The sequence below is a fragment of the Dendrobates tinctorius genome, unplaced genomic scaffold (genome assembly GCF_039654945.1).
Source record: "Dendrobates tinctorius isolate UK_male_01 unplaced genomic scaffold, ASM3965494v1 ptg000083l, whole genome shotgun sequence".
Lineage (NCBI taxonomy): Eukaryota > Metazoa > Chordata > Amphibia > Anura > Dendrobatidae > Dendrobates > Dendrobates tinctorius.
Genome location: NW_027361751.1, coordinates 38,828,289 through 38,900,377, shown reverse-complemented (window position 1 = coordinate 38,900,377; position 72,089 = coordinate 38,828,289). Strand labels below are relative to the sequence as shown.

The 72,089-nt window shown below is 45.8% G+C and overlaps 1 long non-coding RNA gene across 1 annotated transcript; it reads left to right on the top strand.

Moving 5' to 3' along the window:
• Positions 1-36,065: 36,065 nt before the first annotated feature.
• LOC141097207 (uncharacterized) lies at positions 36,066-59,299 on the top strand. The gene is made up of 3 exons (XR_012233872.1): positions 36,066-36,579; positions 36,732-37,125; positions 59,178-59,299. It is a non-coding gene; the product is annotated as an uncharacterized lncRNA (long non-coding RNA).
• Positions 59,300-72,089: the final 12,790 nt, after the last annotated feature.

Below are 72,089 nucleotides of genomic sequence, written 5' to 3'. Positions count from 1 at the left end.
GCTGTATCATGGGCCAGAAGCATCCGGAACGGTGTTCCGATCTGTTCATTTACCAGGACATGATTTATACCTCCTACAAGGCCCATGGCAGGTCTGGCTGGTGGCGCTACGATGAGGAGTTCCAGAGGCGGCTGGCCCTGCTGCCTGAAATAGGTTGGAGGGTAAAAGCGACTGATGTGTGGATCAGGCTAATGTTATCCCAAAAACAGCCCCCCTTTCCAACAGCGGCCACGAGTCGCCTCGCAGCAGGTCATAACTAAGTGGTCGTCCAGAGACCTGGAGCCTGCTGGTTATTCAATAAGGGACACTGCCATTTCTTTGGGTTAAGTATAAACACCAATGCTCCTGCGGAGGAGTCCACCCTGCGTCCCGCTGCCCCAGGCCCTGGGCACATTACTAGTCAGCCTTCCTATAGTGAAAACAGGGAACATAAGGATTCCGGTGAGCGTAACCGCAATGGGCCCTTGGCTAGACCGAAGTCGCGGCGGGTCAACTTCGATTCTGTTTTTCGTACGTGTTTTTTATCCCTTTCAAATTTATCAGGTCCCCTTCGTTTGCTACTACCGCATATAGTCAAGTATAAGCCGAGATTTTCAGCCCATTTTTTAGGCTGAAAGTGCCCCCTCTCAACTTATACTCGAGTCATTGTACCGGGGGTCAGCGGGGGAGGGGGAATGCGGCTGTCAGATCATACTCACCCCCTCCTGGCGTTGTCTCTGCAGTCCCTGCTTCTCCGATGGACTACGGCGCCGCAGCTCTTCCGATATTCAGTGGTCACATGGTAACGCTCATTAAAGTAATGAATATGCGCATATTCATTACTATAATGAGCGGCACCATGTTACCGCTGAACACAGGAAGAGCTGCGGTGCCGGAGACCATCAGAGAAGCAGCGACTGCAGAGATGCGCCAGGAGGGGGTGAGTATGACAGGAAGGACAGGGGGAGCCATGCGATATTCACTTGTCCCTGTTCCACCGCCGCACGCTGTGCTGTCTTCTGCGTCCTCTGGCTGTGACGTTCAGGTCAGAGGGCGCACACTAACCACATCATCGCTCCCTCTGACCTGATCGTCACAGCCAGAGGACACAGAACAGCACCTCGGAAGAAGGCACTGCGCCGAAATGCAGGTTGAGGTGGGCAGAAGCATGGTTTCATTAGGCCTGTTTCATACCTCCATCATCTGCGATCAGTTGAAATCCGCCAAAGGTTGAAACCAGCTGATCCGTGACAGACGGATGTCAGCGGAGCACGTAGGATGAAGGATCCGTGGGAGAAGTGATGCGGCCAAATTTAAAGCGACCGCGGCGGTCGCGAATTGCATGTAGATCGCGGGAGCGGAGTAGCACGATCGGGAGAGTGATATCGCGGGAGCATGAGTAGCGCGATCGGGAGAGTGATATCGTGGGAGCCGTAGTAGCGCGATCGGGATATCGCGGGAGGGACGGGTGAGGAGAGAGAGAGAGATTTTATCGGCTCCCGGAGCGGCATTTATGGGTTAATGCTGAAATTAACGGACCGTCAAAGCAAAAACCGTTGCAGGGTCCGTTTCATCCGCCCGGGAGCCGCTAAAATCTTGGCGGATCCGTTAAAAAACAGGTGGAGTGGACGACCGTCAGTCAAGATCCGCCAATAATGTAAGTCTATGGGGGAAAAAAACGGATCCACCCCTTTTTTGGCGGATCCTTTTTTTACACATTTGGCGGATTTTGACTGTAGGGAAAAAACGGATGTGTGAAACAGGCCTTAGGTAACGTTCTGGGCTGTTTACTTTTCACTTACTCATATTGTGCTGCTTGGTTGCTATGACTCTTAGTGGGTTAATCACTGTGTAATTCTAGTTTTTGTGTTTATATATACAGACATTGTGTCCTTTATTAACTTTACTTGTAAAGTGCAGTTACTTGTATCATGCACTATGCACTTTCTCCAAGCGCCTTGTTCATATGACACATGTGATGTCCCATTGTTCCTTGCCTAGTGGTATTCCGTTTATCTGCCTGTCGGTTTACCACTGCCATCCTTGTATTTTTAACTCATTATTCTATTTCAATAAAGCTTTGAATTTATTTTATAATTGATTTAAGAGTAGTGCATGGATGTAACAGTTGAATTTTTGATGTCACTTTTGAATTCCGGGATTTCGGGCTTTTCGTCTCAACAACTGCTATTTGGTTTGGTGTTTTATTTTCAATTGTTAGGTTGGTCGGATGTTACGAAGGCCTTTATGATTAGGCAGGCCTTGAAAAGGTGGAAAAGAGCTCAACCCAGTAAGGAAAGTAGACTTCCCATTTCTATTTCCTTATTACATAAGTTGTTTTCATTTACCCCTTTTAGTTGCTCTTCTCAAATCGAAGCTGCTCTTTTTCCGCTGTGTATGCAATTCTGTACTTTGGCGCCTTACACATTAGCAAATTAGTCCCTAAATCTAAAAATATGCCAGAAAAGGACTTATTGTTTGAAGACATGGTAGTAGAGGATGCGATTCGTCTCCGTATTTGCAGGTCTGAAACAGACCCATCAGGGAGGGATGCCTGGATTCTTTTAAACCCAGTTTTAAGCCCAGTTTGCCCTGTCAAGACGGTTTTAAATTATTTGGAATTCAGAAGTAGCAGCAAATTTTTCCTTGCACATGCGGGTCCCCGTTGGCTGACTAAATTTCAATTTCAGTCTTTTTTCGTAAGTGCCTACAGGCTTCTGGTGTGCAGCCAGGGAAATATGGGACACATTCTTTTCGAATAGGGGTCACCACCGAGGCTGCCAAGGCGGGATTGCCAGAGGCAGAAGTTCAAAGGATAGGATGGTGGCATTCCTCTTGCTATGCCAGGTATATTAGACCGGATTTACTAATATAATTTATTTTCTCTTTTGGTTGTCTAGGTCACTCCAGGCCAACAGTGTGGCTCCTATGCTACTCTTACTTTTTCTGGGCGGCTCAGAGAGCAGAATGTCGTCCTGGTGGAAGAAATATGAGTTTTCAGGGTATGGATGTAAATTGGAGAGGCGTTCGGGGCTGAATTGGCCTCAGGTGCTGCAAGTGGTTGATATTGGGAGGAATATTGTTGGGCCATTAATACTTGTTTTACATGCTAGCAGGAATGATTTGTGTTCCTTCAAAGTTGCCGAGCTGTTAACTATGATGAGGTCTGACCTGGAAAGGTTTCCTAGTTTTTTCATAGAACTCATACTAGTCTGGTCGGAGATAGTCCCCAGAACTGTGAGCAGGGAGCCCGGGACGGGATGGCAGTAGAGAGGAACAGATGCACCATAAATGCACATATGTCCAAGTTTGTGCGGGATAAGTTTGGTGTAGTGGTGAGACATTGCCAGCTGGAAGGTGACAGTTCAGCTCTCTTGAGGTCAGACTGTGTCCATCTCACTGATATTGGTTTGGATATCCTGGTGTCGGGGCTCCAAGATGGGATAGAACAAGCTTTGTGCCTGATGGTTGGGGGTCGGAGTCCTGTGTAGTACTACTCAGTATCCTCCTTGGCTGTTTTTTAACGATGGAAGCATCGGAATGTTGCCGCTAAGTAAGCTGACTTGCCTGTAGATGTTGCAGGGCATTTGGCTACTGGTCTTTTGTAGTTTATAGGGCTTCCTTTTACTGTTATATTTATATTTTATAAAAGAAAATTAAACCTGTGACCGACCTCACCCATCAAATTGCTTGTATTTGTCTTATTGTTGAATGGGATTTTTGGGAAGGAGAGGGAGAGAGGTTTGTTGGGAGGCGTTTGCTGGGGTCACCCCAGTCTTCAGCCATGATATGCCTCTGACAGTGGAGCAGAGCTCCGCCCACATCTGTGAACTTGTTAACTGCTGCCATTAATCTTTGACGGCGGCATTTAAAGCCTGCAGGGGCCGCGCCAAATTACATAGGGTCATCATTTATTTAACCCAGACTTAAATGCCGAAACAGTGTGCTAGCAATGAAGTTGGCCTTTTCAGAGTGGAGACACCTCCTGAAGGGGGCTCGCCACCCTTTCCAGGTGTTCACCGCCACAAGAATTTGGTCTATTTACAAACAGCCCATCGGCTGAATTCTCGCCAGGCCAGATGGTCCTTGTTCTTCTCCCGTTTCCACTTCACCCTGCATTTTCTCTCCAGGGAGAAGAACGTCCGGGCCGATGCTCTCTCCCGCTCTGTGGTGTCATCGGAGGAGGAGGAGCCTCAGCTGATAGTTCCGTCTGAGAGCCTGAGGACCGTGGCTCCGGTCGCCCGGAGGTCCTCTCTTGGGCTCATTTGTCCAGGCTGGGTGGACATTTTGGGACCAAACGGACCTCTGAGCTTCTGGTGAGGATGTACTGGTGGCCGCATATGGCCCGTGACGTCAGGGACTATATACGGGCGTGCGTCTCTTGCGCCCAGAATCGGCCCTCTAGGCAGCGGCCCGCTGGGTTACTCTACCCTCTGCCGGTTGCTGACAGGCCCTGGGAGATGGTCGGTATGGACTTTGTGGTGGGTCTGCCCAAGTCCAGTGGCAGCACCATCATTTGGGTGGTCAACGATCATTTCTACGAGACGGTGCATCTGGTAGCACTCTCTCGGCTACCTTCGGCACGGGGCCTGGCAGCGTTGTTTATTAAACATGTTTTCCGCCTGCACGGCATGCCGGATAAGATTGTCAGTGACCGGGGTCCTCAGTTTGCGTCTCGGTTCTGGAGAGAGCTCTGTTCTCCTATCATCTCGAGGCGAACGGGTTGGTTGAGAGAGCCAACCAGACCCTGGTGACATATCTGCGACATTTTGTCTCAGCCAGGCAGGATGATTGGGCACCCTAGCTGCCATGGGCGGAGTTTGCCTTGAACAACGCTGTGGCCGACTCCACCGGTCAGACCCCATTCCTCTTAAATTACAGCCAGCATCCGCGCGTCCCCGTGCCCATGCCCGTGTCGTCCACCGACTCTAGGGTGGCAGACTGGGAGGTGGAGGCACATGATATCTGGGATCTTAGTGTGGCTCTCCACTCGAAACATCAGGCTGCGGGTGGAATCCGTTAAGTTTGCACCGCGCTATATTGGCCCTTTCCAGGTCCTCGAGCAGATCAACCCTGTGGTCTACTGCCTGGCTCTTCCACCACACTTGGCTATCTCGGGCACATTTCATGTGTCTCTCCTTAAGCTGGTGCACATGTCCCGGTTTTCTGAGCCATCTGTCGGGACATCAGACCTGTCGTCAGACGAGTTTGAGGTCAATACCATCGTGGGATGCAAGATGATGCGGGGCAAAAAGTTTTACTTGGTGGATTGGAAGGGTCATGGTCCAGAGGCTCGGACCTGGGAGCCGGTGGAGAACATCCACGCTCCTCTTCTCATTGTGGAATGAGGCCCAGAGAGGGGGGGCCTAGGAGGGGGGGTAATGTTAGGCGTCGGATTTCTGTCGCTGCACAGCAAGAATCCCAAGCCTTACTCTCAGCGGTCTCCCATTCCTCTCCAGCCGCAGAGGAGGTTGCTCAGCAAACTCGTCGGTCCAGGCGCTCTGCCCAGATCAGCTCCGTGGGTTTGCTTGCTGCTGGCACATCTATGGCAATATATGCTGCTCAGCAGCGAGATTCTCCAGGGACTAAGTCCCCATGTCGGGCCACTGAGCATGCCCGTGGAGTGATCTCCCATTGGAGATCGAAGGTCATGTGCTCAGGTCCTGCTCCTGTTCGGATTGGCCCATCCGAGAAGCCAGGAAGGTCCCGGACGCTCGCGGCTATCAAAGGTTCGCATGGCCGCTCGGCCATGCGCTAGGATAAGACTGTATTTACAGCACTGGCGTAGCGTGGGGGGGGCGGGGGGGGCGGTCCGCCCCAGGCGGCATGTGTGTGGGGGCGGCGCGGCAGCAGCAATTCCACCCTGCAGTGCAGTGCAGCGGCGGGCAGGGAGCGATGCGATCACGGCAGCTCCGCTGCCTGCAAGAGTGAATAGCAGGAGCGGAGCGGCAATGGTCCGTCCTGCTTCCTGCCCGGAGGCCGCGCTTCCTGTTTCACACAGAGGAGCGCCGCTGAGTGACGTCATCATTCAGCGGCCGCTGCTGTGTGAGGGAGGAAGCGCGGGCGATGCTGCGGACAGGTGAGAGGAGAGAGGTGGTGTCTTGTGTGTATGTATGTATGTATGTATGTCTGTGTGTGTGTGTGTGTCTGTGTGTATGATGGAGCAGGCAATGATGGGAGTGATGGTCTAGAAGGCAATGATGGGGTGATGGAGCAGACAATGATGGGGTGATGGAGCAGGCAATGATGGGGTGATGGAGCAGGCAATGATGGGGTGATGGAGCAGGCAATGATGGGGTGATGGAGCAGGCAATGATGGGGTGATGGAGCAGGCAATGATGGGGTGATGGAGCAGGCAGTGATGGAGCAGGCAATGATGGGGGTGATGGAGCAGGCAATGATGGGGTGATGGAGCAGGCAATGATGGGGTGATGGAGCAGACAATGATGGGGTGATGGAGCAGGCAATGATGGGGTGATGGAGCAGGCAATGATGGGGTGATGGAGCAGGCAATGATGGGGTGATGGAGCAGACAATGATGGGGGTGATGGAGCAGGCAGTGATGGGGGTGATGGAGCAGGCAGTGATGGGGTGATGGAGCAGGCAATGAGGGGAGTGATGGGGGTGATGGAGCAGGCAGTGATGGGGTGATGGAGCAGGCAATGATGGGGTGATGAAGCAGGCAATGAGGGGAGTGATGGGGGTGATGGAGCAGGCAATGATGGGGGTGATGGAGCAGGCAATGATGGGGTGATGGAGCAGGCAATGAGGGGAGTGATGGGGGTGATGGAGCAGGCAGTGATGGGGTGATGGAGAAGGCAGTGATAGGGTGATGGAGCAGGCAATGATGGGGGTGATGGAGCAGGCAATGATGGGGTGATGGAGCAGGCAATGAGGGGAGTGATGGGGGTGATGGAGCAGGCAATGATGGGGGTGATGGAGCAGACAATTATGGGAGTGATGGAGCAGGCAGTGATGGGGTGATGGAGCAGACAATGATGGGAGTGATGGGGTGATGAAGCAGGCAGTGATGGGGTGATGGAGAAGGCAGTGATGGGGTGATGGAGCAGGCAATGATGGGGGTGATGAAGCAGGCAATGATGGGGTGATGGAGCAGACAATGATGGGAGTGATGGGGTGATGGAGCAGGCAATGATGGGAGTGATGGGGAGAAGGCACAGTGATGGGGTGATGGAGAAGGCAGTGATGGGGAGAAGACAATGATGGGGTGATGGTCGAGAGGGCAATGATGGGGTGGTGGGTGAGAATGCAATGATGGTGGTGGTGGAAAGGGCAATAAATGGGGGTGGTGGAGGAGGAGGAAATGATGGAGGTGGTGGAATGGGCAATGATGGGAGTGGTGGGGGAGAAAGCAAAGATAGTGGTGGAGAAGAAAATGATGGAGGTGGGGGAGAGGACAATAATGGGATGCGAGGGGAGGAGGACAATGAGGGGTGTGGGGGATTGGGATGGGAGGAAGGGGGACTTATAATGGCCTTAGGAACAGGGGGAGGTGGAGGAAGACATTATCGTTTATTATGTCTAACACAGTCCCTTAGTATATAGTGTACTCACTAATTCTGTATAACACCATCCTTAGTTACATAGTTTCCTCTTTTATTATGTATAACACCGCCCCTTATTACCTACCATCCTCTCTAGTTATATATGGTGCCGTCCCTTATTATATAGCTTCCTCTGCTGTTATGTATAGTGCTGTCTCTTACATAGTGTATTTTTGTTATTTTTGTTATTCACAGCGCCCTCTTTTATTACATGGTCCCCTCTCTTGTTAGATATAAAATGACTGCTGATCGAGGAGCCGGTGACCAGACGACCAGTCCATCAGCTCCTCCATTAGAAAGGAAGCTTTCCCATGCTCCATCAGCCATCATTGCATTATACAGCTAACAAGACAGGACGGTATGTAATAAAAAACAGGGCTCTATATAATCCAATATGTAAGGGACAGAACTGTACATAACAAGAGAAGGCACTGTGTATGGGACAGCAATATACATAATAAAGGAGACTATGTAATATATACCTGTATGTGTGTGTGTGGCTATATAATATCAATAATCTATCTATCTATATATATACACACACACACGTAGCTTTGACGCCATAAAAGGAGGGGGGCCCGGACACATTTCTTGCACAGGGACCCCAAGCTGTCAGTGTCCGCCCCCTGTCCGCCAAAATAATTTGTACTTTCTGGTTTTTTTTCTGTCACATTATTAAAAATTATTATTAAAAAAAGCCATTAGGTCTTCATCCAGCATCATCAAGCTAATACATACATATATATAGAGAACTGCAAGAAGTTGAAAGTCTAGAAATTTAGAAATAATAGCAGAGTTAGTAGCAGACTAAAAATTAGATCTTTGAGTGTAGTGTGGGCTCTTCGGATGCTTCCGAATTATCAACGACCAAAGGGGCGGCAAATTTTTCGACCGCCCCGGGCGCCACAAACAGTTGCTACGCCACTGATTTACAGACTATGTGTGGAGTGAGTGATGTGTGCACGTATGAATGTCTCTGGTGAATGACTCATTAGAAACCCCTGCCCTTGGTACACATGTGTTGTGCAGCCTAGCCTGCTAGCACCCAGGCTTAGGTGTAGGTAGGACAGAGGTTGAGTCAGGCATCAGTCCTCACCAGGGACTCGGCACGCCTCAGGGCACGTGCTCCACTTCATAGCCAGCGTCTATAGCGGCGCTCGCAGTAGCGACGCTGCGTGCTCAGTGGGCCTAGAAGGACTCTAACCCCGTGTCCTTGGGGTAGAGTTCTGTGGCCGTACACTGTGCGCTCTTTTGGCCGGGCTCTGTGAGCTAAACAGGCTCCGGCATCTATGTTCAGCGGTTGTGCGACTCTGTGCATTAACAGAGTTAGCTCCTGTTCACATTGGGTGACGTAACCCACGTGTCACTGTTTTAACGCCGCTCTATTCTTCCGTCATTACCTAGCAGCAGTGTACCACCTCTGCACGGTGGACCCCGGGTTGCGAACGCACCTACTATTATTTTATAATTTGGTGCATTCCGCCAGCCCTAACAGGAAGTCTATCGTAATTTTGGAGGCATGGCCTGGCTTAATTACGATGAGGCTTTCAGACAAAAATTGGCTGTTTAACCAGACGTCTCTTGGGGCGCTAAGGATGTTAGATCAATTTAATGCTCCCGCAGACATTCTATAACAAGGCAACCCGTCGTTAATTTTAATAAGAAAGGCGTCTGCTTTGCGTTTAGTGAAACACATTGCAAATGGCTTAATAGTTGTAGGTTTCGCCGTGAATCTTCATTTTGCAGGGGCTCGCTCCCTATATCCAAATGCTTTAGAAAAAAGTTCACACATCAGTCATCATTTAGAGATTTTAACGCTAAAGGCTCAGACGCCGGTGAAATTGGAAAAAATTGTAACTTGGTAAGACAGGTATCCAGACCGGGAGAGCAGTGAGTTGCTTTTTAAAGGTTTTGATCAAGGTTTTTATATCCCCCATTTTAAAGGGATGGGATGCAAATTAGTTAAAAAATCTACCTTCACTGTCAGAGCATCCTGATCTAGCAAGAGAAAAAATTTTTAACTGACCTAGAATTGGGCACAAAAGCTGGTCCTTTTAATTCTCCCCCATTTGCGGATTTTCGTATTTCTACTCTTGGTATTGTGCCTAAAACGGATTCGGGCTCTTATTGTTTAATACATCATCTATCTTATCCCCACAGGTTTTCTCTAAACGATGAAATAGTTAAATCTGCGTGTTCGGTAAGCTACTCTTCTTTTGACGCCACAGTAGACTTACTTAGGAAATTTGGCTGGAATGCTTTAATGTTCAAGTCTGACATTAAATCCGCATTCAGACTCTTCCCAGTACATCCAGATGGCTTTAATTCTTTAGGAATCTACTTTTATAATAGTTTTTTGGTCGATTGCTGCATGCCCATGGGTTTTTCGCTTTCGTGTTTTTATTTCGAAACCTCTTTTTACACTGGGTCTTAAGGGCCCATTACACATAACGATATCGCTAGCAAAATCGCTGTAACGTCACTGATTTTGGGACGCAGCAGCGATGTTGCTAGTGATATCGCTACATGTGATACTTACCTCCGACCGGCTCCCCCGCTGATTATCGCTGATCGCGCGAGAACATCCTGGACCATTTCTCGTCGGGCGCTTCCTGCTGGGCTTCCTGTGGCGCCGACGAGTGACGCGTGGACGCAGGCGGGAGGACGTCAGGATCGCCACGTCTGACAGGTAAGTAGCGACCGCCGACCGCTGCTATGTCGCTGGTGAGATCTGCCTGTTTGGCAGCTCACTAGCGACCACTTAGCGATGCACCAGCGATCCATATCGTTGTCGGGATCGCTGGTGCATCGCTAAGTGTAACGGTACCCTTAGAATCTCCATCCCAAGATGTGGGCATCCTCCATTATCTTGATGATTTTCTTTTTATTGACCCCCCTGGTTCCCAGAATTACATGTATTCATGTTGATGTGTCAAAACTTCGAAGTTCCAATTGCATTAGAGAAAACGGCTTTTCCAACTTATACTTTAGAATTTTTGGGCATAACGTTGGATTAATCTAAAATGGAATCCAGACTCCCGGAAGATAAAGTTTTTAAATTATGGAGTGCGCTATTGGGCTTTTTAACTAAAAAGAAAATTACCCTTAAGGAACTGCAATCATTATTGGGCTTGTTAAATTTTGCTCTACGAATCATCCAATAGGTAGTGCCTTTTCTAGATGCTTTTATGAAGCAACAAAAGGCCTTACGACCCCTGGGTCACGTATTAGAGTATGCTCGGATTTAAAAGAGGATGCTAAAATTTGGTTAGAATTTCTTTCCAATTTCAACGGTAGATCTTGCTGGCAGAACCCATTTGTTTTAGCAGACTCTTTACCCTTTATTTTTTCAATTTATGGGTCTTTAGGTTATGGAATTTTATTTTCTTCCCATTGGTCTCTTCATCACTGGCCAGAAAGTTGGTACACACAAAGTTACTAGAAATCCCATGGTACTCAAGCTTTTTTCTATTTTTGTAGGCATTCATTTATGGGGCTCCCTTATGCGAGATTCCAGAATAATAATTCTTTTAACCAATAAAGGTCTCATATTTTCCATTAATACCTTATCTTCTAAGAATGGGCATCTAGAATTTTAAGATACCTACTTTTGAAATGTCTGAAATTTAATATTTGGCTTAAAGCTAGATTAGGCACGAGCAGTATGGTCCTAACTGCTAATTCTCTTTGTCACCGCTAGTGGTGGATATTTCATCAACAGGCACCAGACGCTGACTAAGAAGCTACTCCCTGCCCCCATCTACTGTGGGATTTAATTTTGGGCTAATTCCCTATTTCATTGAACATTCTATGTCAGATAGATCATGGTCCGATTATACAGCTGCATGGCAACAGTGGATTAATTTTTGCTGTTTGAACAATTTTGACTTTGGGGTGTCTAGCCCTATTTCGGCTTTGAAGTTTGCTGAGTTTTTGATTAATAAAGACTTGTCATATTCAGCGGTATCTAAATCTTTTGCTGGGATTTCATTCTTTTTGAAATTAATCGGGAAAACCTCTTTAACTGGCTTATTTCCAATAAAACAATTACAAACCTGACTCTAGACGCCCTATATCTCTTGCTCTTTTGAAGGACCTTTGTTTATCTGTAAACAATGTTTGTATGAATTTTGATGAGGCATGCTTATTTAGTTCGGCTTTTTCCTTAGCATTTTTTGGTATCCCTAAGGAAGGTGCCAGGAAGGGCGCCGAAACGCGTAGGAGGAAATAAAGGAGTACACTGCTACAACATCTTGCATCCCAGGTGATTTGTGAATCTCGGCAGCGCGGACTGTAACACACCCTGCTTCCCGCAACTTTCTGAAGGTTTTTCCACGTGCGAGTGGTTGGTGGAGGTCCTGCAGCAGCTGATTCTGTGATATGCTCTCAAGCCAGTTGTGGGTTACACAACTGGAATAGGTGAGTGGAACTGTATTATACCGCTCATACTTCAAGTGTCACTAGTGATAGGCCACTATTGCGCCTCTTGTTCCCCCCACCATTTTTGTATTTTTCCTATTCTTAACATGGGTGCGCATGTGTTTGTACACGTTTGTGTGCGCATGCGTTTTTTTGTAGTGTGCGCTCAGGCACACAAAATGCACTCTGTTGCATTTTTTGAGCGTCCGACTTGCCCCAAAAAAAGCATGCGCACGCAATGCGTTTTTTTTCACAATAATGAAGATAAATGTCCAGCTCCACGATATAGTGAAATATAATTCTTTATTCACTTAGTCCATACAAGTGAGGTTAAAAGCCAGCATAATTTACTAGGCTTGCGATCTACGCATTTGAAGTGACTAGGCACTCTTAATCATGATTTTTTTTCACCCAACCACCCATTATAGTCTATGGGTGCGCTGACGTGCGCATGTTAATGCGCACATCAGCGCAAAAAAAGCATGCTTTTTTTTAAGAAAACGCACGGAAAACCGCAAAAAAACCCGCACAAAAACGCATGATGTGTTTTTTATGTGCGTTTGCACTGCGCACGGTGCGCAGCGCAAAAATACGCAAGTGTGAAAGTAGCCTAAATCTGGGTGGTGCGATGGCAGGATAATGAAGCTAGGCAGATGGGAGTCAGGCAGATTTAAATTATATGTTCTCCATGATCTTTATGATTATCAATTTTTACATTCAATTTCAGGTCTCCTGATAGTCTGGATTATCAGACACTCTTTTATATTCTGGGCACAGAAGAGAGCTAGCCAGTGTTCATATTCTGAGAACTTATCTTTTAATAACTCTTCTGTTCAGGTTTTTTGGCACAGCGTAAGGGGTATAAAGTGAGTAAATTTTGTTACCGAACTCAAGAAACTGTCTAGTCATCTTCCTTTTCCTGATCTAGTTATCTTCCATTTAGGAGGGAACGATCTCTGAAAAATAAAGACCCTTGATTTTCTAGCGTTAATGAGGAGGGATCTATCTGGTGTTAAGCAATCTTTTCCGTACACCGGTTTTGCTTTTTCTGAAATCGTCCCCAGATTATTATGGACAGGGAATAGATTATCTTTTTTTAGATAAAATTCGAAAAAGGGTCAACAAAGGAATGGAAAAAGTTTATGCCTTTAATTAATGGTTTTTCGTTTAGGCACATGGATTTGGAAGGCTTTACACCAGGAATTTACAGGCGTGATAAGGTGCACCTTTCCGATATTGTATTGGATATTTCTAATTATAATAATAATAATCTTTATTTTTATATAGCGCTAACATATTCCGCAGCGCTTTACAGTTTGCACACATTTTCATCACTGTCCCCGATGTGACTCACAATCTAAATTGCCTATCAGTATGTCTTTGGAATGTGGGAGGAAACCGGAGTACGCGGAGGAAACCCACCCAAACATGGGGAGAACATACATACTCCTTGCAGATGTTGTCCTTGGTGGGAACCCAGAACCCCAGCGCTGCAAGGCTGCAGTGCTATCCACTGAGCCACCTTGCGGCCCCTGAATTTACAATCAGTAAATGGTTAAGATATGACTGCGATGTGGTGGGGGGGTCATACTTCAAGCATGGCTTTTGGAAATTCGCCCAGCTCTCTGGGCGGTTTGATTGATTGGTGGTTTATTTGTGGATATAATGGAAATGAATTAATTTATTATATTGAGTTACCCTGAATAAACATCGCAGCCATTTTATTCCAGTTATTGTGTTTGTGTTTTATTGATGGATGGACGGGTTTTGTGTTACCATGATAGCCCTCTCCCGCAAGAAATAAAGGGGGGATCTCATGGTAACACAGTCTCGGAATTAATCAAATTTGTTCAGGGTTTGGTTTGATTAAAGGCCCCATCTCACATAACGAGATCGTTAGCGAGATCGCTGAAACATCACAGGTTTTGTGATGCAACAGCGACCTTGCCAGCGATCTCGCTACGTGACACATAGCGGCGACCGACCCCTGCTGGATATCACTGATCGTGCTCGAATGTTCTGGGCCATTTTTTCATTGTTGACGTCCCGCTGGCCAGCATGTATCGCTGTGTTTGAAGCCGACGAGCGACCTCGTTGGCGACTCAGAACTCAGGGACGCAGGCGTGAGTCATCAGAATAGCTGCTGTGTGACAAGGTCCCGACGACTGCCGAGGTCATTAGTTATACGGATCGCCGGATCGTTGCTGCGTCGTTGAGTAGATCTGCCTGTTTGACAGCTTACTAGCGACCATGTAGCGACGCACCAGCGATCCTTACCAGGTCGTATCGTTGTCGGAATCGCTGGAGCGTCACTCAGTGTAACGGGACCCTAAATACTATTAGTAATAGCTATCCGGTCAGGGTAAAATAAAGGTCAGCCAGGTAAGCTGTGGTATTTCCACGAGTAGGTTCAGGCTGGTTTTGACTGGTTCTTGGCGCTCTTTTTTACTTTAATCTCATTGGTGGGTTTGAAAAAGAGCCAGTAAAATTGTCTTATATAAAGCCCACTTCAGGCTCCTTTCCCCATTCATTAATTTTATTGAAGAAAAGAAGATCCGCTCCCCCCCGCCTCCAGTTTTATTTTTTTCTTTTTCTCGTCGCAATGTTTTATTTGAGGGAAAATCGTCCAGCTCTCTGGACGGATTGATTGATTGGTGTTTTATTTATGGATATTATGAAAATTAGTTTATTTATTATATTAATTAATTGAGCTACCCTGAATAAGCAATGCAGCCATTTTATTTCAGTTATTGTGTTGTGTCTTTTATTGATGGATGGATGCGTTTTGTGTTACTATGAAGCGGTGGTGAGCATGCTCGAATGCTGCTCCATTCATTCCATAGGAGGCTGCCATGCAGTGCGCTGTCTTTTTTGGACAACCCCATATAGAATGAAGGGAGTAGCAGTCAGATTTCTAACTTGCTTATCCATTTTGTAAAGGGGATAAAAATTCCCTGTGCTTCCGATTGTGCAGGAACCATCAGTGAGACAACCAGTGATCAGTAAATGATCATCTATCCTGACAATAAGGCGGGTGACTGGGGAACACAAGGTATTTACACCTCACGAATGTATAGCTTGTAGAACCACCTTTAAAGCAATAACTTAAAGTAATGGTTTGGTAAGGGTTCCCATACCTCCCAACCAGGGACGGACTGGTTGGGTAAAGGTTCCCATATGCCTCCCAACGAGGGATGGACTGGTCCGCTGAGGGTTCCCATATATTCCAAGCAGGGACTGTGACAGAGGGGTGTGTCAGGGTACAGTACATATGGGATAGAAGGGTGCAGACTGTGAAAGAGGAGCGTATGGGGGGTACAAGCCGTGTGGGATAGAGGGATGCAGACTGTGACAGAGGGGTGTTTGGGGGTACAAGACGTGTGGGATTGAATGGTGTAGACTGTAACAGAGGGGTGTGTCTGTTTGGGGTACAGGCTGTGTGGGATAGAAGGGTGCAGACTTTGACAGGGATTTGTGGGGTACAGGCTGTGTGGGATAGTGGGGTGCAGACTGTGACAAGGGTGCGTGGTATACAGGGATGCACACTGTGACAAGTATGTGGAGGGGTACAGGCTGTGTGAGATAAAGGGGTGCAGACTGTGACAGAGGGTTGTGGATGTTCAGGTTGTGTGGGATAAAGGGGTGCAGACTCTGACAGATGCGTGTTGGAGTACAAGTTGTGTTGGAATAGAGGGGTGCAGACTGTGACAGAGGGGTGTGTCAGGGTGTGAGTGAGGGCCAGAGCCGTAGTCATGACCGAGGCCGGCTGTTTAGTTGTGCCTTGACCTCCCATCACTTGAAAGCGTGCCTGTGGTTTCACTTTCTGCTCTGTCAGGATCTCCTCTGCATTTCTGAAGGCTCCCTCTAAATGAATCCACGCAAATTGAGACACAGTCCATGTCAGCTTTCAAATGAACAACTTTACTGGTTTCCTTACGCTGCACATCCTTGTTCAGCACAGCATTAACAACAGGTTCCATCATGCACATTTCTTCTTCTTTCCCTGTACACCTTTCCTTGTCATATAGCACGTACCCGGGTCGGACCATATCATGTGGTTCCTCAGCATCCTCCCTGTCCAGCTTGGCTACAGTTAGGCGTTCCCTTGTCTGTTTCGCCCCAGACATAAGGGCATCAGCCCACAAAGTCAGCTACCACATGGTGAGTGACCTGCCCTTCTGCACTGTCTCTTGTGGTGATGCAGCATCCACCCTTGTCCACACTCACTGAGCTTGGGGGTTCCTTCAGCCATTTCGCCCTGGTTCTGAGGGCATCAGCCCATTTGATTAGTTGCCACATTATGGAGCCACCTGTTTTCCTGTCCTTGCCTTGTCCTTAGCCTCTGTTCCAACACTGCTGTAGCCAACTGCTGTTCTGATTTGCTGCTGTACTGGCCTGCTGCTCTGGATAGCTGGGCTTCCCTCTTAAACGTTACGTGGTCACAATGGTACCTGGGCTATAGAGCCCACCCGAGCGTAATGGGCGCCCTGGCCCCGACTGACTATAACCAGAAAGTGCTCCTGTCTTAACCACAGTGACCCCTCCTATATTAACTATATACAACCAATGAACTCTGTGCCCCCATCTCGTGTCCAGAAAGGAACACTGCACTTTCCCTATATTAGCACAATATACATTGTGCAGCAGCAGCTAGAATACTATATATATGTACACTTGTCACATATAATATATTATACACAGTACCAGATGACAAGATACATACTGTATTAATACTTGACATTTAGCTGGGATGTAAATAAAGGGATAGGGGTGCGCGTCAATCCTTGTTAACCCCTTACATTAGTACAGTCCATGTGGGATAGAAGGGTGCAGACTGTGACAGAGGAGCGTATGGGGGTACAAGCCGTGTGGGATAGAGGGATGCAGACTGTGACTGAGGGGTGTGTGGGGGTACAAGGCGTGTGGTATTGAATGGTGTAGACTGCAACAGAGGGGTGTGTCTGTGTGGGGGTACAGGCTGTGTGGGATAGAAGGGTGCGGACTTTGACAGGGGTGTGTGGGTACAGGCTGTGTGGGATAGTGGGGTGCAGACTGTGACAAGGATATGTGGTATAGAGGGATGCAGACTGTGACAGGTATGTGGGGGGGTACAGGCTGTGTGGGATAAAGTGGTGCAGACTGTGACAGAGGGGTGTGGGTGTTCAGGTCGTGTGGGATAAAGGGGTGCAGACTCTGACAAATGGGTGTTGGAGAACAAGTTGTGTTGGAATAGAGGGGTGCAGACTGTGACGGGTGTGTGGGCATACAGGCTGCATGAGATAGAGGGGTTCAGACTGTGACAGGGGTGTGGGGGTTCAGACCATGTGAGATAGATGCAAACAGTGACAAAGGTGTTGGGGTACGTACAGACTGGGTGAGATAGAGGGGTTCAGAATGACAGGGGTGTACATATTATGATGTAAATATGATTAAGTTGTTGGTCTGTATTTTAATTATGTGGCATATTGTATTATGGCAATTGCTCTGCAACAATGATGTTTTCTATTTGAACAATTTTTGACTAGATGAGGCAGTCCGCCTCGTCTGGCATCCTTATAACAGTTGATCTTTTGACATTGTTGATTAACCATATGCATGTTAAAAATGTGTATTATTTTATGTTTACTTATTTTGATTTCTATATGTCTTTTACAGTTCTGATGAAGGTCCACATTTAGGACCAAAACTTTAACTTCAAAGATTACGGAATAAACTAATTCTTTTGTTCACTTCAATCCTTTTGAGTGCCAAGTATTTTTGTGCATAAACTGTCACTCAAGATACTGACGGCTCAGCACTCCCCAGCATCCGATTGGACGACTGAGTTGTCCATCACCATACTGATAGCACAGCATGCCCCTGTCCTAGAATGGACGTTAAGGCCCCGTCACACACAGCAGGGTTGCTAGCGAGAGTGCTGATTTTATGATGCAACAGCGATCTCGCCAGCAATCTCGCTGTGTGTGACACGCAGCAGCAACTGACCCCCCCGCCGGGTATCGCTGATCGTGCAGGATCGTCCTGGGCCATTTTTTGATCATTGGTCTCCCGCTGGCCAGCACGCATCGCTGCGTGTGGCAGCGGGAGAGCAACGATCAGCGAGCTTCCAGCGCTGTAAGCAGACGCTGGGAGCTGGTATCCAAGGTAAACAGCGGGTAACTAAGCGCGCGCGTCCCTTAGTTACCCGCTGTGTACCCTGGATACCAGCGTGCTCGTGCTGGGAGCTGGTATCCAAGGTACACAGCGGGTAAATAAGTGACGCGAGTGCTTAGTTACTCGATATTTACCTTGGATACCAGCTCCCAGCCCGATCACGCTGGTATCCAGGGTACACAGCGGGTAACTAAGGGACGCGCGCGCTTAGTTACCCAATATTTACCTTGGATACCAGCGTTCTCGCTGGTCCTGATTGCTGGTGAAATCTGCCTGTTTGATAGCTCGCCAGCGATCATGTAACGATGCACCAGTGATCCTGACAAGGTCGTATCGTTGTCGGGATCGCTGGTGCATCGTTTAGTGTGACGGCACCCTTAGAACTGCAATCACACACACAGATAGGAGGAATTGTGACATAAATTTTATTCTTTCCTGGACATCCTACGGCAGCACACAATGGGACTTAAATAAATAAGGGTGGGGAAACTTAGGACGTCTCTGCTTGTTCCAAGAAACTTTTGCCATAGGTTGAACTCTCTGCATAGAGGATATCTTGTTTAATCTTGAAAAAAAGTAGAGTTGGAAGACCACAATGCCGCTCTACAGGCTTGGCAGGTGAGCTTGTTCAGACCATGAAGCCGACATTGATCTGGGGAAATTAGTACAAACCAACAAAGGTGGGTTGTGGCCAGGAAGGGAGATAACAATCAGTGATGGTATTGAGGCTTTACTGACTTTACTGCCCTTGTTAGGACCTGAGAACTGAAGAAATAAGGTTTCTGACTCCTGTTAAGATATACGAGTATGATTCTCCTAACATCTAGAAGATGGCGCTGCTCCTGTTCGACATTCTGAGGGTTAGCAAAGAAAACAGAAACATCAATTTTTTAATTCATATTCATATAAGAATTGACATTTGAATGGAAACCCCGGCATCAATCTGAGTAGTAAGTGGTCAGTGCTCTAAAAAACGTCTGTATTAGCGCATGACTAGAATATTTCCCAAGTAGAAAAACACTGATTGCAGAGAACTGAAATTTTAAAGTCTTAGGTCTAAGATCTTTTTCAAGAACATATTGTAGAAAGCTCAGACTGGAGCCAATGAGTTGGGAAGAGAATTTTGAGACTTACACCACCAGGAACTGAATATCTTCCAAACACTAGAAAACAGCTCGACAGTAGCCGTATGTAAAGCTGAATGTATTGTAGATATTGCATTTTCGAAGAAGCCCTGAGATCTTAGATCTTCATGCTGAGTCACTAGATTGTTAAGTAAACCTTGACCAGGATCAGATGGAGAAATTTGCCTTGGGGCAGGAGGTTTTGGTGCAGATGGAGCTTCCATAATCTACCTGTAGAGAGTGTTAATATGAGCCAAAACCAGGCCCTGCAAGACCAGAATGGTGAACTCATTATGGTTTCAGCCTCCTTGCTCTTCACCTTGTTGAGTGCTCTCCAAAGTAAGGGAAGGGGAGGAACCACACTTACTAACACGCTCTTTTATCTTATGGAGCTCATGTCTACCACCCAAGCATGGCCGATCCCGTACAGGGAGCAAAATTTGGAAAATTTCGAATTACTTCTGGAGTACATAACTTTCACATCTGGCATGTCCATTTTGAGCGTTTTGAGGTGAAAACATTTTGATTCCCCTGAATTAATGACATTTCTGCTGAGCCAGTCTTCTCCGAGGTTCAAAGGCCTATGTTCTCCCCATGTTTGCATGGGTTTCCTCCAGGCAATACAGTTTCCTCCCACAAAAACCTACTGATAGAGAATGTAGATCCTGAGCCGTGATGATGATGATTTCTGTAAAGTGCTGTGGGATATGATGGCTCTAAACAAAAAAAGCATAATAAAGGACAGAAGTAAGTATTGTCAAGATCCAGCCTGGATCTGACAGGTTAAATGTACAAAATGTGTTTTTTCCTTTGGCAAGGTGCCAAAGGGGTGTGATTGCTCCCGGTGGCCATTAGAATTATTACACGTGGTGTCGTTCATTCTAAGTTGCCCCGGTGGTGGTGAGTGGTATCACACTTTAGTTTTAAGTGCACGTAATTACCAATCAGGTGTGAGGCTCTATAAAAGAGTGTCAGGTGTGTTTGGTCACCGTTGGTGATATTGTGAGGTCGTCATTTGGGAAGCAAGCCTGGGTGATGAAGGAGCGGAACAAGAGTCCTGGGCAGCCCAGCCAGAGGGGTTGAGTCAGCTATGGAGTCTGCAAGGAGTGCTGGCATGGATTGGTGGAGTTCATCGTTGGAGTCTGCAAGAAGGGCTGGCATGGAGTGGTGGAGTCGCAGTTTATGGTGTCGACAGGAAGTGCTTGCATGGCTTGGTGGAGTGGCGACTATGGTGAGAGTTGCACTCAGCATGCTGGACTTGGTTGCTGAAAACTGGACTCAAGCATGCTTGACTTCTTGGCAGAAAAGTTGGACTCGAGCATGCTGGACTTTTTGGCAAAAGCTGGACTCATCTTTGGGACTCTGTTTACTGGGCAGCTGCAACTGGTGGTGGACTCTGCTCCAAGGCTGCACTATGTTGATGGATCCGGTTATGGTGACGGATCCGGGTGGAGGAGAAGATGCATGCAGGTGGTGGGCTCTGTTGCTAGGAGCCTATGCAACAGAGCAAAGCTAAGTGGTGTTCCCCCTGTATTGTCGTCTTTCCTCATGTGTGTTTAGTGTAGTGGTGTGATTAGTTTCCGCACCGACCAATTCCCTAGTGAGGGTTTAGGTGCAGGGCGAGTCAGGGTTTTAAGGTTCCTGTGCGTCGCCCGGTGCGGAACCGGCATAGGGAACATTAGGAGTGCAGGGACGCTGGCTCAGGGGAGTGCAGGAGGTCTTCACTTCCCTGTTTCCCTATCGCAGGGCCCTCCATTGTTAATGTTTACCCAGATTTCCCCTTTATTATTTAAATTCGCCTTACTGGATGCGGGGTTTCCAGACTACTGTATTTACAACGTGTATTACCTAAATTCGCCAGTTGGAGGCGGCGTATCCAGCTGCATGTTTTATTACTTAAATTCGCCCCACTGGAGGCGATGTATCAAGGGTCACGTGTGTCATGGGTTCGCCTTGCGGAACTCGCTGTGTCCAGACACACGTGACCGTGACAAGTATGGCTTGTTTGCCCCCTGTCCTATAGATGTAGAGAGACAGAAGTAACTACTTTATGTTCCCTTCCCACGTGGCCAACTCCAAAAGTACACATACCCCAAAATGGTGCCAATAGGCAGTAAGTACCAATTTTACCCAAAAAAGTAAAAGCCCTCTTATCAGAAGATTAAGTGATCTGTAATGACACAAGAATAGGAAAAAGTGTCCTTGAGACTGAAATGAGCTTAGTCCTACTAATGCGCGGTGGGTGCCATTTTCAAACAGTTTTTTTTTTACGAATATCAGGAGAACAGAAAATAAATTACCGTAATTATAAACACAGTACATGTGCTATTATGCTGCAGCGCTGGTGCCACCACCGGTGTCTGCCTGCAGAAGGTTTGTTGTTTTTTTTCCCAAGACATATATAATATTCATTATGTAAACTGGCGTTCCGGTCAGTGAGGGATCAGTGACCTGTCAGCAGTCTGCATTATGAATACCTAATCAGAGCACCACATGAAGACCCCCACAGGCCGCCCCGGGGAACGAGCATATCATTAGCCAAAAACTGAAAATAATGATTACACAACTACAAGATGGATTTCATCATCAGGTATCATTGTAATCAGTATAATGGCGCCGACCTGACACTGTGTGTAGGTTACTGTGCATAATCCTGCTGACAGGTTCCCTTTAAAGAATGATGCTGGTTATTTCTCTTAGAATAAATCTGTGAATTATGTTTTTCCTGAATATAACAAGAGCCACTGCTTGCGGTATGTTGACAAATGAATCTCTGGTAAGAGCTATGTAGGTGGATATACCCTCCTGGCATTGAGCAACCGGCATATCGCTTCTCATCCAAATGGATAAAAAATGAAAAGGGTTAGTTATTCATGGTCCCAGCAAAGAGGAAACAGATGATACGGCATACTAAGGCACACAAATCACCACATTAACAGACGGAGCTATTTATCTGAAGTATTGCGGTATATATTTCGGTCAAAAAACGGAGGTCCTTGCATGAAAAAACATGAATATTTCAATGTGAAGCGAAAAAAGGAGAAATATGCAGCACTCACCAATATAGCTGAAAAACTGTGCGTCTTTATTTCACATGAATTCCATCAATAGATATGTGTGTCAGGATCCTGTCAGCGCCGGCGTGCAGCCTCTGCTGAGCAGGGACTCACCCGCACTGAAGGGAGGCCCGGGGTCAGGTTACTGCCGGAAAGTACAGATACACAGGACCTGTGGACGCTGAAGTTTAGCAAGCAGTCACAGAACCTACGGTCATGTGACTGCAAGGGGGCAGGGCTTAGCGTCCTGCTTTCAGAGATGGCAGGACACTATACAGAAATACTCAGAGACAGGCAAAACGGAGGTCATACACAGAGATATCAGTAAAGTACCATGGATGAGACAGAACGGATAGTCAGGGCCAAGCAGAAGTCAAAACTAAACAGACATAGAAGGTACCAAGCAAAATCCAAAGCAATATCCAGAGAACAGACCGAGTCGTACACAGAGAATAAAGCAACCAGAACACAGCACAAACACACTCAGGGGTCACCACACAATGCCAAGGGCGAAAGTATAACTGACGGGGATGGGAGCATCCTGAAGCTATAAGAAGCCTCTCCCAGAACCAGGGAGAGGCCACAATCATAGCCCCAGGTGTGCAGGTAAGCCTGCACTGGGATCACAACCTTTAACCCCTGAAATGCCAGTCATCAGCACTGGTTCCAGACATTAACCCCACGTGTGCGAGTCAAACCCGCACTGAGATCATGACAGTACCCCCCTCTCAACGTGGGGCCTCTGGACCCCCAGGCTTGCCCGGGTACTTAGCATGGAAAGCCCGCACCAGGCGATCAGCATGCATCAACCGGGCCGGTACCCAGGACCTGTCTTCCGGTCCATACCCCTTCCAATGAACCAGGTACTGTACCGACCGCCGTACCAACCTGGAATCTACGATATGACCAACCTCGTACTCCACCTGCCCCTCGACCAAAATAGGAGGAGCAGCGGACTCTGAGTCTCCCCGGACTGCTTCAAAAGGTTTCAGTAGAGATTTGTGGAAGATGTTAGGGATCTTGAAAGAGGGTGGAAGGCACAGCCTATACGCCACTGGATTGATTTTTTTCCACAATCTTGTATGGGCCAATGAATTTGGGCCCCAACTTGGCTGAAGGAACCTTCAACTTAATGTTTCGCGTGGAGAGCCAAACCTTGTCTCCAACCTGAAACGTGGGCCCTGGTGTTCGTTTCCTGTCCGCGAAAAACTTATACCTGCCCTGAGACCTAGATATACTTCGCTGAACTTCTGCCCACGTATTCTGTAATCGCTGAACAGAGCCCTCAGCCCCAGGACACCCCGAGTCCAGACGAAAAAACTCACCAAAATGAGGACTGAACCCATAATTGATCAAAAAAGGAGTCATACCCGTGGATTGACTCACCCGACTATTGAAGGCAAATTCAGCCAACGGCAGTGCATCGCACCAGTCATTCTGTCTAGCAGAGGTTAGACACCTGAGGATCTGTTCCAGGGATTGGTTAGTGCGCTCCGTCTGACCATTGCTCTCAGGATGGTATGCAGACGAAAAGGACAGAGACATTCCTAATTTTGGCAGAAGGCACGCCAAAACTTAGCCACAAACTGCACACCACGATCAGACACCACATTCAGGGGTACCCCATGCAACCGGATCACATGCTGCACAAACAACCTGGACGGCGTCTCAGCTGACGGTAGTGCGGACAGGGGTACAAAATGAGCCTGCTTAGAAAACCTGTCCACCACTACCCATACCACTGTATTACCCTTAGATGGAGGGAGATTGGTAACAAAATCCATGGATAAGTGAGTCCATGGTCTTTCGGGCACTGCCAAGGGCATCAGCTCCCCTGCCGGCCGGCTATGAGAGCTTTTAGAATTTGCGCAGACCCCACAACCAGCAATGAATTTTTTTATGTCCGAACCAAGGGTAGGCCACCAAAAGATCCTAGCCACCGCCAGATGCGTGGCTGAAATTCCAGGGTGAGCAGTCAGCTTGGATTCATGGAACTCCTGCAAGAGTTTCAGGCGAAGTTGCTCTGGGACAAACAACTTCCCCTCCGACTTGGCCGCTGGAGCCCGCGACTGGGCCCCCTGAATCTCCCGTTCCAATTCAGACGAGACCTCTGCTATCACAACCCCAGGGTGAAGAATGGAGGACGGTGGCTCAGGGGGCGATACCGGCTGAAAACTGCGCAATAAGGCGTCAGCCTTGACATTCTTAGACCCTGGACGAAGTGTAATCGTAAACTGAAAATGGGAAAAAAAAGTGACCAACGGGCCTGTCTGGGCGTTAGTCTTTTAGCAGACTCAATGTATGACAAATTTTTGTGATCCGTGATCACCGTAACCGAGTGACTGGCCCCCTCCAAAAAGTGCCTCCATTCTTCAAACGCCAATTTGACCGCAAGAAGCTCTCTATTGCCTACGTTGTAATTTCTTTCCGCAGCAGAGAACTTCTTGGAAATAAAGCACATGGCCTGAGGTTGGTTAGAGTGGCAGGCCCTTGGGACAACACCGCCCCCACTCCCACCTCAGAGGCGTCCACTTCTACGACGAATGGTTTGGACGGATCTGGCTGTACTAACACGGGAGCAGACATAAAGCTTCTTTCCAGGGTCGCAAAGGCCTCTTTTGCGAGTGAGGACCAGTTTCTCACATCCGCACCTTTACAAGTAAGATCTGTAAGTGGTTTGACCACCTGTGAAAACCCCCGAATAAATTTCCGGTAATAATTGCCAAACCCCAAGAAGCGCTGAAGGCCCTTAAGCTCTCGGGGTTGCACCCGATCCGCAATAGCCTGCACCTTCTTGGGGTCCATGCGAAAACCCTCACAGGACACAATTAACCCCAAAAAAGACAATTCTTGAACAAAAAACACACATTTCTCCAATTTGGCATACAGATGATTTTCCCTCAGTCTTTGGAGAACGGTTCGTACATGATTCAGATGAGATTGACTGTCGGGAGAGTATATCAGAATATTGTCTAAGTAAATAACAACAAAACGACCAATGAGATCCGAGAATACCACGTTGATGAAATTCTGAAATATGGCTGGGGCATTGGTAAGACCAAACGGCATGACTAAATTTTCAAACAGTCCCTCGGTCGTGAGGAACGCGGTTTTCCATTCATCCCCCTCCCGGACCCTTATCAAATTATATGGCCCCCGAAGATCCAGCTTGGAGAACCATTTTGCCCCTGAAAGTTGGTTACACAAATCGGGAATCAACGGAAGGGGGTACGTATTTCGTACAGTAATCTTGTTGAGCTCACGAAAATTGAGGCAGGGACGTAAACCACCATCTTTTTTCTTTACAAAAAAAACCCTGCCTCCACAGGTGAGACTGAGGGACGTATGTGTCCTTTGCGAAGACTCTCAGCAATGTAATCTTTCATGGCCAAGCGCTCAGGGCCAGATAAATTAAACAGATGGGCTTTAGGCAATTTAGCCCCCGGGACTAACTCGATAGCGCAGTCAAAGGGTCTATGTGGCGGCAACGTAACGGCCTCGCTATCAGAAAACACATCATCGAATTCTTTTAGGTACTCAGGAAAACCTTCCAGCTCGACAGATGACACAGATACAGATTTAACAGGTTCAACCAATAGTGCAGACTTATCACATAACATCGAATCATTAACCCCCCACTGAACAATCTCCCCCGTTTTCCAGTTAATGACTGGGTTATGGCGTTGTAACCAGGGCATGCCCAACACCAATCCTGCTGGTAGATTGTCCAGAACCAAACAACTTAATTTTTCCACATGGGTAGCGCCCACTTTGAGCGAAGTCAGACATAAAGAGAATGCCCTCTTTAGTGAGGGGGGAGGAGTCAATGGCCACCACTTTGATCGGAACCTTTAGTCTAACTGTCCCTATCTTACAGCGTGTGACCAATTGGGAGTCAATGAGATTGATGGATGATCCGCAGTCCACGAAAGCTGTAGAGGGAAAACAACAATCATCCACTAACAGTTCCACATGAAGCAACACCTTAGAAAACGAGGAAAAGGGTACCTGAGGGTCTGAGTAGTCTCCCCTCTGACTATCCAGACCTAGTCGTTTCCCGTTGACCGGGTTGAAGATGGAAAATCCGGACAGTCCCTTTTCCAATGTCCCGTTTTACCACGGTAGAAGCATAACTGCTTTTCTCTCCGGTATTGTCTCTCCTTTTCCTTCAGGGAGAGAGCCCCTACGTCCATGGGCACAGAAACAGTCTCTTTTCCACTAGGGAACAATGGAGTCTCCGCCTGCATCACCCCCCCTGGCCCGCAGCCTGCGGTCCATCCGGACGGCCTGGGTCATGGCGTCCTTGAGTGAGTTAGGTGGGGGATGTAATGCCAAGGCATCCTGTAACCACTCGGACAAGCCTCTGCAAAAGAGTCCTCAGAGTGCGTCGTCGTCCCAAGAGACCTCTGTGGCCCAGTGGTGGAATTCTGTACAAAACTACTCAGCCGAGTGTTTCCCCTGGCAGACACTCATCACCATGTCCTCTGCCAATCGCACTCGGTCCGGCTCATCATATATGTGCCCGAGGGCCTCAAAAAACGCATTCACAGACCCTCTCTCAGGGGCAGTGGGAGGAAGGGAGAAAGCCCAAGCTTGTGGGGACCCTCTTAACAGAGACATAATGACCCCAACCTTCTGACTTTCGTCCCCAGAGGAACGTGGCCTCAAACTAAAGAAGAGTTTGCACCCCTCCATGAAGACCCTGAACTTCTTTTTGTTCCCAGAAAAGAAATCAGGCAGTTTAACAGGTGGTTCTGGGGACACCAAAACAACATCATTTGCCCCAGCCCCCAGAGACCCAGCAGCTAAAGCCCCCCGCACTGTCTCAGAAACCTGCTGCTGAGAACGAGCCAGAGTTTGCTGCTCCAGAGATAAACCCTGAAACATCTGACTCAGATTTTTCATTTGCTCAGCAAGAGATTGTATGGGATCCATATTTCTCAGCAGAGAAAGAAAAAAAAAAACCCAAAAACTTAACGGTCAGTTATACTGTCAGGATCCTGTCAGCACCGGCGTGCAGCCTCCGCTGAGCAGGGACTCAACCGCACTGTAGGGGGGCCGGGGTCAGGTACAGCCGGAAAGTACAGATACACAGGACCTGTGGACGCTGAAGTTTAGCAAGCAGTCACAGGACCTACGGTCATGTGACTGCAAGGGGGCGGGGCTTAGCATCCTGCTTTCAGAGATGGCAGGACACTATACAGAAATACTCAGAGTCAGGCAAAACGGAGGTCATACACAGAGATATCAGTAAAGTACCATGGATGAGACAGAACGGATAGTCAGCAGAAGTCAAAACCAAACAGACATAGAAGGTACCAAGCAGAATCCAAAGCAATATCCAGAGAACAGACCGAGTCGTACACAGAGAATAAAGCAACCAGAACACAGCACAGACAATGTATAGTCACTGCACACGCTGATTGTACTTAATGTGAAGTAAATTTATTGCTTTGACAGTGAGGAAGCGACATCAAACGACGTTTCGGCCACATCGGCCTTTATCACAAAGTCGCTGTAATAAAATACATACATAAAAATATCAAAAAATTGTAAACTTTATACAAAATATATACACATAGTATCCAGAGAGCATGGAATATAAGCACTAGAATTATTTAGAAAGATGTGGAGACATCAAACACGTGAAACTGAGAGATAACGCGGTAGATAAGAAACATGAAGGAGCGTGGTCATACCCTTTTCAATTGAATGTAGGGTCTGTTTTCACCAAATCGATAGTGTCACTGCTAGGCATAAATGAGTTGATAGCATATTCTGTAAGTAGGGATAGATGAACATATCGTTAGGGTGACAAAAATAAAAAATAAAGAGTAAAAAATCAAGTACTGAACTGGGTGTCTGGAGGACAGATGGATAAAACAGATTAACCAGCATAAGTGGCGTAGCTAGTTGTATACAAAAAAGACAGTGAGGGACTGTAAAAATATGCCCAGGTATCTAGCTGTCCAGACAAAAGCTGTATTCTATTTAGGGAAAACAAAGAAATATACCAAAGTTGCCGCTAAATCCTGTTCCTTGAAGAGGTGGTGGACTGGTAAATATGCCACTGCTAAACAAAGAAAAAGGGGGTACATTAGAGATGTGGCAGGATTGGTGGTCCTGGATTGGGACCATACAAAAGTTGGTAATGCAGCGGTGGTCCTGGGTAGGGACCATGGTAAGGTTGGTGGTACAGCAGTGGTCCCAATGGGACAGTACTTACTATTATTGGTGGCTCAGTGGAGTGTGAAGTCTGCACAATGGTGCCAGAGCAGTGAGTGAGCGCTGGATCACAGGCTGTGCTTTTTATCCTGTCTGGTCCGGTCATGTGACCGGAAGTGACATCAGACGCCGGGGCGTGTGCATTGGAGCACGGCCGTAGTGTCTCACAGTGATCCCCACCAAAAAGATGGCGCTGGCTGTTCACACATGCGCAGTAGAGCGCAATCAAAGAAAACCTAATGAGGCCATGCAGAGACTGCTGTAGCTCTGAGTGGGACACACGCATCAGGGGGGGAGGTGCAGTGTGCTATATATAAAGAGACTGGGCAATTAACATATGGAAACAAATATAAACGAACAGTATTATTGCAAATCATACATGTAAATATACAGCATTTGAATTGCGTAGGAGTCCAAACTTAAACAAACATAAAAATAAAAGAAATGAAAAGAGTGATGTCAGACCTAGGGGAGAGAATGGAGAAGCTTATGAACTCAAATCAAATGAATTATGAAGATTAGAAAAAAGGAAAAATAAAGATATAAAATGAGAATAGTAGAAAATAAAAAATAAAAATAAACAAAAAATAAAAAATAAAATATAAAAAGTAAAAAATAAAAAATAAAAAGTAAAAAATAAAAATAAAAAATAAGAAAATAAAAAATAAAGAGGAACAAGGGGGGAAAAAAAGAAAAAAAAAAAAAAAAAAAGGGGGGGGGGGAAAAAGGCTGCAAGGAACAAAATATAAGGGAAAAAAATTTTTTTTGAAAAGTAAATACAAAGACCAAATTTGTAAAGAAAAGGTGAAAATAAATTGTACGGCAAAATGCCTTCAAACAGAGGAAGGGAAAAAAAGGGGGGGGGGGTTGTGGAAAACTTTTTTGCAAACTTGAAAAAGAAAAGGAAACAAAAACAAAAAAGAAAAACAAAAAACAAAAACACATTATGTTTCATTATCTTACCGCTTGGGTTAGATGTAAAAAGGGGAGACTCAAGAAGGCAACCAATCAATGGGTCTAGGGAAAGAGGAAGAGAAAAAAAGGGATTTTTATAAGAATTATTAGATTAGCCAATCGATTTCTCGATTGAGACCCCTCGGATGTAAGGTGTCTAGTGTGTAGATCCAGAATGTCTCCCGTTGCTTTAAAAGGCGAACATGGTTCCCACCTCTTTTGGGTCTAGGGACTTTTTCAATAATTTGGAACCGTAGTTGTGATACGTTGTGTCGGGCTTCCTTGAAATGGGCAGGAAGTGGGAGCCATGTTTTCCCGCATCTAATCATAGACTTGTGACTGGATATTCTGTCCCTGATTGCCTGGGTGGTTTCACCCACGTACAATAAACCACATGGACATTTGATGATGTAAACGACGAAGTTAGTTTCACAAGTGAAGTAATCCCTAATTGGATAGGATTTGCCAGAACGTGGGTGGACTATCTCACTGCCTTTGATGATATTGGAACAGCTCATGCAGTTTAGGCAAGGGAATGTACCAGTTCTCTTTTGTCCTGTTAGAGTATGTGTATTGATGTGACTGGAGGTACCCAGGTCAGCCCGGACAAGCTTGTCCTTAAGATTTTGAGGTCTCCTCAGGCACATCAATGGTGGGGATTTAAAGAGGTTAATCCTAGGATAGGATCTGGTCAATAGAGGCCAATGTTTGTGGATGAGATTATGTATTCTTTGCATGGACGGGTGGTGACCATGGACGAATGGGAGTCTGGGTGGTTTGATTGTTGTGGTTCTGGTGGTGTCGGGGTCAATCCTTGCTTTAGTCATCTCAGAAGCCAGAAGTGTAGATGGATAATGCCTAGATTCAAATCTATCAGACATTTCTTGTAATCTGAGGTCTCTAGTCGAAGGATCTGATACAATCCTGGTAATCCTTTTAAACTGTGATCCTGGGAGACTATTACGGGTGGACCTTGGATGACAACTGTCATACAGAAGGAGATTATTGCAATCGGTGGGTTTAGTGTAAAGATCAGATGACAGTGTTCCTTGTGCATCTTTTTTCACCCTAGTATCCAAAAAACTGATTGATTCCAGGTTGTGGGACATTGTAAATTTCAGCTCATGCCTGGCATTGTTGATGGTATCATAGAATTTAGAAAGGCTAGTTGAGTCCCCACCCCATATGCAAAAAATATCATCAATGTAGCGAAGCCACACTGTGGCAAATTCCTGGAAAAGTGGATTGGCGTAAATGTAGTCTCGTTCAAACTTATCCATGTAAAGATTTGCGAACGCGGGGGCTACATTAGAGCCCATCGCGGTGCCGCATGTCTGGATGAAAAAATCATCCTGGAATCGGAAGAAGTTTTCCCGTAAGACTATATTTAGAAGGTCCAAACACAAAGCCTGTGTGTCCGGTGCAGTATTAGCTTCCATGAGAGTTAGTCTGACTGCCTCTATACCTTTATCATGTGTTATTGATGTGTATAGACTGTTGACATCAAAGGTGCAGAGAATGCTGCTGGGTGAAACGGAATTAATGGAACGAATCTTATTCAGGAAATTGCCTGTGTCCAAAATAAAAGATTTAGTGGTGTGAGTAAATGGAGTTAATATTTTCTCTAGAAAAATGGATAAAGGATTGAGGATGGAGTCCGTGGAAGCTACTATTGGACGTCCAGGAGGGTTGTGTAGGTTTTTGTGGATTTTGGGGAGGGTGTAGAGTACCGGGGTTATGGGATGTTGGTTTGTCAGAAATGTTCTAGTCTTTGCATCTATGGTCTTAAGCTGCATATGTTTGTCAAGAATTTGGTCTATTTTCCTACGTATTTGGAATGTCGGGTCAGTATGAACTTTCCTGTATGTGTTGGTATCCGAGAGTTGTCTCTGAATTTCGGTCACGTATTGATTCTTGTTCATGACAACGATTGCTCCTCCTTTGTCTGCCGGTTTTATAATGATGTTTGGATTGTCCCTCAAGGATGAGATAGCTTGTTTTTCAACAGGTGATAAATTATGGCGGACGGGAAGTAGGCCCAATCGTTGGTCATGGATGGTCTGTTTAATATCCCTGTCAAGAAGGTCTATAAAAGTCTCAACTGCATGATTGGTTTTGGGAGGCATAAAGCTACTTGGGTTGTGTAGTCCTAAGGTGTCAATTGTAATCGAGGGGCTAATGACCCGATTGGAATCTGGAGCTATGCTGTTGGCTACCCTTGTTGAAGAATCGTCAAAATGTACCTTTAATCTAATGTTGCGGTAAAATTGTTGTAGGTCTTTCTCTAATTGGAAAGCATCCCATCTTGGTGTTGGACAGAATGAGAGTCCTAGGTTTAGCACTTTAAATTCTAAAGGAGAAAGGGAGTAATCAGAGATATTTACAATTAAGTTTGGACTATTATTTTTTATTTTTTTTCTTTATTTATGTCACCCTAACGATATGTTCATCTATCCCTACTTACAGAATATGCTATCAACTGATTTATGCCTAGCAGTGACACTATCGATTTGGTGAAAACAGACCCTACATTCAATTGAAAAGGGTATGACCACGCTCCTTCATGTTTCTTATCTACCGCGTTATCTCTCAGTTTCACGTGTTTGATGTCTCCACATCTTTCTAAATAATTCTAGTGCTTATATTCCATGCTCTCTGGATACTATGTGTATATATTTTGTATAAAGTTTACAATTTTTTGATATTTTTATGTATGTATTTTATTACAGCGACTTTGTGATAAAGGCCGATGTGGCCGAAACGTCGTTTGATGTCGCTTCCTCACTGTCAAAGCAATAAATTTACTTCACATTAAGTACAATCAGCGTGTGCAGTGACTATACATTGTCTATGCGATTCTGGGACTATCCGTTTCTTCTCACTGGCACCGCGAACTCGAACCCTCTGGTCGAGTGCTAACCATCTGTATTACCTAGTATCAGTTTTCTTTGGTTATTAGCACCAACCCAGTATCCATGACGTCTGAAACATTTATGTACGACGATGCACTAGGATCAACAATTTTATCTAAAATCAGATCTGGCTCAGATTTTCTTCACGTTCCCAGTAGGGACATCAAGACGAGAGACTGGGAGAAAGAAAAGAAAAGACTCATAGCTTATGATCTACACTGCGCCACGTTGGGCGAATACCATCGACAAGGGAAGATACCCCGCGGGCTTCGTAGCCACTTGAGACCTACTCTTTTCTCTGACAACGCTAAGTACTGTGCCACTTTTCAGAGAATTCTGAATAAATGCTCATTCGATATAATTCTATTAACAATCGAATACCTTCAAGAAGCCATAACTGATACCGAAGCAAAAATCTCTACTATAGAGACCCAATTAACTTCAACTTTGAGTAATACTGAGTTTAGTACTCTCAAAAATAAAGTTGATACTGTTTTATTAACACATCGAAAAACTCTAGAAGAACGGAAGAGGTCTAAATTTCAACGTGACACAGAAGACTACCTGAATAACAGAGTGTACAGATGGGAAGATCCAGCACCAAGACACTACCGTTCCAGACCCCGCCGCCACCAAGGGGGATACACAGCCTCTGGGGGATCCTCTCCAGTTGGCGGTTCTTCACCAGGATCCGGGAGCGACACTGGCAGCACCTCTCTTTCCAGAGTTCCTTTTTTAGGTCAAAACGCACGCCAACAAGGCGGTCGAGGAGGAGGGGAACAAAATCGCCAGATGACTCTTCGGTCGCAACAGGTAGGAGTCCAAGCTTAATTGTAAATATCTCTGATTACTCCCTTTCTCCTTTAGAATTTAAAGTGCTAAACCTAGGACTCTCATTCTGTCCAACACCAAGATGGGATGCTTTCCAATTAGAGAAAGACCTACAACAATTTTACCGCAACATTAGATTAAAGGTACATTTTGACGATTCTTCAACAAGGGTAGCCAACAGCATAGCTCCAGATTCCAATCGGGTCATTAGCCCCTCGATTACAATTGACACCTTAGGACTACACAACCCAAGTAGCTTTATGCCTCCCAAAACCAATCATGCAGTTGAGACTTTTATAGACCTTCTTGACAGGGATATTAAACAGACCATCCATGACCAACGATTGGGCCTACTTCCCGTCCGCCATAATTTATCACCTGTTGAAAAACAAGCTATCTCATCCTTGAGGGACAATCCAAACATCATTATAAAACCGGCAGACAAAGGAGGAGCAATCGCTGTCATGAACAAGAATCAATACGTGACCGAAATTCAGAGACAACTCTCGGATACCAACACATACAGGAAAGTTCATACTGACCCGACATTCCAAATACGTAGGAAAATAGACCAAATTCTTGACAAACATATGCAGCTTAAGACCATAGATGCAAAGACTAGAACATTTCTGACAAACCAACATCCCATAACCCCGGTACTCTACACCCTCCCCAAAATCCACAAAAACCTACACAACCCTCCTGGACGTCCAATAGTAGCTTCCACGGACTCCATCCTCAATCCTTTATCCATTTTTCTAGAGAAAATATTAACTCCATTTACTCACACCACTAAATCTTTTATTTTGGACACAGGCAATTTCCTGAATAAGATTCGTTCCATTAATTCCGTTTCACCCAGCAGCATTCTCTGCACCTTTGATGTCAACAGTCTATACACATCAATAACACATGATAAAGGTATAGAGGCAGTCAGACTAACTCTCATGGAAGCTAATACTGCACCGGACACACAGGCTTTGTGTTTGGACCTTCTAAATATAGTCTTACGGGAAAACTTCTTCCGATTCCAGGATGATTTTTTCATCCAGACATGCGGCACCGCGATGGGCTCTAATGTAGCCCCCGCGTACGCAAATCTTTACATGGATAAGTTTGAACGAGACTACATTTACGCCAATCCACTTTTCCAGGAATTTGCCACAGTGTGGCTTCGCTACATTGATGATATTTTTTGCATATGGGGTGGGGACTCAACTAGCCTTTCTAAATTCTATGATACCATCAACAATGCCAGGCATGAGCTGAAATTTACAATGTCCCACAACCTGGAATCAATCAGTTTTTTGGATACTAGGGTGAAAAAAGATGCACAAGGAACACTGTCATCTGATCTTTACACTAAACCCACCGATTGCAATAATCTCCTTCTGTATGACAGTTGTCATCCAAGGTCCACCCGTAATAGTCTCCCACAATCACAGTTTAAAAGGATTACCAGGATTGTATCAGATCCTTCGACTAGAGACCTCAGATTACAAGAAATGTCTGATAGATTTGAATCTAGGCATTATCCATCTACACTTCTGGCTTCTGAGATGACTAAAGCACGGATTGACCCCGACACCACCAGAACCACAACAATCAAACCACCCAGACTCCCATTCGTCCATGGTCACCACCCGTCCATGCAAAGAATACATAATCTCATCCACAAACATTGGCCTCTATTGACCAGATCCTATCCTAGGATTAACCTCTTTAAATCCCCACCATTGATGTGCCTGAGGAGACCTCAAAATCTTAAGGACAAGCTTGTCCGGGCTGACCTGGGTACCTCCAGTCACATCAATACACATACTCTAACAGGACAAAAGAGAACTGGTACATTCCCTTGCCTAAACTGCATGAGCTGTTCCAATATCATCAAAGGCAGTGAGATAGTCCACCCACGTTCTGGCAAATCCTATCCAATTAGGGATTACTTCACTTGTGAAACTAACTTCGTCGTTTACATCATCAAATGTCCATGTGGTTTATTGTACGTGGGTGAAACCACCCAGGCAATCAGGGACAGAATATCCAGTCACAAGTCTATGATTAGATGCGGGAAAACATGGCTCCCACTTCCTGCCCATTTCAAGGAAGCCCGACACAACGTATCACAACTACGGTTCCAAATTATTGAAAAAGTCCCTAGACCCAAAAGAGGTGGGAACCATGTTCGCCTTTTAAAGCAACGGGAGACATTCTGGATCTACACACTAGACACCTTACATCCGAGGGGTCTCAATCGAGAAATCGATTGGCTAATCTAATAATTCTTATAAAAATCCCTTTTTTTCTCTTCCTCTTTCCCTAGACCCATTGATTGGTTGCCTTCTTGAGTCTCCCCTTTTTACATCTAACCCAAGCGGTAAGATAATGAAACATAATGTGTTTTTGTTTTTTGTTTTTTCTTTTTCTTTTTTGTTTTTGTTTCCTTTTCTTTTTCAAGTTTGCAAAAAAGTTTTCCACAACCCCCCCCCCTTTTTTTTCCCTTCCTCTGTTTGAAGGCATTTTGCCGTACAATTTATTTTCACCTTTTCTTTACAAATTTGGTCTTTGTATTTACTTTTCAAAAAAAATTTTTTTCCCTTATATTTTGTTCCTTGCAGCCTTTTTCCCCCCCCTTTTTTTTTTTTTTTTTTTCTTTTTTTCTTTTTTTTCCCCCCTTGTTCCTCTTTATTTTTTATTTTCTTATTTTTTATTTTTATTTTTTATTTTTTACTTTTTATTTTTTATTTTTTACTTTTTATATTTTATTTTTTAATTTTTAGTTTATTTTTATTTTTTATTTTCTACTATTCTCATTTTATATCTTTATTTTTCCTTTTTTCTAATCTTCATAATTCATTTGATTTGAGTTCATAAGCTTCTCCATTCTCTCCCCTAGGTCTGACATCACTCTTTTCATTTCTTTTATTTTTTATGTTTGTTTAAGTTTGGACTCCTACGCAATTCAAATGCTGTATATTTACATGTATGATTTGCAATAATACTGTTCGTTTATATTTGTTTCCATATGTTAATTGCCCAGTCTCTTTATATATAGCACACTGCACCTCCCCCCCTGATGCGTGTGTCCCACTCAGAGCTACAGCAGTCTCTGCATGGCCTCATTAGGTTTTCTTTGATTGCGCTCTACTGCGCATGTGTGAACAGCCAGCGCCATCTTTTTGGTGGGGATCACTGTGAGACACTACGGCCGTGCTCCAATGCACACGCCCCGGCGTCTGATGTCACTTCCGGTCACATGACCGGACCAGACAGGATAAAAAGCACAGCCTGTGATCCAGCGCTCACTCACTGCTCTGGCACCATTGTGCAGACTTCACACTCCACTGAGCCACCAATAATAGTAAGTACTGTCCCATTGGGACCACTGCTGTACCACCAACCTTACCATGGTCCCTACCCAGGACCACCGCTGCATTACCAACTTTTGTATGGTCCCAATCCAGGACCACCAATCCTGCCACATCTCTAATGTACCCCTTTTTCTTTGTTTAGCAGTGGCATATTTACCAGTCCACCACCTCTTCAAGGAACAGGATTTAGCGGCAACTTTGGTATATTTCTTTGTTTTCCCTAAATAGAATACAGCTTTTGTCTGGACAGCTAGATACCTGGGCATATTTTTACAGTCCCTCACTGTCTTTTTTGTATACAACTAGCTACGCCACTTATGCTGGTTAATCTGTTTTATCCATCTGTCCTCCAGACACCCAGTTCAGTACTTGATTTTTTACTCTTTATTTTTTATTTTTTATTTTTTTTCTTTATTTATGTCACCCTAACGATATGTTCATCTATCCCTACTTACAGAATATGCTATCAACTCATTTATGCCTAGCAGTGACACTATCGATTTGGTGAAAACAGACCCTACATTCAATTGAAAAGGGTATGACCACGCTCCTTCATGTTTCTTATCTACCGCGTTATCTCTCAGTTTCACGTGTTTGATGTCTCCACATCTTTCTAAATAATTCTAGTGCTTATATTCCATGCTCTCTGGATACTATGTGTATATATTTTGTATAAAGTTTACAATTTTTTGATATTTTTATGTATGTATTTTATTACAGCGACTTTGTGATAAAGGCCGATGTGGCCGAAACGTCCTTTGATGTCGCTTCCTCACTGTCAAAGCAATAAATTTACTTCACATTAAGTACAATCAGCGTGTGCAGTGACTATACATTGTCTATGCGATTCTGGGACTATCCGTTCCTTCTCACTGGCACCGCGAACTCGAACCCTCTGGCCGAGTGCTAACCATCTGTACTACCCAGAACACAGCACAAACACACTCAGGGGTCACCACACAATGCCAAGGGCGAAAGTATAACTGACGGGGATGGGAGCGTCCTGAGGCTATAAGAAGCCTCTCCAAGAACCAGGGAGAGGCCACAAACATAGCCCCAGGTGTGCGGGTAAGCCTGCACTGGGATCACAACCTTTAACCCCAGAAATGCCAGTCATCAGCACTGGTTCCAGACATTAACCCCACGTGTGCGAGTCAAACCCGCACTGAGATCATGACAATGTGGACATGCAGGACGTTAGAGGAATGCTAGGAGAGGGAGGTGCCGGGCAACGGCCGTTTCGCGATTACTCGCTTCTACGGGTACCTGGACCAGTAGAAGCGAGTAATCGCGACACAGCCATTGTCTGGCACCTCCCTCCCCTAGCATTCCTCTAACGTCCTGTATGTCCACATATCTATTGATGGAATTCATGTGAAATAAAGACGCACAGTTTTTCAGCTATATTGGTGAGTGCTGCATATTTCTCCTTTTTTCGCTTCACATTAATTATTCATGGTTTGATTAACATGGTTAATGGTGTGACCAAGTTCCATACATCAAAAGGTTAATGTTGCCAGTGCTTTATTTGCAAAGTGAATTGTGGAGACGGATGGTTGGGGGTCTCCTGCCAGCTCATCAGTCATGTTAGGTGTGAAGGATTGATGGGGAAGCAGTCCAAGCGCACTGACTCTGCTAGACTTCTCTTGACTGGCACATGGGATCTTATTGGGAAAAAAAGACATACATAAAAACATGCTGACAGACTCCATTAATGCATTTAAAACGAACTTGTCACCTGTTTTGGCCGCTATAAGATGCGGCCACCGCCTTTCAGGGGTTATGTACAGCATTCTATAATGCTGTAGATAAGCCCCTGATCCGACTTGAAAGATAAGAAAAATAAGTTTATTATACTCACCCGTGGGGGGCGGTCTGGTCCTATGGTTGTCACAGGTCCGGGTCTGGTGCCTCCCATCTTCTTGCGACACCGCCCTCCTGCTAGCTTCATCGCTCCCAGCATTGCGATCCTGCGAAGGCGTATGTATCTGCCCTGTTGAGGGCAGAGTAAAGTAATGCAGTGCGCAGTCGCTGGGTCTCTCTGACCTTTCCCAGCACCTGCGCACTGCAGTACTTTGCTCTAACCTCAACAGGGCAGATAAGTACACCTGCGCAGGAGCGCAATGCCAGGAGCGGTGAAGCAAGCAGGAGGGCGGCATTGCAAGATGATGGGAGGCGCCAGACCCAGACCTGTGACACCCTTCGAACCGGACCACCCCCCGGGTCAGTATAATAAAACTTATTTTTCTTCACTTGCAGGTTGGATTGGGGGCTTATCTACAGCATTATAGAATGCTGTACATAAGCCCTGAAAGGCAGTGGCTGCATCTTATAGAGGCGAAAACAGGTGGCAGGTTCCCTTTAAGTACAGTAATAGTTGTTTTTTGCTAAATCTTTTTTTTTTAACACTGAATTTGACTTCCAACTTTGCATCAGCTATAGAATTCAATTCTGTACAGTGCTTGTTGTCACTCCCTGCGTAGTTATGCACCTTATACTACCTGCCAAGAAGAGTAGGATGAGATAAATGACAACTGCTTTGAGCACATTTCTGGTAATGGAAAAAAGTCAGTTTCCTTCACTTGATGCCGCCCCCATACAACCTAAAAAATATTGCTGCATGAAAAATTTGGTGTGCCTTTTGACTGTCTAATCCAGGAGTGGTGAATCTTTTTTCTGCCAAGGGCCATTTGAATAATTATACTATCCTTAAGGGGCCATACAAGATTATCAACTTGAAAATTATCCTGCTATATTTGGTTAAACATTTAATTAAGTCATCCCTAAAGTGATGGCTGGAGCTGCTTCTCTTTAGTGCGACTGTGATGTTAGGTGGTAGAGATGACATTACTACTGTAAGGGAGGGGTAGGCTGTAGTCATGACCCGACTTACTGCAACATCTAAGTCCTTCCCCTAACAGAAAACTGTACTCTTCTCTTCAGCGTACCTGCATCTCCAAATTCAGCTTCCTCTGGGCACTTCCCAGGCGACGACGGTCCCTCTCCAGGCGACCCCCAGTAACGGAGACACAGTCCAAGTTAGGAAAGAAATTTTGGCGAGTCCCAAAAATAGATAAAATCCTCAAATTTATTTCAAATATTTTAAAATATCATACAGGTTGGGGATACTTCTCAACGCGTACATTACATCCACAGTTGGTACATCATGACATTTACTTATTTCCTCATCTTTCCCTTTCTGGCTGTCGCTTCTGTGCAGTACACGCCCGGACCAAACCGTCCTAGACTGCTCCCCAGTTCCTTCCTGGCCTGACCTCGCCTTGATGACAATTCCTTCTGCCTGTTTCGCCCCAGGCTCAAAATCATTAGTCACCAGGTATGGTTGAATCTAGTAAAGCATCCGGCCCGTCTGTACTGATCTCGTCGAAGCTCCAACTTCCTTCATCTCCTCAGTCCAACCAACTCTTGCACTAAAAGCATCTGCCCAGGTGATAAGTCGCCACGTCTTTCCTTTCCTGTTCTGGCCCACTGCTATGACACAGTAGCTGTGGGTAACATGGGCTGCAGCTCTTTAACGTTGTGTGGCTGCCAAGCTGTCTGGGCCTATAGCCCATGTGGACACTAGGGCACCCTGGCCTCGTCTGCCTTAACTTCCTAAAAACGTCTCTCTTACTACCCGGCAGCCCCTCCTACAATTAACCCTCTATAAACATCCTATCAACTATACCTATAAGGCCCACTAGTATGCCCCCATCTAGTGGCCCACAATAGAACTACACTTACCCTTATCTATAGGAACTATATACTAAAGTGCCCTCCTCTAATGTCCACCCAAAAAGATGCACTGACTTACCCTAAGCTGTACATAAATATCAGTCACATTATATTATACACAGTAAAGAACATGACCACACATTATTATCTTACATTAAAGGAACACAACACTATATACATAATCCTACAGAGAATGATAACACATGTATGCATGTGGCAGTACCAGTAACGTGAGCGGTAATACATCTTCAAATGTAGCAGTACCGCAAGCATTCAACATATACATTATCAATATTTAGCAATATGCAAACATTAACACTCAAAGGCAATAAGAGGAAGGGAAGCAAGAAGGACATTATATTTCATCCCCTTACACTATTTGCAGCTGCTTTTTAAGGTTTTTATCAGTCAGTATGGAGCGCAGGCGACTCTTTGCGATGATAAGTTTGGGTAAAGAACTTGCACCAATAAGTTGTTCCAAAAACAGACATATATTACACTCACAGTGAGACATTCATCACTGCTCACGTTTCATTCATGAAACTCAAGCAGTGGGAGATCTGCAGTATATGCATCACATAGGAGACACTGTGACTGCTGTATACATCACATAGGAGACACTGAGACTCGTGAATATGTAAAGCAGGTAAAAGGATGCAATAACAGAGGAGCAAAGCAAGGGTTAACAAGGGTGCAGTATAATTAACACAAGAGGGGTTCTCCTCGTAGGGAGCCAACAAGGAGGTAAACAGATTTTTAAGCTAAATAACACGAAGAACAGTATCACTTAGGGCCACAGTCTATGCATTAGCTGTTTCACTTATCGTGAGTTTGTTGCTGTTCACTCCTCCAGAAGCAAAAGTTGAAAGCCGGCCGATGCCAGTACTGTGACATTCATGCTTCCCCGCCTAACAGATCTGTGCGCACTCTTCTGGCGGCAATGGGTGGTCACTGGTCTGACCCGTTAAACCCCTAGTCTATCACGCTGCTCTGCAGCCGGGAGTCCTTTACCACACTCTCCTGCTTGGCATGCTCTGCAATCAGGAGTTCGGCAGAGCACCCTCCCGTTCAACGTGCTCTGCAATTGGGAGTCCTGCACTACACTCTCCCGGTCAGCGTACGCTGCCCTTGTTCTCTCTCATTAATGCGCGGTCTAACTCTCCCCGCGGCGCGCAGCAGGTCCCTGCTTTCACTTCTCTCCTGTGGGAACTCTCTGCCGCTTCCCGCGCTAAACCCCCTGTCTTTTCCTCACTTAACACGCCCCTTCTCTCTAGCTCATGGGTTCTTTCCGTCTCCCATTTCTTTCCCCCCTGCAACACTGGACACGGCCTCGACAGTTCTGGACCCGGTGTCTTATTGGTACCCACAGCTAGGTCTTTTTCCTTACAAAAATACAGTGGGGAAAAAAAGTATTTCTTACACTGCCGATTTTTCATATTTTCACACCTACAAAGAATGGAGAAGTCTGTAACTTTTATCGCAGGTACAATTCAACTGTGAGAGACAGAATCAAAAACATCCAAACAATCACATTGTATGATTTAAAAAAAAATAGTTTGCATTTTATTACATGAAATAAGTATTTTATATAATAGAAAAACAGAACTTAATATTTGGAACAGAAAAATTTGTTTGCTATGACAGAGGTCAGACGTTTGCAGTCGTTTTTGACCTAGTTTGCACACATTGCAGCAGGGATTTTGGCCCACTCCTCCATACAGATCTTCTCCAGATCTTTCAGGTTTCAGGGCTGTAGCTGAGCATCATTGAGTTTCAGCTCCGTCCAAAGATTTTCTATTGGGTTCAGGTCTGGAGACTGGATAGGCCACTCCAGAATATTAAAATTCTTCTTACGGAGCCACTCCTTATTTACCCTGGCTGTGTGTTTCAGGTCACTGTCATGCTGGAAGACCCAGCTACGACCCATCTTTAATGCTCTTACTAAGGGAAGGAGGTTGTTGGCCAAAATCTTATGATACATGACCCTATCCATCCTTCCTTCAATACGGTGCAGTTGTCCTGTCCCCTTTGCAGAAAACCACCCTTAAAGTATGATGTTTCCCCCAACATGCTTCACAGTTGTGATGATGTTCTTGGGGTTGTACTCACCCTTCTTCCTCCAAACACTGCGAGTGGAGTTGATACCAAAAAGTTCTATTCTGGTCTCTTCTGACCATATGACCTTACGTGCCCTGCAGGATTTTAATGGTTTAGTGTGTTACTAATGGTAATGTTTGAGACTGTGGTCCCAGCTCTCTTCAGGTCATTCACAAGGTCCTCCCATGTAGTTCTTGACTGATTCCTGACCTTTCTCAGAATCATCCTTACCCCACGTGGTGAGATCTTGCATGGAGCCCCATGTCAAGGAAGATTGACAGTCATCTTGTGTTTCTTCCATTTTGTCATAATTGTGCCTATTGTTCTGTTGCCCATCCCAGCCTTATGCAGGCCTACAATTTTGTCCCTGGTGTCCTTAGACTGCTCTTTGGTCTTGGCTATGGTGAAGAGGTTGGAGTGTGATTGATTGAGCCTGTGGACAGGTGTCTTTTATACTGATAATGAGTTCAAGAAGGTGCAATTAATACAGGTAATGAGTGCAGAGTAGGAGGTCTTCTTAAAGAAAAACAAACTGACATGTGAGAGCCACTTGCTGGTTGGTAGGTGATTGAATACTTATTTCATGCAATGAAATGCAATGCAATTATGTAACAATCATACAATGTGATTTTTTTGGTTATTTTTAGATTCTGTCTCTCACAGTTGAAGTGTACAATAAAACGTACAGACATCTCCATTCTTTGTAGGTGGGAAAACTTGCAAAATCGTCAGTGTATCAAATACTTATTTTACCCACTGTATATCACATAGGAGACACCAAGACTGCTGTATATGCTTCACACAGGAGACCCCGAGACTGCTGTAATTTGTATCACATAGGAGACACTGAAACTGCTGTATAGAAGTCACATACGAGACTTCAGTATTATAAATAGCATCTTAAAACACTATGGTAGTACCCAACTTTGGGGCATGACAACTGTTCATGGGATCATTTGTTCCCAATAGTCAGCATGTGTAACTGCAGTGTGCAGCATGGATTAGTTGACTTACCTTGTATACTTTTGTGCTGACCTTTTGTTCAAAAGTTATCTTTTGTAATGTCCATACAAGTCTATTTCAATAGGGGGTACAATGTGTACAAAGTACTATGGCCCATATTGGTAAATGCATGTTTGTGTAAGGAAGGTACAAGGGAAAGGTATCTGGACGCTCTGCCAAACACTCCCTGGTGGCCAGGAGATAAGCAAGCTCCTGGACAAGACATCTGATTTTAAAAGCAGCTTGAATTTATTTACAGGACTCCCAATAAGGAGGCAATAAAATCTTGAATTTTGCTGAGTGTGAATAGGAAATGGGAACCACATACCAAGTGTCTCTGAAACACAACACAGCTCATCCTGGTGGTGCCAAAATCTCTCTCTCTCTCTGATATCTTAAACATCATTGTGTCTGATTGGACACTGACTTTTGGATGACTGATGCCTCCTTTATACCAACTTCATTAACTGTATTGGGGAGCAAGTCTGGTGATAGCAAAGGCTCTTGAGGAAAATCAGAGTGTTCTAGCCCTTCTTTCAAGGGCTCTTCAGCCTTTGGTGCCACAATCACCTCTCCTTTTGTTGTTGCCAACGTTTCCTCATTCTCCGCTGCCTGTAAACTTTCTGTCTGAGTGATCAAACTGAGGCTTTCTTTTTTACCCAGTCAACTTTTTTTTTGCACTCAGATGGTGCTGTGGGCAAGTGCCCATGTGAATGTTTGCCCAGGGGTGTCACCCAGACTGTTCCCCATCTAGATTGGTAATGATAAATTTGCAACCATATCGACAATGCAACCAGAAGCCAGTCACTGTTTCTCTGTCGCTCTGTATATAGTGTCAGATGAAGCCTACAACTATCTTCTGGGAAAATTTCTTTCTCTGGTGATCCTGTTGATCCTTCATTCTTTTCCAAACCCAGAGGCAACTGTGGCCTGGCTGGTGCTCCAACATCAAGACTGAAATCCATGGTACTATCAAGCCGCTGACCTAGTGCCACATACAGTATAAATTGTCATTACTCTCTTGACATGTTGTCACTTTGGAGTCCAAGTGTCTTGTGTATCATCATGCTGACTAGGATAAGTTGTAAGGGAAGAGAGAGAGAGCTAAAGAGAGCTAGATGAAGAGAGATAGAGAGAAGAGAGAGATAGTGAGAGTGAGAAAGAGATAGGAAAAGAGAGACAGAGGGAGAGAAAGAGAGACTGACTAACTTCCTGTCCGGCAGCACGGATCAGGACCGCAGTGCTGCGTGGATCAGGGACTTGAACACCACTCAGCACTGCTCGGTACCCAAATTCTTGTGGGTTGCCCTCCCAGGGCTGTGAGGTACTCAGTACCGGGCCGGTGTCAGCGGGATGTGTCACAGCAGCAGTGAACCGGACCGTGGCCCTGGGCGCCCAAGTATTAGAGGAGATTGAATGGTGGAATGTAGTTAATGGAATAGTTCGTGACGCCACCTGTGGTGTTCGGCAAGTGAGACGTTAAGCCGACGCTGCATGCAGATCCACAGGGACCAGAGGCGTATCTAAGCTTTCTGGCACCCGGGGAAAGAATTTGGTTCGGCGCCCCCCCCCCAAGTACATATGCGACTTGCACAGTTAGTCATGTACCCACGAGCTGCTCTCCCTAATGCTCTCAATGTTCAGTAAAAAACTGAAAGCAGGAAGAGAAGCTCGTTGTCACAAGACCATAACTATGAAAATCACATATGAGTGAAGTGTCCATGTGATGACTACTGGAACCTGCAGAGCTGAATCCTGACATTGCAGGCTTATGAATTCTCACAATGAATGCACTGCACACTTTTAGGATTCTCCCTTGCTGATGTACAGTCATGTCAGCACAAGTATGTGATTTGTATACTTCTGGCCACATTCTGACTAGACGTGCCCGGCCTCGCTCAGTTCATTTTCATTGAGTGAGGCCACACATGTCTAGTCAGCATGTGACCGCATGTATGTAAATTACCGGCATGATAGAATCCTAACAGCGTGCAGTGAGCACTGTGAGAATTCAGAAGTCTGCAGTCACATAGAATGTCTGCAGACTCAGCACAAACCTGGACAACCCCTTTAATGTTCCTAACAAATAAAAACATGAGAATTAGTCAGTATCACAAATAATATTTACATCCAGGTACCTTATAGATGACGTCGTCTCTGAAGTCGTTCTCCTTTTCTTCTTCTTGTCCTGACCCCATGATGAGTTTTCTCATCCACAGCCGTCTCTGCAGACTTCCATCTTCTCCGGTCTTCTGCAGCAAATCTCCACACGATGCCCTTAAAGATAGAAGTGTCATTATAATGCTCCAAAATAAAAATGTCTGCAATATACTGTCACCTCACACTATTCCCCTCCCTCCTCATACTGTCTCCTCTATCATCCCTCTGTTCACCATACTGTCTCCTCATATATTTACCCCCTCACTCTCTATACTGTCTGCTCACACATACCCCTGACTCCCCATATTGTGTCTGCACACATCCCATCACCCTCACTCCCCATATTGTGTCCACATACATTCACCCATTCGCACCCCTTACTGTCTGCACCCATCCCCCATACTGTTTCCTCATACATGCTCTCATACATACATACTCTTCATTTTGTGTCCGCAAATCTCCCCACACATTAAATACCATCCCCACTCAAATCCCCCCATCCCCAATCCCCCACACACATTAAGTACCCCCATCCCCACTCCAAATCCCCCCACACATTAAGTATCCCCCATCCCCACTCAATAACCCCTCGTCCCTACTCCCAAATCCCCCCACACATTATGTACCCCCACTCCAAATCCCCCCACACATTAAGTATCCCCCATCCCCACTCATTAACCCCTCCACACATTAACCCCCATTTCCACTCATTAGCCCCCATCTCCACTTATTAACCCCCACACTCATTAACCCCCCACTCATTAACCTCCATCTCCACTCATTAACCCCCCCACTCATTAACCCCCATCTCCAATCATTAACCCCCACACAACCCCCATCTCCACTCATTAACCCCCACAGTCATTAACCCCATCTCCACTCATTAACCCCCATCCCCACATTAACCCCCATCTCCACTCATTAACACCCCCCCATCTCCCATCTTCGGTGGTTCTTCAGCTCCACAGAGGAGCACACTTACCACCAGTGTTTGCTCTGGGCGCCGGGGAATGACGTCACCAGCGTGATCACATGACATGATCACGCTGCTGACATCGCTCTGACCCGGCGGTCAGAGCTTCAATTGTACTGGCGTCTGTATAGACGCCAGTACAATTGCTGCCTGGGAGTCGGCGCGGTCTCCTCTGCGCCGGCTGTCATCTTGACAGCCGTCACAGAGAACAGCCGACACACAGGACGGGGGGCGGCAGAACGCAGCCGCCGGGGGGAGACACTGCGGACCACTGCATTAGGCGACCGGGCGGCCCGACTGCGCCCCCCTGCTGCCTGCGCCCGGGGAAACTGCCCCGGCTGCCCCCTTGGATACGCCTCTGACTGGGACTGATGGTACGGTGCAGCAAAGATGTAAAAACTTCCTACAGGTGAAGCTGTAGTCCCAGGGCAGTGTAGATGTAGTTGGCACGGGGATGTAGCAGTGCCGGAAGGGTAGGAAGCAGACAAAGACACAGCGGGGTGCAATTTCTCTACCTTTACTTGATAAATGCAGTCCAGGGTCCTGATTACAGATGGTACTGGAGCAGGCTAGCCTGGAAGCAGCTCAGGGATTCTCTCTCAGCAGATGGGCTGTGCAGTCTCCTTCTTAGCATTTATTTGAGTGAAGTACTCCTAGTACTGAGTTACACTGAAGTTCCTCCTAATTCTCTTCTACTAGCACTCCTCGTATGGCAGACAGCTGTAGCCGCTATTCCACTCTTGGCTCTCTCTCTCCATGCTGTTGTGCCTCTGAGTCTTAGATGGGGGTAGGGCATTTACAGCCTCCTACTCCTCTGGTGTCTGTTGCAGGACCATTAGTATCCATACAACCGTGGAGACCAGGCTCCAGTTCATGCGCTCTCGCTGTGAGGGAGCGCTCTTTCCTCACCTCAACCTCCAGCTTCTCTCCACACGTCTGCACACTTCACCCTCCTCACACTAACTGACCACTCCTTCCTCTTGGCCCTCAGAGAGCACTCCTCCCTTCAATTCTGGTTCAGAGTCCCCCCTACTGGCCTGGAGTGGAACTGTGTTGCATGTATAGGTTAACTGCAAGAGAGACCCTTCACTGCTTCCAAGCCCGGCATTACCCTCCCTGGAGGAAGGCAAAGCCACTGTGGCGGCCATACTCCTGGGGGCACCACATTCCCCCCTAGTGCAAGTCAGCACTCCTGGGCTGAACAAAACATGAAAACATATAAACACATAACAAATATAGTTGTACGAGATTTTGAAAAATGAAAAATGTGCAAAAACCACAAGCTCCAAAAATAGTCCTATGATGACAAGTCCAAGCATCAATGTCCATGGTCCATTCCTGGGCAAATGGTGAACTATATACAGAGTGATGACCACACAAGTCCTGTGGTACAATGTCCATAAAAGAAAACTGGCAAATTCAAAGGAAACTCTTGCAGATTACCTGTAGGCACAAACTTGAAAACAGTTACATATATACACAATTTCAACATTTACATTTGCTTAGCTATATACGATATCTGATGGGTGGTATACCTTGTGTAGTATGGGTAGACCTGCGTAATACTGGTGTAGTGTGTAATGTACTGGATACACTACTGTTGGTTCTGCATGGCACAGGGATGCTAGATTGTCTGCGAACTCTAACACTCACCAGGGGCACAACAGGTTCACCACTGGCAGGGCGAGGGTTCTCTGGCTCCACTGCTGGTGTGGCATCTGCTGCCTGATTTTCCTGATCTTCAGGATTTTCTTGAGTCACTTCTTCTTGTGCTGTCAGCTGGGGAAAGGTCAACACTGGCACCACTATTGCATCATTTACTTTAGTCCAATTTGCAGGGAATTCTCCAAGTACGGTGCTGACCTTTTCTTCTTCTATGGGTTGGATGTTATCTTGTTCTTCCATTCTTTCTTTTAGCTGATCAGGACATAATTTCAAATGATCTCTTGATATTGCTGTTGATGTCTCTCCTCCATCTTTACTAATAAGGCACACCTTGGTATTGTCAAAGTTTGAGGGTAGAATGGTGTAGGGTTCATCTTCCCATTGATCATCCAGCTAATTCAGTTTTCTTTTCCTCTTGAGGACTTGTTCTCCTGGTGACAAGGGAACTGCAGGTGCATGCTGATTGTAGTGCCTTTGATTGTAGTGTCTTGCTTTTGTCTTGCCTGAGCTAAACTCTTTTCCACACATTCTTGTACTCTTCTGTACTGTTGTTGCCTCTCTGTATCCCAGTCAGCATCTGGTGATGTTACTTCAGGTGTCAGGACTCCCATGTCCAAATCAATAGGCAGTTTCCCAGGCCTTGCTCTCATTAGGTAGGCTGGAGTACAGTTGGTGGACTTCACAGGAATGTGGTTGTAGAGGTCCACCAGATCTGGCAACTTTTCTGGCCACAGATTCCTCTCCTCCAAAGGCAAGGTCTTCAGTAGGTCAATCACTACCTGGTTCATCTTCTCACACATGCCATTGGTTTGTGGGTGATACGGTGTTGTCCAGATATTCTTACAACCATACAAGTTACAGAATTCCTGGAATACTTCTGTCTCAAAGGCGGGACCTTGATCTGTAAGCACTTGCTCAGGATATCCATGTGGTCTACAGAAGTGCTGTTGGAAGGCTCTGGCTGCTGTCCTGACTGTCTGATCTTTGACAGGCACAACTACCAGGAATCTTGAGTAGTGGTCAACGATGGTAAGAGCATAGATGTAGCCTGACCGGCTTGGAACCAGCTTCACATGGTCCAAGGTGACCAACTCAAGTGGCTGTTTGGTTATTATGGGCTGTAGAGGAGCTCTCTGGCTGTCTCGATCCTTTCTGCACAGGTTACATTGTCCACACTCCCGGGACCACCTCTCAATGGCTTTCCTCATACCAGCCCAGTAGAACCTCTCCCGGAGCAATGCTTCCAACTTCTTCCATCCAAAGTGTCCAGCTCCATTGTGGTATGCTTCCAGGACCATTGATTCCTCTCTCTTTGGGACTATCACCTGCCAAACCAGCTCATGAGTGCGGGCATTGATACTCCTCTGACACAGCTTTCCTTCATAAATGAACAGCTGACCTCTTTCCTTCCACAACTGCTGGGTCTCCTCAGGAGCATCCGGCTCTGGGCGTGAGTCAGCTTGTGACAGTAGCTCCTTCACCAGGCGGACTGCGGGGTCATTATCCTGAGTTTCTGCCCAGTCATGATGGGGCAATGGATTTAGGGTGACCTCTTTCAAGCCAGACCGTCTGTTTCTCACTCCTTGAGCACGCTGGGCTGCAAGTGGCCGGTGGAAGGGAGGCAACTCTATTTCTTCAAGAGCCTAAGGGTCTTCTCCTGCATCTGGCAGATTAGGCATTCTGGACAGCGCACATTCTTGTGCCCTGCCCGGTACTTGATGGTAAACTCATACTTAGACAGCCGAGCCATCCATCGCTGTTCCAGTGCACCTAGTTTTGCAGTGTCCAAGTGAGTCAACGGGTTGTTGTCCGTGAAGATGGTAAACCTTGCTGAAGCTAGGTAATGCTTGAACCTCTCAGTCACAGCCCAGACTATGGCGAGGAACTCCAGCTTGAAGGAACTGTAGCTGTCAGGGTTCCTTTCAGTGGGACGAAGCTTCCTGCTGGCGTAGGAGATCACTCTTTCTTTTCCATTTTGTACCTGCGACAGTACTGCTCCTAGTCCCACGTTGCTGGCATCAGTGTACAACACAAAGGGTTTGTCATAATTTGGGTAGGCCAGAACTTCATCTCCCGTGAGAGCCATCTTCAGCCGGGTGAAGGACCTCTCAACTCCTCAGTCCATTCAAATGTGGAATTCTTCTGTTTGGCTTTCTTGGACTGCCCCACCAGAAGATTTTGCATAGGAGTGGCTATTTCAGTGAAGCCTTTGATGAACATTCAGTAGTAGCCTACCAACCCGAGGAATTGGCGTACTTCATGGAGGTTGCTGGGCTTTGGCCAGTCCCGGATGACTGTGACTTTGTCCGGATCTGGTGCCACACCTTCTGCACTCACCACATGACCAAGGTACTGTACCTTGGGCTTCAGGAGGTGGCATTTGAAAGGCTTCACCTTTAGGCCAAAATTGGACAAGGCTTCAAACACTTCAGCCAGGTGCTCCAGATGATCTTCATAAGTCTTGGAGAAAACAATGACATCATCAAGGTACAACAGGACTGTCTCAAAGTTCATGTGTCCCAGGCAGTACTCCATCAGTCGTTGAAATGTTCCTGGGGCAGTGCAGAGCCTGAATAGCATATAGTTGAACTCACAGAGACCCATTGGAGTGGTAAATGCTGTTTTCTCCTTGTCTGCCTCTGCCACGGGAACCTGCCAATACCCACTGGTGAGATCCAAGGTGAAAAAGTAGTTAGCAGTTTTAAGTGCAGCTAATGACTCTTCAATTCTGGGTAATGGGTAGGCATCTTTATGTGTAATGCTGTTAATTTTCCTGTAATCAACACACATTCTCATGGTACCATCCTTTTTCTTTACAAAAACTATTGGCGCTGCCCAGGGGCTACAACTGTCTCTGATGACCCCTGCCTCCTTCATCTCTCTCAACATACCTTTGGCACATTGGTATTGTGTTGGGGGTATAGACCGATACCTTTCTTTAATGGGTGGATGATCTCCAGTGGGGATATGATGTTGAACCCCTTTTGCCTGCCCAAAATCTAGTGGGTGTTTACTGAATACCCGCTCATATTCTTGTGTCACTCTGTAAACCCCATTTTTCTGGTGTGAAGGTGTTGAGTCAGTCCTCACCTGCAATTGCTGGCACCACTCCTCCATCTGATTCACAGAGCCATTGTCCTCCACCTGGTCGGATGAGACCAAGGGCTCTGCTGCCTGCAAAGAGTTGTTATTAACAGTGAGCAGCTTAGCAACTGTGGCGTACCGAGGTATTGTGGCCTCCTCCTCCCCACAATTCAAAAGGCGTACAGGTACTCTCCCTTTACGTACATCAACCACCCCTCTGGCTGTCAGGACAGTGGGCCTGCTATCAGAATATACTGGTTCTACCAATGCATGGTAATCTTTCCCTCTGAGGCCTATGGCTGCCCGACACCAAATCAACATTTCACATCTGGGGGGTATTGCAATGGGGAAAGCATCACTCACTCTGACACTACCAATTTCTCCTCCAGAGAGTTCTACCTGTTGTCTTTGCATCGGGGCCTTGATCTCCTTCTGCAGGACTCGTTGTTCACTGGAACCAGCAGTCTCAGCCACCTGTTGCAACAAGACAATAACCTCGGAAAGACAATTTTCAATTACATTTGTACCAAGAGTCATCATGGGATTACATTCACGTCGATCAATATCCACAACTATCAGACCTTGAGATTTTAACTCCACACTCCCCACTTTAATAGTGATTTCTTTACATCCCACTTGTGGTAAAGACTGACCATTACTGGCAACTACTGTTAGTTCATCAGTTGGGCCACGGGTGAGTTCAGAGTCAGCCCAATACCTCTTATAAAGGATATAGGGCATAGTGGTCACCTGGCAGCCAGTGTCCAGCAAAGCCTTCATGAGGATGCCGTCAATTACCACAGGAAGGACCGGTCTCCCTCCAACATACTTGGCTCGCCAGTTCCTTGGGCCTTGTGGTCCTACTCCTGGGGGGACAAAATCTTGCAAGATGACCTGCCTTGTAGCAGCGACGACAGATGGGACGTCCGTCCTGGTCATAGCGGTCATTGTTCCTCCCTCGGAGTGGCGGGGTTCTCCTCTTCCGGAGCCACAGGACATCCTCTGGGCTGGAAGCAAGCTGGATCTTCTCTTTGGAGGACACCTGCAGGGACTGCACGGTTTTAGTAAGTGCATACCCCTGGTCAACTCCTGGACCTGAAGACGCAGCTCCTCAGTTGGATCTTTTTTCAGAGTCTGTGCATCAGCCTCCACAGGGATGGAAGGAAAAGATGTTGCTTCCTGACGGTAGGTGATCGCTGGGCACCTAGGGGGCGCTGGACGGCTGTCAGTTGATTCCTGCAGGACCCGAATAGCCCTGTCCTTAAAATCAGCAAAGTCCAGCTCAGGGTTTTGCAGGGTTATGATGCGCAACTGTCCTCTGTGGGTACTGGATAGGAGTCCTTCAATGAACTGTTCCTTTAACAGTTTATCTTCCTCCTTTACACTGTCAGGATCAACTTGCTTAACTGCTCGCAGCACCTCCTGCAGGTTAAGATCATAGTCCCTTATATTGTCCTGCGTTCTCTGCTTACATCCAAACAATCACATCTTGATTTCAGCTGCAGGGCGGGTGTCAAAGGTGCTTCTCAGCTTGGCTAGAGTCTGTCTCTTTGTCAGTGTCCTGCCAGGCTTTCACCTCTCTCTGTGCAGCACCCGTTAGCTGTCTAATAAGGATGTTCACTTTCAGGCAGAGGATATACTTTAAACAAACTGCACAGTCTCTCTTTAAATTCACTCAGGGTATGTGACTCACCCGAGTACTGCGGTAGCCAGGCCGCCTCCGGAAGGTAGGGCATAGACAGCGGCATTATGGGGACAGCTGTGGTAGGCACTACTCCTTGCGGCGCTGAGGGGTTGGCGTCATCGTCCGCCGCTGCATTGCTGCTTGGCACAGACATTCTCTTCCCCCCCTAGTTAATGTTAGCCAGGGCCGGGGGTTGTGTGAGCTTACCGGCGGCCGCTTCGCAGGCCTGATGCTCTGGGCTGTAGGCCTCAGCTCCTCCTTTTCTTGCGCACTGTCCTCTCTTCCCGTGCGGCACTTCACTTCTTCGCGCTCTGTGGCAGGCTCCGCCCACGAAGGTCTGCCTCTTTTTCTATAATGGTGGCGATGGCGCCAATTTCGCACACAGTCTATAGCACACAACAGTCTCCAGCACACAGGACCCGGGGATACCGGGCTCCCTAATCCTGTTCGTGACGCAAAGTTGGGTCGCCCTCCCGGGGATGTGGGGCACTCGGTACCGGGCCGGTGTCAGCGGGATGTGTCACAGCAGCGGTGACCCGGTCCGTGGCCCTGGGCGCCCAAGTATTAGGGGAGATTGAATGGTAGAATGTAGTTAATGGAATAGTTCGTGACGCCACCTGTGGTGTTCGGCAAGTGAGACGTTAAGCCGATGCTGCATGCAGATCCACTGGGACTGATGGTACGGTGCAGCAAAGATGTAAAAGCTCCTCACAGGTGAAGCTGTAGTCCCAGGGCAGTGTAGATGTAGTTGGCACGGGGATGTAGCAGTGCCGGAAGGGTAGGAAGCAGACAAAGACACAGCGGGGTGCAATTTCTCTACCTTTACTTGATAAATGCAGTCCAGGGTCCTGATTACAGATGGTACTGGAGCAGGCTATCCTGGAAGCAGTTCAGGGATTCTCTCAGCAGATGGGCCGTGCAGTCTCCTTCTTAGCGCTTATTTGAGTGAAGTACTCCTAGTACTGAGTTACACTGAAGTTCCTCCTAATTCTCTTCTACTAGCACTCCTCATATGGCAGACAGCTGTAGCCGCTATTCCTCTCTTGGCTCTCTCCGTGCTGTTGTGCCTCCGAGTCTTAGATGGGGGTAGGGCATTTACAGCCTTCTACTCCTCTGGTGTCTGTTGCAGGACCATTAGTATCCATACAACCGTGGGGACCAGGCTCCAGTTCATGCGCTCTCATTGTGAGGGAGTTCTCTTTCCTCAGCTCAGCCTCCAGCTTCTCTCTACACGTCTGCACACTTCACCCTCCTCACACTAACTGACCACTCCTTCCACTTGGCCCTCAGAGAGCACTCCTCCCTTCAATTCTGTTTCAGAGTCCCCCCTGCTGGCCTGGAGTGGAACTGTGTTGCATGTATAGGTTAACTGCGAGAGAGACCCTTCACTGCTTCCAAGCCTGGCATTACCCTCCCTGGAGGAAGGCAAAGCCACTGTGGCGGTCATACTCCTGGGGGCGCCACACTTGATCGAATATTGAGCACACTCGCCTATCACTAGTTGTAAGGAAGGGACAGCGTCAGGGACAGCAGGACACTATGTCAATAACCCCTTGGTGGCCAGAGGAAAAGCAGGCACCTGGTTACCAATTCCTAACAGATCATGAAGTAACTACAATGTTTTTTTTCTCAGGCCTGCACCACTGGCTAAACACTGCCAACCTCCTTAGTCTCCACGTTGTAGTAACAATATTGTGACTAGTATCACTCTAAGATCACTTTCGCTGGGGTATGGGAGACTTGGTGATGCCATCTATATTTGCCTCTGTAGTACACACTGTTCACCACGTCTCCTGAGCTCCAGACCAGGGCGTAGACTATCATCAATCCGTTATGTGTCCTCATCTTTTGTGCCATACACCGTGTATCACGTATACTCTCATCTCAGACAATTCCCTCAGTTCAGCACTTGCACGCCCGAGTAAAGATCTGGCCAGCGTTAGTTCAACGTTAGCGAACAATGGCCGCAAAATAACATTTACAAGGCGTGAACCGGGTCCAAAATACACAAAACATCAATAGCGGATCAGCCACACATATTACAACACAGTGTGGTATTAATCGCATCAAAAATTGGCACTTTTTTCACCTCATCGAAAAGCTGTGTAATTCTAGAACCCGGTGCAATCAGATGAGCATTTGCAGGAATGTGTCGCAGCTAAAATCCAGGTGTGGCTGCACCTCAGGAAGCTGAGACCATAATAAATACACTGGGAGGGACATACCTGTCCCTATATAATGCTGGAGGGAAAAGAGAAACTTTGCTCTTATTCAATAGACTGAACATGACAACTCTGTGGCTGGCGGCTGTGCTCCTGTGTACGCTGTATGTGTCTGACGGTAAGATGCCCCTGGATGATGAGCAAAGCGTGTGCAACCTATAGTCTGCCTATAGCAAATATATGGGGCCGACGTGAGGACATCGGCCGAGTCTTGGGAAAGTGATTTCACTGCAACTACGATTTAGATATAGATATATACGTAGAAACCTCTCTGTCTCTCGGCTGTCTCTTCCGTCTCTCCACCGCCTGTCGCATCTCTTCTCTATCTTTTCTGTTTCTTCTCTCTCTTCTATTTCGCCTCTTGTCTATCTCTTTTTCTCTCTTCTATTTATTCTCTCCTTTTTTTCTCTTTCTCATCTACCTTTTCTATTATCGCTCTCCCCTCCAAACTATTATGTCTTTCTGTTTCTTCTCCCTCTTCTATACATGCTCTCCTCTATTTCTTCTTGCTCTTCTCTCTCCCTCATTCACCTTTTTATATCTTATATCTTCATGTCAAACATTGGTTTTTTTTTCTCTGATCTTTTTTTTCTCTCCTATCTCTTCTACTTATAATTGTAATAATATTAACTATAATATTATCATAATGATATATGTGTATTTATTCTACATTTGGAGGCTTCTTCACTGGTTTCTTGCGGAAGTGTTACAACCACATTAGGACTGTGCTGCTATTTTTTCTTAGATCTCAACTGATTCTGCAATATATATATATATATATATATATATATATATATATATATATATATATATATATATACATCAACCAGGTGTATAATAGACAAGTATCTCAGTGGGTTGACAGTATATTTACTGCTGTAATGTTACCACCATTAGAAGTATTAGGTTTCACTCAGATGACCATAATATATTTAGAGGTATTAATATGCCTAATGTAAAGTAGTTTTAGGCTTTTATGGGGCACTTGTATGCAAAAAAAAAGTATCCTTGAAGCACACTGAGCAGGTTTGTGTTTGGATACCATTTTTTACAGTACTTTTGTGGCTTTCTTATCTGTTAGCTTTTTGGGTTTTTTTTACAATGGAAGCAAAAAGCAAAATATTCAACTTTATGTCACATACAGTTGTGGCCAAAAGTATTGACACCCCTGCAATTCTGTCAGATAATACTCCGTTTCTTCCTGAAAATGATTGCAAACACAAATTCTTTGGTATTATTATCTTCATTTAATTTGTCTTACATGAAAAAACACAAAAGAGAATGAAGCAAAAAGCAAAACATTGATCATTTCACACAAAACTCCAAAAATTGGCCAGACAAAAGTATTGGCACCCTCAGCCTAATACTTGGTTGCACAACCTTTAGCCAAAATAACTGCGACCAACCGCTTCCGGTAACCATCAATGAGTTTCTTACAATGCTCTGCTGGAATTTTAGACCATTCTTCTTTGGCAAACTGCTCCGGGTCCCTGATATTAGAAGGGTGCCTTCTCCAAACTGCCATTTTTCGATCTCTCCACAGGTGTTCTATGGGATTCAGGTCTGGACTCATTGCTGGCCACCTTAGAAGTCTCCAGTGCTTTCTCTCAAACCATTTTCTAGTGCTTTTTGAAGTGTGTTTTTGGTCATTGTCCTGCTAGAAGACCCATGACCTCTGAGGGACACCCAGCTTTCTCACACTGGGCCCTACATTATGCTGCAAAATTTGTTGGTAGTCTTCAGACTTCATAATGCCATGCACACGGTCAAGCAGTCCAGTGCCAGAGGCAGCAAAGCAACCCCAAAACATCAGGGAACCTCCGCCTTGTTTGACTGTAGGGACTGTGTTCTTTTCTTTGAATGCCTCTTTTTTTCTCCTGTAAACGCTATGTTGATGCCTTTGCCCAAAAAGCTCTACTTTTGTCTCATCTGACCAGAGAACATTCTTCCAAAACGTTTTAGGCTTTTTCAGGTAAGTTTTGGCAAACTCCAGCCTGGCTTTTTTATGTCTCGGGGTAAGAAGTGGGGTCTTTCTGGATCTGCTACCATACAGTCCCTTTTCATTCAGACGCCGACAGATATTACGGGTTGACACTGTTGTACCCTCGGACTGCAGGGCAGCTTGAACTTGTTTGGATGTTAGTCGAGGTTCTTTATCCAACATCTGCACAATCTTGCGTTGAAATCGCTTGTCAATTTTTATTTTCCGTCCACATCTAGGGAGGTTAGCCACAGTGCCATGGGCTTTAAACTTCTTGATGACACTGCGCACGGTAGACACAGGAACATTCAGGTCTTTGGAGATGGACTTGTAGCCTTGAGATTGCTCATGCTTCCTCACAATTTGGTTTCTCATGTCCTCAGACAGTTCTTTGGTCTTCTTTCTTTTCTCCATGCTCAATGTGGTACACACAAGGACACAGGACAGAGGTTGAGTCAACTTTAATCCATGTCAACTGGCTGCAAGTGTGATTTAGTTATTGCCAACACCTGTTAGGTGCCACAGGTAAGTTACAGGTGCTGTTAATTACACAAATTAGAGAAGCATCACATGACTTTTCAAACAGTGCCAATACTTTTGTCCACCCTATTTTTTATGTTTGGTGTGGAATTATATCCAATTTGGCTTTAGGACAATTCTTTTTGTGTTTTTTCATTTAAGACAAATTAAATGAAGATAATAATACCAAAGAATTTGTGTTTGCAATCATTTTCAAGAAGAAACTGAGTATTATCTGACAGAACTGCAGGGGTATCAATACTTTTGGCCACAACTGTAGCACAAGCATGACTTCACGGGGGCCATGTAAATGCCAATGTTGCCCACGGATGCCGGCACTGGAACTCCGTCCGAGGGAGTTCACAGGATCATGGTCCTGTTGCCAAAGATTCCCAACATCAATGTTGGATGAAGATCCTGTGAATCTTATTGTGCAAGTGTAAAGTGATTATATGAGTAAAGTAGAGAGTTTGCAACATTTATTAGGTGCTTCTCGATATAGTTGAATCCACTTTTGCCTTTTCATGTATTTTCTGATACCACAGATAAGTCTCCTTGTATATGTTCTTCCTGACATTGCGTCAGCAAATCTGACTTTTTTTTATCTCATTTTTCACTTTTTAATAACAGGAAAATAAAAAGAAATGAACAAAAAAATTTCAAAATGTGCAAATATTTCCCTTTCTTTAAATTCCACGCCCCACCGGTCACCTAGTGCAGACAAAGCAGACCTGCATAAATGATAAAATTTAATTGATAATGCTGACGGGGTACAGTACTATCACTTCCAGCCACATAGACTGAAAATGGAAGGGAACAGCACAAGCACAACATTCTCAGATGGGCCTCCAGACTCTTATCACCGATCTCGGAGGAAGCAGCAGACATGAAATATTTGTTGCCAGATTTGGGCAATTTCAGTGGGTGTCGTAGAGACCACCACTCAGATTTATTTTTTTACATTTGCCTTGATTAGTTAGTACTTAATTCAGACTAGGGCTCCATGTCGGGTTTTGGGAAAATTGTGGGATTATTGTGCCTTCAATGTTTCCCTAATGGGCAGAAAAAAGATGCAAGTGACTATTCATAAAAAAAATCATTTCAGCTCAGATAAAGAAGAACTTGAGCATTTATGAAAACTGTTTGTGAACCAAATTTCCTTATGTCAAATGGGTCTAATAAAAACCTTTTTTTTTTTTTTATTCAGTTCTTGAGCTTTGTGTTTTGGATGGCCAATACCTTCTAATAAAGGGACAGTGAGGGGTGTAGAATGGGCATAGAGGGGGCACAGAAAATGTTTGTTCTACAGCCAGTGACCTCCGGAAGCCCATCGCTAGAAGTTGGAAAGTATTGGTAGCTGGCATTTTCTCATCCCCAATGTTCTGACCCAATGTTTTTCAGATACGAGAAGACCTGATTGTGTTTTTAATGCATTTTCCCTCATTTAAGTTGGTTTCCACTTTCAGCTGCATTTTCTATTTCAAGCACATCATGTTGCACCCAACTGGGAGAAAAAATTTCGAAAACACTTTTGAAGAAAGTGAAACGTTATGAAATTCAGAAACAGGATGGTAATTGTCACCTTCAGGCTGTAGTGTAAGTATCCGGCGTGATGGCTGAATGATATTCAACTTCGCTCTTGCTAAAACTCAGCCTTAAAAATTAATAATTTAGAAGTATGAACGGCGATCACTATGATGTGCCCCAAAGGGATTGTTTCACCATAGACAACCCATTAGAGCCACCACCCTTGTAATTCAGGGTCAAGTTTGGTTTACCTCCCTGTCTATGCCCCTTGGTAACTTTGTCCCGTAGTTACCCTTCTAGGAGTTTTCCTACAACTCCTAGCTCTCTGGAGCTTCGGCCACGCCCCCAGCAGTCACGTGCTTCAGGTCCTGTTAGTCTGAAGCACGCATCATCACCGCTGCCGCTCCACTGGTATCTTTGGGCACAGTTTGTTTTACTCAGGACACGCGCTCTGGCTCAGTGAGCAAGTGCAGTGCGGTGATCCTGACATTTAGCTGACTTTTTTTAATTGGTACAAGATTTGGATTTCTTGTAATAGTTTATTGTATTTTTCAGCTTGTACATGAATCATAAGATCCTGTGTATTAATCCTAAGAACGTGCGCGTACAGGAATGGATCCAAAGGAAAAATAAGAAAAATTCTGCTGATGAAGTACCGAAAAAAAATTATCCAGGAAGAAAAAAGAGAAATGGAAAGAACAAGAAGAAAAAAGATTAAAAAAATAAAGAAACAGCTGAGATAACTGCTACTAGTCCCCTCATTCCAGCTTTATATAAAAAATACCCGTACCCAAGGAAGATATGCCCTGTCCTCATTTTTACTGCAAACTTTACTTGTCAAATGTAATATTTTATCTGGAAAATGCACAAATGAATTCATATCTTATTTTTACATAATAAAATCCTCCATGAAAACTTTTGGATAAGGATGACGACGTGGGGCCATTGCGCCTGCATGCCACTTCACTGGGATTTCAGCTCTTATTTTACAGAGGACATGAATCAGTCAATCAATGAACCTTTATGATAAATAGCAAAATAATATTACTATATAGAGTTTATTTGCTATTATCTTCTACATAAGAGTAACCTTGTAATATTACAGCACTTTATTACCGATCCTGAGTTACGGCTCTAATTAGCGGCATTCACAATTCTATAGGCTCCTGGTCTGGTATTCTAGAAGTTATTGCATTGCAAGGAGATGATATAAGAAAAAAAAGTGATTTTGGACACCCTAAAAGGCCGATTTAGACCATATGCTTCCAAATGTTGGTGACTTTTTGACCCTTTGAAGAGCTTGACAGATGCAGACTCTGGGAGCAAAATGACAGATGGGCTACAGTGTCAGTGAAATATCAAAATTGTAGCTCCATCAATAATCACTGCTGACACCCAAGTCACAGAACAAGAAGAAGGTCAGTCAATGTGAAACATGGAGGTACAAGTCAAAATGACAACTATCAATTAAGGTTCTACCAAAATTGCAAGCTATTCCAATTCTTTAGATAAGTGATAAGTTACTGATCGCTGGGTACCCCACCGATCATGTGAATAGGGGCGCAATATTCTACCTTGAAATTCTGCATGCACTCTGTTTCTGAATTCCAAATCTTTGGGACTAACAGAGTTAGCCGAGTTCGATCATCTGCCGCCAACCGTTTCATAGAATATTACAGCCGCGCTCATGTTCACCTGCTGCTCCATTCAACCGACAATCGTGGGAAACGCATTCTTCTGATTGGCGTGAGTCACACCGGTGGGACTTACAGGAATCTGTAATTGTCACCTGTCAATTCCTTTAATAATAATGTGTCTTCTATATGATCTTCTAAGCTCAGTTCACTGTAGATTATACATCTGGCATGGCGACTGTATAGGTTGCAGAACTGTGAATGCAGCACTGGAGCAAATACAATGGTAACTGAGAATCAGTAATGAAATGCGTTTACAAAGTTACTCGACTATGTCGATTCTAGCTGTTTATAACCTGTGAATCTATATCTGTACATCTATATATAAAAATTAAAAGGGTATTTAAAGGTGAATATGAACCTAAGGGAGCATATACACAGGCTGATTATGATTATCGGGAAAGAGGAACGCTCGTTTCTTGAAAATCGTGCCGTTTAAATAGGCTGTCAATCACCAGATTTACGGGCAAAACTCTCGTTAGTCAGGTGAAACGATTTTTAAGCTTGGTTATAAATCATCGTTCTCGGCAGCACATCGTCCTGAGTACACAAGACATGTGCTGCCCAGAACCGTGACGCGCACACAACAATCTACGGTAATAACTATCATTCTACGCATATGGAAAGTTCAGTCGGCCTGTCTAAATGGGCTATTAAACGATTGTCACTCAGCTTCTATGTAGCCGATCGAGTGCTGTTTAACACCGCCGGACAGGTAGTCTAAATACACCGTAAGGTTAAACGGAACTTATCACTTGATTAATGCTGCCCAAACCCTGGACACGATAGATCAGACTGACTGCAGCTAGATATATTGTTCAGAAAAAATATTCTTTAACCCCTTCACGACCTATGACATATAGGTACAGTACATCTTAGGTCATGTCTCTCACGTAGCGCCAGAAATTCCTGGCACAAGACAGCTGATTTGATCAGCTGTTACGTGCTCCTAACAGCAACAGGTGGAATCGCGATCCACCCACGGCTGTTAACATGTTAAATGCCGCTGTCAATCTTTGACAGCGGCATTTAACTTTCACAAACCGGATGCGCGTCACAAACCCGGCTCCTTTTGTTTTTTCACCACTTAAATAAAAAAGAATCTAGACATGTTTGGTGTCTGCAAACTCGTAATGACCTGGAGAATCATAATGGCAGGTCAGTTATAGCATTTAGTGAATGTGGTAAATAAAAAAACCTAAAAAGCACTTGTGGAATTGCACTTTTTTTTGCAATTTCACCGCATTTGGAATTTTTTTCCTATGTTCCTGTACATTATATGGTAGAGACTAGTGATGAGATAGGGTGTTATCCGGCATGCTCGGATGCTAACTAAGTGTCTTCAGCGTGCTAGACAAATATGTTTGAGTTCACGCAGCTGCATGTCTCGCAGCTGTTTGACAGCCGCAACAAACAGACAATCCCTGCATATGTTGTGGCTGTCGAACAGCCGCGAGACATGCAGCTGCGTGGACTCAAACATATTTGTCGAGCATGCCGAAGACATGAGTTTTCTTATATAACACCTTATCCGAACGAATTCGCTCATCACTAGTAGAGACCTGCCAATCACCTGCTATGGCTATGGTCCCTGGCCCAATACATTTTATGTATACTTGATTATTTATGTTCTGCAGCTCCGCCAATGTGATTTCCTTAGTCCTTCATTGAACTACTCTTTTCTACCCTTCTTATCTGAGTAATTTTTTTTATATAATAAAGTTTGCAATGTAAAGACCGGTCGTGGCACCTTGTTCTTTGGATTATTTTATGATATTCCGGTGTGTCTCTGTTAATTTGCCTTCTCCATAGGCTTTAGGACGTTAATTGGTGTTATTTATTGACAACTGACCTGGACTAGTCAGGCAGGAAGAGGGTGGCAAACTGTATGGAAATTCCTGGACAGTCCACAAAAATAAGTCAAAAGATGAGGGGGTGCTCACTATTTAAGAGATGTTGGTGCTCCGAAGAAACTGCACTATCAAAATCACCAGAAAAACTTTGGCACTCAAACGATAAGTTTATTGTCATGTATCAAATACAGGCAAAAAAAAAAAACAAAAAAAAGGAAGAATTCAACCCTTGTGGATACAACAATAGTAGAAAATATAAAAAAGAGAAAGCCAAAAATATGACCCTTTTTAAGATACAGTGCTGCGACGTTTCGGCTTGACTAAAGGGGGCTTTACACATAGCGATATCGCTAGCAATATCGATAAAGCGTCACCAATTTTGTGACGCAGCAGGGATATTGCTAGCGATATCGCTACATGTGATACTTAAGGCCCCTTTACATTTAGAGATACACCAGCGATCCCGATCATGATACGACCCAGTCAGGATCGCTGGTGCATCGCTAAATGGTCGCTAGTGAGCTGCCAAACAGGCAGATCTCACTAGCGATGCAGCAGCGGTCGGCGGTCGCACTTACCTTTCAGACGCGGCGAGGGTGACCGTCTTCCGCATGCGTCCATGGCTCGCTCATCGGCGCCAGCAGGAAGCCGACAACGAGAAATGGACCAGGCCGATCTCATGCGATCAGCGATAGCCAGCGGGGGAGCCGGTCGGAGGTAAGTATCACATGTAGTGATATCGCTAGCAATATCGCTGCTGCGTCAGAAAATCGGTGACGCTTTGGCGATATTGCTAGCGATATCGCTATGTGTAAAGCCCCCTTTACCTCCGACCGGCTCCCCTGCTGGTTACCGCTGACCGTGCGAGATCGGCCTGGTCCATTTCTCGTCGTCAGCTTCCTGCTGGCGCCGACGAGCGAACCATGGACGCAGGCGGAAGCCGGCCCCCCTCGCCGCGTCTGAAAGGTAAGAGCAACCGCCGAGCATCACTGCGTCGCTAGTGAGATCTGCCTGTTTGGCAGCTCACTAGCGACCATTTAGCGATGCACCAGCGATCCTGACCAGGTCGTATCGTGGTCGGGATCGCTGGTGCATCGCTAAATGTAAAGGGGCCTTAAGCCTTTTTCAAGCATAGATCTGTGTGAAGGCACAAAGTATTGGTATACTTGATTAATATACAGTATAATGTATAATATATAATATGATATACTGGCGCAAAAATAATCCTAATTAATCAAGGTAAAATGATGATACAATAAAGAACCTACATTACTACCATATGATAATAAATATAGGAAAAATGCTTGCGTTTGTATCTTTCATGTCATCCTGGAACAAGGTGATATATTGCTAATTATACTGAGCATCAAAAAGAAATAATTTTAATTCAATAATTAAATAAAAGATATACTCTGGTTACTTGAAAAGCGTGGAAGGTCCGATCTGAGTGAGATGGGGCTGCCTTCTGACAGCAAGTGAACGCTGTGTTAATGGCTGCACATGCCTGGGAGTTCCCTGGAGGGAATGGACGACTGCAGTATGCTAAAGGAACCATGAGTGACCCTGACGTGGGAGAGATAACTGAGGCTAGAAAGCCTGTGTATGTTTAACCTGTGTGACCACAGGCATTACAGAGCTGAACTCTGTCATGGACGCTATGCTGTTATATGAACTTTATGTTGCTTCTATGGGTTTATGATGGAGGAATAAACCGCATGGACTGTTATGAGTTTATGGAAAATCTGTGCCGGATCTGATTTTGTGGCTGCTGAGCGAGTGTCCCCTACTTGAATGACAGCGCTACCTCACAATTGGTGGAGTATGCAGGTATTGTTGTAGCCTTGTTGCTGGGAGCAATGGAAGAGGACTGCAATGTCGGTTGCTAAGGGCAGAGCTGAGCCAGGAGGGCTGACGGTTTGGGAAGCCACTGCCCGGCTGTGCTTCTGGAACCGTTGGGCGGCCTAGTGAGTAAGGCACTGTCCGGATCGGGTAGCCCAGTGCGGCCATTTCCCCAGGAGGAAGAGACTTATAGGACACCTCTGCTGTAGAGGGGTCCAAGAATCTGCGCAACCGGCAGGTGACAGTCGTGAAAACCTTGTTGTACTGACCAGGGTCAGTGAGAAAGAGACTGGTGATTGATAGGGTGCCTCTGTGGAGAAGAGGTATCCGAGGACCTGTGGGGCCGACACAGGTAACAGACAGGTGTTCGTGTTGTACTGACCTAGTTCAGTGATAAAGACTGTGTACCTGGAGGGTCAGTGTTGGGAGGTTCTGGGAGAAGAATCGGATCCCTGGAGCACGTGGTATGTCCTTGGACCTGGTGAGGCGTGAGTGCTGGGCAGTCTCAGGAGGAGATGGATGTCCTGAAGAGCACTCGCTGAGCCCCTCAACCTGGTGAGGCCGGTGTGTTGGGAAACCCTGGGAGGAGGGTCGGCTCCCTGAATAGCACCCGGTGCGCCCAGTGTGTTGGACGGTCTCAGGCGGAGACGGTACATCCTGAGTAGCACACAGACAGGACACGTGAGTTTTTTTGTGTGGTGTTTTTTTTTCTTTTCTCAACTCAGCCTCCGGTGGCTCAGTAGGAGTCAAGAAGGTGACAAGCGGCTTCCTGTAACTCGGCGGGGTTACGAAGGGGACAAGCGGCTTCTGGTAACTCGGCGGGGTTACGAAGGGGACAAACGGCTTCCTGTAACTCGGCGGTGTTACGAAGGTGACACCAGCAGCTGTGTGTGAACAGCAGCCGGAGGTTTCGGTAATCGGTGACAGCAGGAGCTGTGGTGATGCCAACAAGGACTTGTGTGGTATCGTTAAAAGAGACATAAACTGTGTGGTGTGAACTGTGGTCTGAGAAGACCGGTATAACGGACATGGGGAAATCCCAAAAGGGGGCGGTGGCCCAAATTGGGGTGGTAGCCCAAAAGGGGGTGGAGTCCCAAATTGGGGTGGTAACCCAAAAACAGGTGGAGTCCCAGAGGGGGGCAGTCACCCAAATCGGGGTGGTCCAGAAAGGGGCCGATGTGTCAAAAGAGGAGATGGCAGCACTGGTTGCCTCAGTGGGTATGTCTGGGGAACCGCAGTGTGTGTGTATGTCTTTTGAGGAGTGCAGCATGTATTTTCCGGAAAATGACGGGCCACAGGTGTGTACCGTGATGCTGCACTAGGAAGGAGTCTTTGGTAGACTGGACTCAGAGAGTCAGGTGACTCTGACAGGAACTCCTCTCGTTTTATCTCTGACCGAGAAAAACGCCAGGGTTAGTTGTAAACATGGCGTCACAGTGAACTATGGAGTAGACAGAGTAATATTCGAGGGGACCAAAGGTGGTGAGTGCCAAGGGGGCCGGATACCACGTGACTTAGTCTATGCCTTGGAGAGGGGCCGGGACTTTGTGTTGTTTGATGGTGTATGGTCGGACGATGGAGATGTTTCGACTGTGGGGCCAGCAGACACTGCGACAGTGACGGCTCCTGATGTGGACAGGTCAGAGGTAGAACTGACCGGAAGAAGTACATCTGCCCAACTTATTGGACCTGACGTCTCGTGATATGACGGATGGTTGGCTGGGAGATGAGATGACTAGACTAGACACACGGTTAAATGGTAACGGGACGGTTCATTCGGCTGACGGGACTGACCCAGTGGTACCCTTTGACAATATAATCAAAGAAGTAGTGTTGCGACACGTGCTGGCCAAGAGGGAACAAGATCATGAGATACAGTTAATAAAAGAGACAGTGGAAGAACATCTCGAACGAGAAAGAGTCCTGAGACAAATGGCCGAGCACAGGGTGGAGGGGCTCGAGAAAGAAGTCTTGGAGCTCAGAGGTCACCTGTCCACCTGGCAAAGTGTGAACAAGAACCTCAAGGAAGAGATGGAGGAACTCAGAGGAGTAGCAAAAAGTCTTCTGCGGGAGAAGTTGGACGAAGACTTACCGCGGGTGAGTGCGAGTGATAATAAGACAGAACTGCCAGTAGCCATCGTGGCAAAGGGTCATGAAGTGATCAAATCGTGTGAAGTTGGTGAGTTAAGAACTAAAGAAGATAGTCTCCCGGTTGGGTCAACGGTAGTGAGGGAAGTGTCCGTGGTAAAGCTAGAGCCTTCGGTCCAGGAAGAGAGCAAGACCACGACCTTCCAGTCTGTGATTGATGTACCAAAGGACATGCAAGAAGCCTGTGCTGAGGAAGGTGTGCATGAGGCTTTCAAAGAGGCGGTCAAAGCGTGTAAGGTGCGCTGGGCACCTGAGAGTCGGCAGTTGGTGATAGTATCAGCCAGAGAAGATACATCAAACCGAGTAGCTGTCCTGAAAGAGATGCATTTACAATGTCTCCACGCCAAACAGCTGGTCAGGCGGAGTAATATGAAGGCTGCTCGACGCCTAGAGTTAGCAAAGGAGGCTATGGATCGGCTGGGTTTGCGGAAAGATGTGGTTCCGGTACCCAAAGCTCTGATTGGAAGAATCATTGAAAGATCCAGGAAGGTAATGCAAGACCTTGTGAATATCTCCGATGTGGTGAGGGTGAGGATCCCTCCTGATGATGAAGACCAGGTATCCAGTGAAGTGGGTAGAATTCCCATCATGGTGGTTGGGTCTGCGGAGAGCCTGAGAGACTTTTGGATGCTCGTGGAGTATCGAGTTGGGTACCTGCAAGAGACTGAGCAGTTGAGGCGGGACCGTCGGCGAATCAACAAAGAGGTACGAAACACCAGGTGGCGGCCGCCTTCAACCCAAGATGTAAGGACCCGAAGGGTTCCATCAAGAAGTGACAGGGCAGATGGCCGAAGAATGTCAGCAAGTGGTAGTTCGACTGGCAGGATGACATTGAAAGACATTAGTTCCTGTGAGACGCTGAATGAGTCAGACTCAGGCCAGACAGTAGGCTCGATTAAGACTGATGACCGCACCAACCGGGAGAGCCGGTCAGTGGGAGAAAGGTCAGGTGACAAAGCGCACTGTAGGAGGGCGGTGTCTAGACAGTGTCCGATAACGCAGACAGACTGTAACTGTAGGGCCAAAGATCAGGGCCGATATTCTGACCACTGGGGGTGGGGGAGGCCTAATGTAGAGATGAGGCCGTATGATAGATGGAGACGGTTCTCTCGACCTGTGGGGCAAGGTGTAATGAGTGCCCGGTCTCGAGAGCCTGGTGTAATGTTGTGTGTTCAACCCCACAAGTTTGAACAAAGGGGGAGGTATGTGGAGTAGTAACCACTGTGTCCGCTAGGGGGCACTGTGTGGATGCCCCAAGAGAGAGGATGAGTGGCAGAATCCTGAAGGACGGTTGTGTATCTCAAGGTGGGTGGCCTTGAGATGGAGACTTAGGTATGTGTGTTGATCAGCAGTGATACTGCTGAGGTGCTGCTTTAATATGTCAGGGAGAAGTCTCCAGGTAAATAGGGAGATGGGCGGACTTAGTTACCTACAAACCCACCCAGGGGGTGTGTTTAAGGAACACTGTTGTAAAGAGTGTGAGTAGTTGAAGGACCTGTGGTGAGGTCATAGTCATGTGACCCGGTGGGCGTGGCTATGGACCATATAATGTGGCCAGGGTAGGTCACATGTGGTGAATGCTGGGACCTGGTTGGTCCAGTGTGGAAGGTCCCGTCTGAGTGAGATGGGGCTGCCTTCTGACAGCAAGTGAACGCTGTGTTAATGGCTGCACGTGCCTGGGAGTTCCCTGGAGGGAATGGACGTCTGCAGTATGCTAAAGGAACCATGAGTGACCCTGACGTGGGTGAGATAACTGAGGCTAGAAAGCCTGTGTATGTTTAACCTGTGTGACCACAGGGATTACAGAGCTGAACTCTGTCATGGACGCTATGCTGTTATATGAACTTTATGTTGCTTCTATGGGTTTATGATGGAGGAATAAACCGCATGGACTGTTATGAGTTTATGGAAAATCTGTGCCGGATCTGATTTTGTGGCTGCTGAGCGAGTATCCCCTACTTGAATGACAGCGCTCCCTCACAATACCAAAACCTACTAAATAGGATAAGATTACCTATTTAAGGTCAAGGGTCCTAATGGATTCCAAGAAATCGGACGTGTCCTTGGGATAACACCTTATCTTTGAGATGTAAGGAGTTAGGATTTTTTCCAACGTTATGGCTAGTGGAGATAAAATAGAATCCATCGACGCAACAATGTGGTGTCCGGGGGGGTTTTGTAAGATTTTTATGAATTTTTGGAAGGGTATAGAACACCAGTATTATAGGGTATGGATTCACAAGAAATTCACCTAGTTTACAATCAATTGCCCCTTGCCTGGTATAATGATCAATAAGTGTTTTAATCTTTTTGGTAATCTCAAATGTAGGACTGGAGGAGATGGGAGTGTAAGTCTCAGTATCACTAAGTTGTATTTTAATTTCTGACATGTAATAGGAGCGGTGCAATCATATCATTGTCCAGATATCCAAACCTTTGCCTCTCTATCTGGACTGCTCACATCCATGAAATGGCTGGTTCCTTATTGTGCCTCCTGATGAACCGTGTGGACGGGGAAACGCGTCGAGGCTGGAAGCTAAGTTTGGGTTAACCCCCAGCTGTTTCTATAATTTTTTTTTTTTTGGCAATAGGTATCATCCATTGCCTTCTATGGGAACCAATATGGATATAATTCTGATGTTCCTTTATTGAACCACGCTATTTTTTACCTCTTGTCTGTGCTTGTCTGATTTTACTGCAGAGTTTTTCTTTTTTGGTCTTATTTGATAATGCATATGGAATCTATGTTTTCTGTGGTCTATTAATACCCAAAAAGACAAGACTTGCTGCTATCTATTGGTTATACAAGAGGTTTCTCTATGTTTTCTCTATGTTTACATGTAATAGCCTATCTTTTATATATTGTACATTAATAGCCTGTGTATTATATTAAGCACTATCTTTTCATCTCTTTTATTTGCTTATTGTTTTCCCACCTGTAGTTTATAAGGGTCACTTAGGGCGAGTCTGGGACAGCCGCGGCGGAGTGGGGGCGCCAAATCGTATATTTTAGGGTGCCAACCTCCACTGTCAGGAAGGGATAGCAGGCTAGTGGAGGGCTATCGTAGGTTATTATTGTATAGAGTTTGCTAATTGTGTTATTGCACTAGGGGGGTGTTTTTTACCTCAATTTATTAAAGTTTCATATTTTTAAAGGGATTATGTGATTGCACTTTTGATATTTCTTCCCTGGTCCTGTGGACACTTTTTTTGATGTAATAGGAGCGGTCCAAGACCACAATTGCTCCCCCTTTGTCCGCTGGTGTAATTATAAGTTACCTGTTGGTTTTAAGGGCCTGCAGTGATCTGCTCTCCTCCCCAGGCCCTTTTTTTGCCCTGTCCGTAAAAAAAAAAATTGAAGGCGTCGGTGATTTTTTTGAAGCTGCAGAAACTTCTACAGATGATTTATGACTGTAATTCTCATCATGTTACAGATTACAGTGACTGCGGCTGACGTCTTCATATCAGAATTATGGGCTGTAGACACGGATCACTTATAATCACAATGATTTATTATGGTTTTCCAAAGTGTCCGTAATAAATACAGTATCTCACTTTTCTTTTTCTAATCCTCCAACTTCTTTTTATTTTAGTTTCTTCATATCATAAACAAATGCAAAACATAATGAAAACTCTTCTCAGGTGGAGCAGAAACACAACCTTGGTAAACGGGTCCTGGGTGCGAATTTATTTCCCTATCATCGTAAACACATGCATTTCTCCAGCAGTACAGACGTTTCCTCCATTTCTTCCAGGTTTTATAAATCTCCGGTAATGATCGTGTCAGTGGTGAGGCTCTATAAGATAATCATGTGCCTGGGAGAATGGCTCCGGGCTTCTGGATAATTGCTCGCTCGTAGACGGGTATTTACAATGCTCATTTCCCACAGCCATTAATGTCTGAATCCAGATCGTCTGAACTCAAAGTTATCAAATATTTGTGGGCAGATTTTATTTGGCTTTTTCACTCAATTTCTCTGCATTTGCAATCGACAATCTGTTAACATAATTTGGTACATAACATTTTGGAGCCGCTCAGTTATTTCTGCCCACTAATGACTAGTACACCCTTGGTTCCTGGTCCTATGTGAGATTTATGTAGCAGCTGCCCCTCATCAGTAGACTTCTCCTTTGTTCCTTCTCCTAATTTAGGTAACTAGGGCCCCTTATTTTTAAGTATGAGAACAGGTGGGATTCTCACTGAAAGAGAACCCAACAGGAAATTCGTACTGCCCGAACCACTCATTATTGATTGCTGTCATGTATGTTTTGTTCTAAAACGCAACGGTTCTTCATGGAAAACACACTATGAAAAACCGCCACTACTCATCTTGGATGTCTAGTCGTAGGGAAGTCCCCGGTGGCTTCTTCTTGCCCCATTCCCCATGACTGACAGCTCTCTCCCAATACTGCACATGTAGATAGGAAGAGACCTGTCAGTTTAGGGGAACATGGCGCCGGCAAAACTGCTGGAGAACAACTTCGGACTAGATGCATTCGGCTTTTCAAAGTATGCGTTATTGGAAATGCTGCAACATTTCAGAGTGCAGCTTGCACAACAGAAATAACGCAGCCAGTATGTGATTCGGTGTCAGGTTCGACAGCATGATCCATTTATTATTATTATTATTATTATTTATTGTTATAGCGCCATTTATTCCATGGCGCTTTACATGTGAGGAGGGGTATACATAAAAACAAGTACAATAATCTTAAACAATACAAGTCATAACTGGTACAGGAGGAGAGAGGACCCTGCCCGCGAGGGCTCACAATCTTCAAGGGATGGGTGATAATACAGTAGGCGAGGGTAGAGCTGTTCGTGCAGTGGTTTGGTCGATCGGTGGTTACTGCAGGTTATAGGCTTGTCGGAAGAGGTGGGTCTTCAGGCTCTTTTTGAAGGTTTCGATGGTAGGTGAGAGTCTGATATGTTGTGGTAGAGAGTTCCAGAGTAGGGGTGATGCGCGAGAGAGAATTTATCAGGCTCCCTTATTGATTAGGCACTTTACAGATATTCATCGATGAGCTGTCGGCCATTGTTGGACCCGGTCTACAATACTAACACACCGTCACATCGCTGGGTGGGTAATGGAGGGGTAAAGGGAGCCTGATATCATGGAATAATCTAAGTGATTCTTTCTATTCTGTGATCACACAATTATCCCCGATCCTGGTTGTTACAGTTGGACCCCGGTTCCCATATCGGTTTTCCTTGGCTTGAATAATTGTAATGTTGTACATCTATAACCTGATGTGAATGATGCACTCGTGTCACTGGAGACTACGTACGTGTTTTTCATTAAAGTTTTTTTCGTCT